The sequence below is a fragment of the Saccostrea echinata genome, unplaced genomic scaffold (genome assembly GCF_033153115.1).
Source record: "Saccostrea echinata isolate AGI-Se365-2 ecotype Australia unplaced genomic scaffold, CSIRO_AGI_Sech_v1 ptg000030l, whole genome shotgun sequence".
Taxonomy (NCBI): domain Eukaryota; kingdom Metazoa; phylum Mollusca; class Bivalvia; order Ostreida; family Ostreidae; genus Saccostrea; species Saccostrea echinata.
In genome coordinates, this window is record NW_026889779.1 from 1,801,504 (window position 1) to 1,862,451 (window position 60,948).

At 33.8% G+C, this 60,948-nt stretch overlaps 2 protein-coding genes across 2 annotated transcripts; both read left to right on the forward strand.

The window, feature by feature from the left end:
- Positions 1-40,597: 40,597 nt before the first annotated feature.
- LOC133196095 (uncharacterized) lies at positions 40,598-47,798 on the forward strand. Its single transcript, XM_061332036.1, has 5 exons — positions 40,598-40,781; positions 40,968-41,058; positions 44,369-44,534; positions 44,623-44,716; positions 47,654-47,798. Exons 1-5 carry the CDS (start codon positions 40,598-40,600, stop codon positions 47,740-47,742), a joined length of 624 nt encoding a protein of 207 aa, XP_061188020.1. The 3' UTR covers positions 47,743-47,798.
- A 9,911-nt stretch (positions 47,799-57,709) lies between these two features.
- LOC133197086 (uncharacterized) lies at positions 57,710-60,344 on the forward strand. The gene is made up of 2 exons (XM_061332924.1): positions 57,710-57,804; positions 59,490-60,344. Exons 1-2 carry the CDS (start codon positions 57,789-57,791, stop codon positions 60,218-60,220), a joined length of 747 nt encoding a protein of 248 aa, XP_061188908.1. The 5' UTR covers positions 57,710-57,788; the 3' UTR covers positions 60,221-60,344.
- Positions 60,345-60,948: the final 604 nt, after the last annotated feature.

Here is a 60,948-nt window from a genome sequence, read left to right on the forward strand (position 1 = left end):
AAGTTTTACATAGGAATATAAAGGAAAAATCTTAAAAAATCTTCTCAAGAACAGCAAAGCTATAATTGGTCATATTTATATGGAAGCATCCTCAGGTGCTGTAGATTCAAGTTTGTTCAAATCATGACCCTCAGGGGTAGGATGGGGCCACAATGGACAATCAAAGTTTAACATAGGTGTATATAAGAAAAATCTTCAAAAGTCTTCTTCTCAAGAACAGCAAAGCTATAATTGGTCATATTTATATGGAAGCATCCTCAGGTGGTGTAGATTCAAGTTTGTTCAAATCATGACCCCCAGGGGTAGGATGGGGCCACAATGGACGATCAAAGTTTAACATAGGTGTATATAGGAAAAATCTTCAAAAGTCTTCTTCTCAAGAACAGCAAAGCTATGATTGGTCATATTTATATGGAAGCATCCTCAGGTGGTGTAGATTCAAGTTTGTTCAAATCACAACCTCCAGGGGTAGGGTGGGGCCACAATAAAAGTTTAAACTTGTAGAGAAAAAAGTCACAGTTAGTCAAAAAATTATGTAAGCATCCTGAGTTAGTGTAGATCTTATTTTGTTCAAATCATACCCCCACTCCCTTTTAGGGGTAGGTTGGGATCACTTATGCATTTAAGCTTTTCAATACTAAACTGATTTTTGCTTTTTTCCTAGCCACAGTGCTCAGGTGAGCGATGTGGCCCCTGGGCCTCCTGTACACAGTAGCCTAATCATCTTATGGAAGATGGTTGGTGGTGTCCTGTAGATGTGCAATAATGTTTCGGAATTTTCATTTTCACCCTGGGGGTCAAATAGGGATTCATGAATCCACCTAGAACATGTATAAATTCAAGGTTATCTCGATTCATCGGATATCTCAGACTTTAATAGTGGTCCCATATAGTTTGAGATAATGAGGTTTGACTGTATCTACCTTACTAACCATGACAACACTGTTCAACTAAATCTCTTTAAAGAAGATAAACAGAATTATGTATCTTAGTATAATCTACTTGTACAGTCTCATTCAAATTAGATAAAACGGTAGGAGGAGTAGTGCTTTGTAAGAACAATTTTGATTCCACACTATGTAATGAAGCTATCACAATAAGTTTCCATTGCTCTTGCCAAATGGGTCTTGAAAAGTTTTTATTTCTTATACGTTCCAATGTAAAACTTTAATGAAGCTTTCAAATAAATTAAACTCTTCTGACTCAGTGGTTCTTGAGAATAAGACTTTCGGAATTTTCAGTCATCTTATATCTCCTTAAAATGAGCTTTACCCTTATTTGAACAAAATTAAATCCCCTTTACCCAAGAAAACTTTTTGCCAAAGATGCTTTCAAAATGAATGCTTGAAATATGTCCCCAAACCTTGGCACCACTTGTGGTACCACTACAGCCCCATTCTGATAGCGGGAAATGATAGTCCTCGGGGCCCTCTACTTTGCCCCAGTAATGATTTGAAGCACACTTCAAAGATAAGGGGTATAATAGCTGACCTTTAACTTGTATATTAAAACACAAAGTGGAAAAACAACAAAGTTCAAGTTAGCTTACTGACCCTTTTTCTTCCCCGGGACCCTTCAAAAAACTGGCAAGTGGTTCTCCCTAAGGTCCTTAACCTTTCACTTGTGTTACTTTGTTCCAGTAGCCAAAGATGCTTTCAAAAGGAATGCTTGAAATACGTCCCCCACCCTTGGCACCACTTGGTGGTACCACTACAGCCCCATTCTGATAGCGGGAAATGATAGTCCTAGGGGCCCTCTACCTTGCCCCAGTAATGATTTGAAGCACACTTCAAAGATAAGGGGTATAATAGCTGACCTTTAAGCAGAAGTTAAAACACAAAGTGAAAAACAACAAAGTTCAGGTTAGCTAACTGGCCCCTTCCTTTCCCAGGGACCCTCTCAAAACAGGGAAGTTATTCTCCCTAAGGTCCTTAACCTTTCACTAGTGTTACTTTGTTCTAGTAGCCAAAGATGCTTTCAAAATGAATGCTTGAAATACGTCCCCCACCTATGGCACCACTTGGTGGTACAACTACAGCCCCATTCTGATAGCGGGAAATGATAGTCCTAGGGGCCCTCTACTTTGCCCCAGTAATGATTTGAAGCACACTTCAAAGATAAGGGGTATAATAGCTGACCTTTAACTTGTATATTAAAACACAAAGTGAAAAACAACAAAGTTCTGGTTAGCTTACTGACCCTTTTTCTTCCCCGGGACCCTTCAAAAACCTGGCAAGTGGTTCTCCCTAAGGTCCTTAACCTTTCACTTGTGATACTTTGTTCTAGTAGCCAAAGATGCTTTCAAAATGAATGCTTGAAATACGTCCCCCATCCTTGGCACCACTTGGTGGTACCACTACAGCCCCATTCTGATAGCGGGAAATGATAGTCCTAGGGGCCCTCTACCTTGCCCCAGTAATGATTTGAAGCACACTTCAAAGATAAGGGGTATAAAAACTGACCTTTAACTTGTATATTAAAAAACAAAGAGAAAAACAACAAAGTTCAGGTTAGCTAACTGGCCCCTTCCTTTCCCAGGGAACCTTCTAAAACAGCCAAGTGGTTCTCTCTAAGGTCCTTAACCTTTCACTAGTGTTACTTTGCTCTAGTAGCCAAAGATGCTTTCAAAATGAATGCTTGAAATACGTTCCCCACCTTGGCACCACTTGGTGGTACCATGGTACACTACAGCCCCATTCTGATAGAGGGAAATGATAGTCCTAGGGGCCCTCTACCTTGCCCCTGTAAAGATTTGAAGCACACTTCAAAGATAAGGGGTATAATAGCTGACCTTTATCCGTATATTAAAAAACAAAGAGAAAAACAACAAAGTTCAGGTTAGCTAACTGGCCCCTTCCTTTCCCAGGGACACTTCAAAAACCTGGCAAATGAAGGTCCTTAACCTTTCACTAGTGTTACTTTGTACTAGTAGCCAAAGATGCTTTCAAAATTAATGCTTGAAATACGTCCCCCACCCTTGGCACCACTTGGTGGTACCACTACAGCCCCATTCTGATAGCAGGAAATGATAGTCCTAGGGGCCCTCCACTTTGCCCCAGTAATGATTTGAAGCACACTTCAAAGATAAGGGGTATAATAGCTGACCTTTAACTTGTATATTAAAACACAAAGTGAAAAACAAAAAAGTTCAGGTTAGCTTACTGACCCTTTTTCTTCCCCGGGACCCTTCAAAAACCCGGCAAGTGGTTCTCCCTAAGGTCCTTAACCTTTCACTTGTGTTACTTTGTTCTAGTAGCCAAAGATGCTTTCAAAAGGAATGCTTGAAATACGTCCCCCATCCTTGGCACCACTTGGTGGTTCCACTACAGCCCCATTCTGATAGCGGGAAATGATAGTCCTAGGGGCCCTCTACCTTGCCCAAGTAATGATTTGAAGCACACTTCAAAGATAAGGGGAATAACATCTGACTTTTAATCCATATATCAATAGACAAAGTGAAATACAACAAAGTTCAGGTTACCTTACTGGCCTTTTCTTTTCTAGTCATTGAAACCTGTCAAAAAGTTGACAAGGGATACTCCCTAAGGCCCTTAACTTTTTTCCAGTTTAGTGTTAGTTTGTTCTAGTGGTAAGTGAAAAATGAAAGCTTGAAATATGTTCTCCACCGTTGGCACCACTTGGTGGTGCCACTACAGCCTCATACCGATTGCGGGAAATGATAGTCCTAGAAACCTATCTTGCCACAGTAATGATTTAAAGCACACCACACTTATAAGATAAGAGGTATGATAGCTGCTTGATATATGTAACCAACCCTTGGCACCACTTGGTGGTACCACTTCAGCCTAATTTTCATGGCCGTATATAATAGCCCTGTGGACCCTTTACTTTGTGCCAGTAATTGTTCGAAGCACATTTCAAGGATAATAACTTAAAATAGATTAAATTACCTTCAAACCCTTATCAATGTAAATATTAGGAGTAAGCAAATTTCAGGTTAGCCTTTTGGCACCATCATGTTCCTGAGACCCGTAAAGGAGCTTAAAAGGGATTCTCCCGGAAGTACTTAACCTATTTCCAATGTTGGTTTGTTCTTAAGCGGTCAAAGATGGTGACATTTTCTCTTTTTTTTTTCGTTTGTTTGTTTGTTTTGAAACCGCATAATTTTCCTTATGCAGGTGAGCTTAACTGCCTCCAAGTGTTTGAATTATTAAATAATTAAGTGTTGCATTAATTATCTAATTATTAATTATAAATTGTCGAAAATGAGGCATTAAACAGTATTGAGTCAGAGTACTCTCAGTCATTTGATGAATTTCCTTATTGGCTGCTAGCTTCTACGGGCTTAATGGCTGCTGTTATTGGCTGCTAGCTTCAGTCTAGTTGAAAAGTAACGTCATATGGACGTCGATTACGTTGTTGTGCAAAAAATAGACGTAACCTTTCTGTTTATTTTTCATCTTTTAAAAAGTCAAGGAAATATGAATGAAATATTTAGGCAACAATCAAAATAGGCAAAGGTATAAAAATTTTGCTGTTGACTTCCGATTGTGAAATATTTTATATATAGCACTAGTAACGTTACTTTTAGATCAATCATCTTATCATGCGTATCTATAATCAGGGCATAATACATTTTATCGTGAATTCAAAGACATAGATTCTTTTCCATCTATGATAGAAAGAAATTTTCTGTCGTTCTATAAAAATGAATATTATTTTCATTTTCATTTATTGTTTAACCGCCAAAACTGGCAAATTTAAACAACATTTTAAAAGGTTTTTCTTTCGCTGACTTCATGCTTGTTTTCCTATAGAAATGGATCCATAATTTTTTTTTTTCAATTTGTAGATAGGAAAGAGATTACATATGCGAATTCGAAGGTGTTGTCCTCAGGAAACGTATATGTGAATTTGACCTTTAAAGAAAATTGAAATACTAGTATATGGAATCTATGATAATTGTTTATTTCAATCTTATAATTCTAAAGAGGCAGTTGATATCAATATAATTGTGTACATCTAAGTCGGAATTTACAGAAAATTTTGTAGCTTGTCAAATTAGTGTATTTATGCTTGAATGACATTATATGTGCGATAGACGAAGTTTTTTTTTAAATCTTGTCATACTTGTTAATCATTTTGTTTAAAAAATTGATTTATTAAAGAAAATTGATATACAATCCCTTTAAAGAACTCTCTAAAACTATCAATTCTCTTAACATTGTTTAGTATATATATATATATATATATATATATATATATATATATATATATATATATATATATATATATATATATATATATATATATATATATATTGATTATCACTTATATCACAGGTGAAAGACATAAGGACCATCTATCCATCCTTCTTTCTTCAGTAAAGCAGAAGTGCCTCAATATTTAAATAAGTTCAATATCTACTGATTCCAGCTGACAAAACATATAACAAAAGTCTCTTTATGCAAAGCTTATTATTACAAGTGCATATTTAGAGAACTTGGAGTTAATCCTTTATAGAAGATATTAAATTTTTTGTAGTTGGATGTGGAATTTATTTCATGAGTGGGACAGGATTTTCTGATATTTTTACGAGTTCGAAGCACGAATGTAAATATTTTGAAAAATCCTGTCTCAGTGAAATAAATTCCATATCCAACTACAAAACATTGAATTTCTGTTTATTATTTAACACGGTGTCGTAGGCTGTGACGTCATAGTTGCGCAGTTGAGACGTCAGAGCTTAGCAGTTGTGAAATTGAAAACATTGTAGTTAACATGGATTTAGCAACATATTTGGGAAGAAATTAACAGTTTTAGTCTCTATCAAGATGGTTTAGTTACTATCTCCATCTTATTATACTACAGGCTAGAAATTATATTTTACTTACTTTGGTATCCCTTCACACTGTGAGAGAATATGACTTCTATTCAATGAATAAATCACAGCATTTCACTTCTGAAAATGTAATAAAGGTGGTTATCCAGCTTATATAGTCCCCTCTCGAAGGAAGAAATTCTTCAAAATTAATTGTCAGTTTTAAATAATTTTCAATATGCCCAACCTCTAAATCGATTTTGAAATACCATACCTTTATTATTCCAATGGCTCAAGTAAATGTTTATCATGCTTCTTTCTTTACTCCTCACGAAAATATTAACAGCTAGTAGTAAAGGTGAAACTTCAGCAGTACATTTGAGAAGTGGTTTTATTCAGATATTGATACTAAAAGATTAAAGAAATTTTACGATTTTGCATAATCTGATCGATTCAATGATCTTGTAAGATCACCTGATTCAATTCAGGGTCAGGGGTTTTGATGTAAGTGTGGGGTTTATTGATCATATAGAAAATATGCATAAATTGTTTGAATAGCCACCACACCACACCACCCCCCCCCCCCCTGTATATTTAGCAGACAAATTTGATGAGTAGGATATGATGAGCAAGAGAATCTCTTCCAAACTTATAAAATCCATCATCCGGAGTCAGGAGTTCTGGTGTAACCCTCTGGCTGCGGGAAGGACATATATGTCCTTTTACCGCTGGCTGCGGCAGGGACATACATGTCCCTTTTTAATTAAAAGATTTAATTATTGTAAGTTAAATAGGCCAATAAAACAATTATATAATCATTAAATTTCATGTACACGTATAATTTATGCATATGATTAATTCATAAATGAGCAACCGAATTACTTTTTCATAATATTATACCTGTGAAACTAAAATAATGGTAACAGTTCATTATAAAAAAAATATCTTTTAAAAAAATTGCCAAGTTATACTAATCAAAATTTAATAACATTTTCTAATAGATTAAATGAAAATACCCCCCACCCCTTCTTTTCAGGGAGAAAATGGCGTTATATTTTAGTAATATGATTTTCTTTTTTTTTAAAAATGCAAAATTATTTCATTTTTTATTATTACTTTATTTGTCCGTTTTTCATTATTACGTAATTTGTCCAACATTGGAAAACAATGGATTCTGCTAGACTACTGGTACATTTCCAAAGGATAACAATTTTGCGAGAGATCTTACATGTACTATTAATGAAAGTACAGTTGGAGTTTTTTGCATGTAAACACTCGCATTACCTGGATTTTCTACAATTTACCAAATGAGCTTACATGAAATCACAGGCACTTGTTTCGGTAATAAATTTTTTAACCCATAATATAATAATTATACTATGGGTTAAAAATTTATTACCGAAACAAGTGCTATGGTAGAGAGGGCACGGTTTGTATTTAATCGGATAAAGAGTGGTGGGTGCTATTCTAAATATCGGCATTCATGATTTTGACATTCATTCCGGCTCCAATTTTACTGAAAGTCTGGTATACAGGAAAACAATTAACATCTTGTTTACAAACACACATGCGGTCTTTTGGGCCTTTTTGTGATATATTCTTCATCATGTATTAGTACGTGTGTATGTTAAGTGTATTAAATATCTTAATTTGTAAACCCCCCCCCCTCCAAAAAAAAACTAGATACTCATAAACCGTCACCTAAAGTGTCAATGCCCTTCGAAATAAAAAAAATCTTACATATAAAGTGAAAATAACATTTTTATAGTTTCAACCTTGTTTATTCTGAACTACCCAATAAGGATCTGTTATTTAAAACAAAAGCAAATAATAAGGAGACGGATTAATTTTTTTTTTTTAAACTTGTTTCCGAATCCTGTTTCATATTTGTCCAGTGTATGTTTATTCCTTATACTTGTAATTCTGAAATAAAATATGGTTTAAACTATAGTATTTGTTACTCCATGTTAAAAACAAAAATAAAATGTTTTTTAGTTAAAAGAAAAAAAACCTTTTCAACTGAAGTCTTCCTTTAAAAAACACAAGAAATAGCCTTCTTGCTAGTTTATAGAATATTCCATATATCATGGTGAACATTACATCTTAATCTCATCGTAAATGAACAATACAATATAGTAAGATATGGAAACCGAGCCTAAAATTAAACTAATATTCTATTTAGAACATGATTGCATTCATTTGGTTTAAATTAAGAATTGAATTTTTCTCATTATCCTGGCCCTTTCTCTCATAAAATAAAACATTGATGATATGTATTTTAACTTTACAGCATAATTTCAAAAAAAATGCAAAAGGGTTAGATATTGATGTCCCTGATGTAAATTTTGTGTACAACAAGATGGGCGGTGTCGACTTGTCCGACAAATCGTTGGAATTATATGACCCCGATATCGGATCGATCCAACAAAATATGGAATAAAGCCCTAATTAATATTCTAAAAGAAATTTATTTTTGTCAGATATATATTGACTCAGTTGAATACTTTTATCAAAGTTTGCTAATTCCGATAAACTGGGAAAAAAAAATCTCTCTGAATTTATCATCGATCTCATGCGGAAAATATGGAATTTACATTACAGAATTAATGTTGATGAAAATTACCTGTGAAATTTTAAAATTATATATATATATATATATATATATATATATATATATATATATATATATATATATATATAATATATATATATATATATATATATATATATATATATATATATATATATATATATATATATATCTATATATATATCTATAAAGCACTAAAAACCAACAACACTGTATATCCTAAGTGTCGGATCTACTAAGTAGATACAAGGTCACGGATGGAAATTGATATAAAGCACTAAAAATGACCAACGACACGAACAATAATAATTGTCAAATTTTCGGGACAACCTGTCCCTTCCTCAGGACAAAGAAAAAAGTTAAGAAGTCATAAAAACAAAGGAAACAGAGAAGCAAAAACAACTAGCACTACTACTAAAATACCAAACACTAAATATTTACAATGTTACATGTTTAATTTGGAGTTTATGAACAGTTGTGAAAAAAGTGCTAGTTGTTTTTGCTTCTCTATTTCCTTTGTTTTTATGACTTCTTAACTTTTTTCTTTGTCCTGAGGAAGGGACAGGTTGTCCCGAAAATTTGACAATTATTATTGTTCGTGTCGTTGGTCATTTTTAGTGCTTTATATATATATATATATATATATATATATATATATATATATATATATATATATATATATATATATATATATATATCAATTGACCTATATATTTATCAGTTTAAGATTATCTTAGTATTTTGTAAGTTTTCCTATACCAAGAATTATTATTGATCAACAACACCGTATTGTCAATGCCTATATCATTTACCGGCAAAGAAGGGGGCTGCGCACATAAATGAGCCACATAGATTTTTACTACCGCCAAGCTAAAACATCAGACCGGAAGGGCTCATCTCGGCCCTTTAGCCAGATTAACAGAGAAGCACATTACACTGAACAGCTTGATGGTAGATCTTTTTTCCTGATTTTTTGTTTATTAATAAAAAATCAATTAACATGCGTTCAATCATTCGAAGTCAACATTAATGTCAAAATGAAATATTCACACAATTGCTGTAGAATTAATTTCAATAAATTGAATTCAAATTCATGGGTCAAAGTTGTTTTATTATGATTTTTTTTTCTAAGTGAAAACCATTCTTGGAGAAATTTAACTTGCTTTTTATTAGTCCCCTACCGGTGAAACCGGAGGGGACTATAGGTTTCCTCGGAGTCTGTCCGTCCGTCTGTCCGTCTGTCTGTCTAGCTGTCTGTCTGTCTGTCCGTCTGTCTGTCTGTCCCTCTGTCTGTCTGTCAGTCTGTCCCACTTGGTTTTCCGCACTTTTTCCCTAAACGCTTGCAGATATTGAGCTGATTTTTGGTATGTGAGTGTATCTTGATGAGGTACAGATCAAGCTTGCATTTCGTTCCACTTCATTGTTTTTTGACGGAACTACGGCCTTTTCAATTTTTACGGGTTTTCCGCAATTTCCTTCTAAACGCTTGTAGACATTGAGCTGATTTTTGGTATGTGGCATTACCTTGATTAGTTATAGATCAAGTTTGCATTTTGTCCCGCTTCATTAATTTTTGACGGAATTATGGCATTTTCAATTCTTAACGGGAACCAGATTACACTTGCCGGTAGGGGACTACTATTGCTAATGCAATACTCTCAGAAAGCTTGTTTTATTTAAGAAGAGAAAAATCTGCGCGGGCTACAGAAGCAAAATGAGAACTGGTGCGCTTCATGTAAAGTTGGACATTGTACGAAATGTTTTAGAAGGCACCACACCGTGAGAAATTTGAAAGCAAATGAAGAATGAAAAATACTATTGTAGAACTTTATACTATATTTCTTTTTCTTTTCTTTTTACCTTATTACAGTACAGGCCACGAGTTTTCCCCGAAAAACACGGGGCCCCGTGGACCGCAAGTCCACGCTTTTGCGTGGACCTCGATCAATGTCGGCGTCTTTGAAGTTAGGATGTCTGCGCACCGTGTAACACGGTGTGTACGCGCGGTGTATCACAGTGTCACATTACGATATCACGCAGAACTTTAAAAAAATATTCATTGTCTTTGTTTAATCATTTTTATCAATTTCCTTTGAATTTTTTTTTTTAATACCTTTTTCTTTAATATTAGTTCTTCATTATCGATATACAGATGTTTGAACAAATAAGATGTCCTAATTATAAAAATCTAAGATCCACGTCCTCGTGACAGCACCGAAAAGACAAAGTCTTCAAATGTGTAGACATATCCATTAAGTCGTGTTTCAAAACCTAGTTATACGAGAGAAAAAAATATGTTCGGTAAACTATTATAATGCTTAAAAGGAATAGTGATTACACTTTGGTAAATAAATTACCTGGTTGTCTTTTCTTTCGATTATAGCTGTGTTCATTTTAATTACAGTCATTTTCATAATTTTTTTTTTTTTTTTTTTTTTTTTTTTTTTTTTTTTTTTTTTTGCGGCACGTATGCATTCATATGTCGTATTTATCAGATGCATATTTTATTTTATAAATCATTTCTACATAAAGAGAATTAAAATATATCTAAAATAAAATTTAAAACGTGTCAGATACACGCACATAATTCATAAACTCTCTGATAATTTAAGGATTATTGCAGTCTGTAATCTTGTAAAATATGGAGGTAAATATATTTCACACACAAAAAAAGTCGAGTTTTGGTATACTGTACAAATATTACCTTATCCTGAAATTATTTAATGAAAAATGTGTCGAACGGTTTGGGAAAAAAAAAATCAATTACATGTAGCGAATGTAGTTCGGGGATGTACATGCATAGAATAAAGCTTCTCTTATGATCAACTTAAAGTCTTTGTAAAGTTATCATGGTTTTAGAGAAAAAAAAAAATGTAGTTACATGTAGTAAAATCCCTGGCCTCTTTCAAGCTATTACGTTTGTTACCCCCCCCCCTTTCTAAATTAATCGAGAGTCTGAAGATTTTTTTATGTTACGCTATTGTGAAATAAAACAACCATAATCTAACAGGTTACATGTTTATATGTGTCTGAAAAGGAATAATTTACAAGTAAGTTTGTAATCAAGCCAAAGTACACGTGTGGTGGCGTAACTCGGTAGATGAATTGCTGAAAGTCAGTTGAGTGTGTTATACACTTGATGTGGTCAAAGACGAACAAATTTGAAAGGTGTGATAAACACACAGCGCCCCTGACCCTCCGGCTGTGTCCCAATATATTTTTAAGAAAGGTGTGAACTCGGAACTGACCATAAGAATGTTTCAAATCACGACTTTCCGCGTAAACAGACTTTCTGGGCCATCTAGCGTCGTGCGATTTTGATTGACAGGTATAGCCGAGGATTTCGTGTGTAACCGAGAATAACATGTTGCAACTGGGTTGACTATGAAACAATGTTACAGAATTTAAGTAGTATTATAGAATGGTTAATTGTGACTTTGGTAATGTAAATAAAACGAAGAATTAATATTATTATTATTTTTTTTACAGATTTATGTGAAAGGAGGTTAAAAGAATCTCTCTCCTTCTCTCTCTCAGATTTTTTTTTACACACTTTTCAATTGAAGAAAAACTTATAAAATACTTACACTGAAAGGGTTTTAAAACATAAATACTAGTTTATAAAAACAAAAAAAAAAAAAAAAAAAAAAACGTCGGTTACAAGAAATACGCTTCGGCATTATTAAACGAAGAATTAAATGATTTTTTTTCCTTCAGACATGCGAAAGGTTGTTAAGAGCATCTCTCTCTCTCTCTCTCTCTCTCTCTCTCCTTTCTCTCTCTGACATTGTTTCTTTACATAATTAAGGAAAAAACAAATTAAATTCTTACACTGAAAGGATTTTTAAAACAGAATTTATACTTACTAGTTTATGTAGGGACTTTATTCTGTTACGAAAAATACGCACATTATTGTAGACAGGGATTTTGCTCTCGATTCTCGCTTCTAAATTCAGAATAATATAAGATTAACAAAATAAATGTGCTCTACACAGGGATATAAATGCTTGGTTTGTACACTAAAACAAATACATGCAGCTCGGATCGTATACCACATGTAACACTGATCATGCCATTTCTTCGTTACATGATTACGTGGGATTAAATTCTTCAGACATTAAAAATTTCAATCCAAGTAATAATTTTAAAAAGTAATAACTAAACAACTTTACGAAATATGAACTTCTGGGTGAACAGTAAATTCAACTCCATTTAATTTTTCTGTTACTGATATTTAATCCTGTTACATGTATCATTATTAGAACAATTCAGAATTTAACACATGCATGTCAATGTCTTTAGATTAGAAAACGATAATTATACATATAAATCAATGTGCTAATTGTTTTAAAATCTTAAAATATTTTATCAGAACAAAATGATTTTTCTCTGTAATGTTATGGACACGGTGCGACACGGAGGGAATATTTTGGGCACGGTGCGACACGGGGTGCATTAGCTGGGATTTTTATAGACACGGTGCGGCACGGTGTGCCTACCTGTGTATTTCAAATCCACACACACCGTGCTACACCGTGTACACGGTGTAACACAGAGCATTTCACACGGTGTGTTTTCCACCGTGCGACGGGGAAAACTCGTGGCCTGTACTGTATTTAACAAATACTTAACAAATTATCGATAATTTTAAGCGGTTTATTCGGTTGATTTGCTTCCATTTTTATTAATTCTTTCTTCATAATCGATTATCGATATTTATTGGAAATATTTAAAAAAAATCTTATAATGACTAATGATTAAAATTGGGTCAAAATATAAATATAAAGAATTTTTAGATACACATAGTTTTGTTGATGACAAATGTACGCTTTACTGTATTTTACGCGCACTTAGCGTAAACCAGAAATACTGAAAATACCGCAAAATAATGTCAAAGAAATTGTGACGTCGTTTTAATCTCGCAGTGACGTTATATTTTCTGTACCCTGACGTCGCAGCCAGAGGAAATTCTTGGAAATATTCTATGCTCATGGATATTTAGCAGAGAATATGCATTATTTCAATTTTTCACCAGAAGCACTTCCGATTTTGCTGAAATTTTTAGTTATTTCATAGCGGAAAACTTATTCCGTTCTTTAACCTTGAAAAAGCGACCTATTTTGATTTCTGCTTCGATTTAAAAAAATAATGAATTGGTCGATAATATGGGAGATTAACATTGTTTTATGTATAAGTTTTATTGGAAATGATGAATATTTCATTGTTGCGTGTCACTTGTAAATGTCAAAGCCTGGAATTTTAATTATTTCCACTTGGGGTTTCAGCGGCGAGAATTTTTACAATAGATGATAGAGATTACGCCAAGTCGCCAAGTCATAAGTATCTCGCCGCGAAACTCTAGCATGCTCGCACAGGCACTTGTTTCTGTAATAAATTTTTGACCCATAGTATAATAATAACACAAGGTATCCAACTCCATATTACACGGAGTACCCCCCTCCCTCAGAATCGCACCCATTTACAATTTCAGAGAACATGCACTGGCAAACTGTTTATACCTATGTCTTCTACGATAATTTATCTACACAACCATATATGGCATGCGTGTCTTTATTTTCTTTTATCCCCGTAAACAGCGTCAAAACTCTGCTCGCCGATTGGAAGAGTCGAACTCAACCATGAAATGGTATGTGCTAATCCCGGGCAGAGAGCAAAATTAAAAAATGAGTGAGTTTAAAAATTCAATTCCAGTGTTTAAATATTGCAGTGAATAAATAAAATTTGTTTACCTCTCATTTTCCATTAAAGCACTACGATATTTTTCCGATGTAATTTTAAAAACAGATTTTTAGCCAATCAAAATCTCTGCCCGGGACTAGCACATACCATTTCATGGTTGAATTCGACTTTTCCACTCGCCGAGCAGAGTTTTGACGTTGTTTACGGAGATAAAGAAAATAATGACAAGCATGCCATATATGGTTGTGTCGATAAATTATCGTAGAACACACAGGTATAAACAGTTTGCCAGTGCATGTCCTCTGAAATAAATGAGTGCGATTCTGAGGGAGGGGGGTACTCCCTGTAATATGGAGTTGGATACCTTGTGTTATTATTATACTATGGGTCAAAAATTTATTACAGAAACAAGTCCCTGTGCATGCTCGAGTAGGTTATGATGAACAAGAGTGTCCCGTCCAAGATAGTGAAATTCATAGCCACTGGGTCATGGGTTTTTGTTTTAGGGTGGGACTTACATGTAATTGATCAAAAAGTGATAATTTTATTCTTTTAAAAGTCTTCTCCACCCATGGTGATCTAAGATTCAGTGTACAAAGTTGTATTGAGCAAGAGTGTTTTACTGGACTTGTGAAATTCATAACCACTGGATCAGAGGTTCTGGTGCTGTGCACGACTGTATTCAATTGAATATTTGAATATTTAGGGAAATTTGTACCCCACTTTCTCTTTGCTATTCACTTATGATTTTATCCTTTATATTAAATGTAATTGATAGGTAAATCGAATAAAATGTTTTTACATAAATGTGAAATGTATAAAACAAAAAGTGTTTTTATTGTTTTTAATGCTCATGTATACAAAATAATAAATGAATAAAAAAAATGAGATAAAAATACCTAATATTCATACATTATTATTCAAAGACCAAGAGAGGCTAATAGAACAAGGATTTTGCTGGGTTAACTGTGTGTGTAATGTGTCTATTGTGTTGTTAGTTTGGTGATAGTGGTAGAGTATAGTAATACTGGCAAATACAGACAAGAAAGAGAACTGATTTGTGAGTTTTGCTGATTTCCAGACAAATAATTCTGTTGATCAATCATCATATTTTACTTGGTTTTAGCAACATATTCATTAGTTGTTTTTTTCTTGCTGAGATCTAAGATCGGGGCATATTGTTTTTGTCCATTCTGACCATTCTGTCATTATTAGACTATGTCAAAAACCTTTAAATTTAGATTCCTAATAACTCTTGAACCACAGAACCTAGAGACTCTGTATGTTTCAGATTGTTAGGTGATAGATATATAAGAAAGCTTTAATATTTTTCACGAAATTTTTAACTCATCCGTTTTTCTGAAGAAAAAATGTAGAATGAAGTAAATTTAATCTCGATGGGGATCGGTGTTTGGGATACGTTGTAAGGGCTCTCTGTGTATGAATTACAGTGTACACGTTGTTTGGAGACTCCACGAGTGGATAATACAAATGTTAAATGTTTATATCTTATTTAAATCATTATTATGCCCCCGTATCGAAGATTCGGGGGTATATATTTTTGCTCTGTCCGTCTGTCTGTCTGTCTGTTTATCTGTTTGTCTGTTTGTCCGCAAAAACTTTAACATTGCCCATAACTTTTGATTGGTTGGAGCTATGGCTTCAATATTTCACATGTGTATTCCTTGTGACAAGACCTTTCTTTGGGTACCACCATATTTGACCTTTTGACCTTGACCTTGGAGTTTGACCCAGTTTTGCAAAATTTTTCCCAAATTTAACCTTGGCCATATCTTTTGAACAATTGGTGCTAGGGCTTTCATATTTCACATGTGTAATCCTTGTGGCAAGACTCTCCTTTGGATACCAACAACTTTGACCCTTTGACCTTGGAGTTTGACCTACTTTTGAAAAACTTTAACATTGGCCATAAATTTTGAACAGCTAGTGCTAGGGCTTTCATACTTCACATATGTAATCCTTGTGACAAGACCTTCCTTTGGATACCAACAACTTTGACCCTTTGACCTTGACCTTGGATTTTGACCTTCTTTTGAAAAACTTTAACCTTGGTCATATCTTTTGAACGATTGGTTCTTCAGCTTTCATATTTCACCTGTATATTTCCTGTGAGAAGGCCTTTCCTTAGGCACCATTAATTTTGACCATTTGACCTTGACCTTGATGTTTGACTTACTTTTGAAAAACTTTAATCTTTTCCTTATCTATTCAATGGTTGCTGCTATGGCCCTCATATTTCACATGTATATTCCTCGACACATGCATATTTGATTTGCATTTGAGAAAGTTTAACCTTTGCTATAAGTTGCCATACGGGGGCATCATTGTTTCACAAAGACGTCTTGTTTTTCTCATTACTATGGATGGTCTATTTTTTAGTTTAATCAAAGACACAATAAGATAATATTCATGTGTCTTGTTCATTCACTTCAATGTACACTTACACATTAGTGTTTTACATTTTTATTTGTCCTGATATTATGTGATGGGTATTATCACTTTGATAATTTATTGATTTTTAAATTAATTTACCATTGAATCATTATTGTTCATGGGGGATCATTGTTCGTGGATGACGTTGGTAGTCCTTACCCAAATTAACGTCCCCACGAACATTGAAAAACAAGAAATTAAGTCCCCACGAACCAGTTGAATTTTGCTACCCACGAACAATGATGATTCCATAGTAAATGTCGCTGTAGTAATTCACGAGACGTTGGTAGTTATAACTTTGTCAACATAAGGCTCCGTGATCGGAAGGTCGTGGGTTCAAACCCCGGCAGCAACTGACATAAGTCGATAAGGAATAGGTAGCAACTGTTCCTTAACCAACCGCTCGGTACTTTAAGGTAGGCGCATACTTTTACGGATCCGGTTTTAATTTTATACCCCGATTAATGCGATTATAAAATTCTGGTTTTCACTTGTCTATCGAAATGATTCTTTTAAACAATGCAGGTGTGTAATTGTTTATTATAGTGTCATTGTGAATACAAGACATGTAATATATATAATATATCTCATTTATGGGAATTAGGACTTTACACCCTACCCGTTGGATCAATAAGTCATTTTATATACACACAGAGAGACACAAAATTGCCTGTATGGACCAAAATATTTAATATTTTCCGTACAAATTGACATGTGATCCACTTTCATTGATTTTAAGACAGCACTATCCTTTCATATTTTCTTTTTTTTCAAATTTTGCAAAGAATGATTGTAAACCTTGATATCCCCAAATGTATACATGTTAAAAAGACTGTTTTGTAAAAAAAAAAAAAAAATTGCCGTCATCCATGATAAAATAAGTGTTTTTGTTAACCTTAGATATAATTCTAAATATTTTAATTTTGTTTGTATTTCAGACTCTGATTGGTTAATATCCAAAAAGGAACACAAATTATTTCTGTATAACCTGGTTTGGTATGGGGACACACCCCCCTGACAACAAGCTGAATCATCTGTATCCATACAATCCTCTCATTTCCAGTCCTCGGGATTCATGGAAAATTCCAGATTTAATAAATGTACCTTTAACTTCAAACAATAATTCGATCTTACCACATGTAAACAAACAACAAGGCTGCTAAGCCTATGTATCAGTTTTTACCTCCCCTTGCTTCCCATCACTTCCGTTACTTCCGTTACTACGGTTGTATTATTGAGCGGCAAATTTGAACTAATAAAATGCAACGAAATTTTACACCCATAGTTATTTAATGATTTTAAAATTAAATTATAAGGAATGACTCTAATTCTTGGCCAAATTATTCGAGTATAACCTGGTTTTGGTCAGTTTACGCTGTTTTATAATCCGCTTCGCGGATTATAAAGCGTAAACTGACCCAGACCAGGTTATACTCGAATAATTTGGCCAAGAATTAGAGTCATTCCTAAAATAATTTGAAAGGAAAATAGGGTATGTAAACGGTTAAGATTTTGAGAATTATCAAAAATTAAGTCATTTTGGGATTTTTTTTCTGAAGGACGTGGGCAGATACTAGTATATCGTCAATTTATTTTCCAGTGAAAATCATCAAATATTCTCCTGGCAAATGAATATTTTTGATTTTTAATCTAAGTTTGATGTGTTTTGGTGTATAACTAAATAAAATATGAGATCATACTTCTCTATGTTAAATTTTGGCTGTTGAATTTTGAGAGGCGTGTACTCTTGAGACAGTTTGTATGGAAATAAGCATGGAAAGGCACGTGTTTTATGGGCTTTTTAGTTAGTTTATGACCTATTTAAGGTATTCAAATGAAAAAAAATATTAGTTTGACAAAAATTTGGACCTACCTTAAAAACCAACGCCCGTGTCACTACAGGCGTTGGCACGATAAAGATCCCTCACTGCTCAATAGCCCTGAATGCCGAGTATAGGTCTAGATTTGAAGCCTTTCAATGGTATATAATGACGTCCCTATATGAGTGAAAAATTCTCGAACAGGACTTAAAACAACATACATGCACAATCAATCTAGTGTCCAGTGCAGTTTACGGTTTAAATGCATGACATCATGAAAGTGAATTTTCAGTGTGTTAACAAGTAATAGATTTATTGAGAGCAATTGATCGAAGAGTTTTCATGGATAATTCTTGCAGTATTATTACAACAAGGTAGGTATATTCACATATTTAATGTAAAACACATGTGACATGTTCCTTCCGGGTATAAGGGAAACTGTCCAACCACATATGCAGTAGGCCTATCAACTTTGACAATATTATTTACTTTTTATCTTGTAATTTGTTAAAAACACCCTCAATTCATTGTGTTTAATTAGAAATGGCAATTCTCTTGTCATTTGTATATTATCAAACGCATCTTGTTGGTTTTATTATATAAGTATCAAAATGACATTCCATGGATCCATTACATGGTTGCATTATAATCATTTGGCCATTAAAGCCCTTGAGGCTCTTGTTTACAATGACAGTATATCGTTACGTTGTGTGTTGACTACCGTCTTTTATACAAAATGTTTAGCCGTAACTTATGTACTAAATTGTCTCAGTTTACCCGTTCATAGTGACTGGCATGCTTGAATATTTCATCTTGTTGAGAAAAATGTTTGATTCGAGAAAATGCACAATTACATTTACAGTGTATTTACAAATTAATACTAGTCATCTGTCCTTGTTATAACAAGTTATGAATGCAGCTACTGGTATATTAAGGTAAATAGAAGTTGTTTATTTTTTTTCTTGTTTTAATAGCGATTCTCTGTAACCACTTAAACTTCTTTGCCACGCATGGTCACCGATTTTGATGAAACTTTGCCCATTATTACAACTTAACACCAGAAACATATATCAAATAAAATTTCGTTGCTATGTGTCTTGGTTGCCATGGTAACAGGCAGAAAAGTTGAAAAAATTGAGATTTTCAGCTACTTTGAATTTTTATTAAGCCTTAATAAAGACTAAGAAAAAAAAAACAAACTATTCTCACAAAAACATGACACCTTGTTGCAACTTATGCTGTAAAGAAACTATTTAGAATTTATCTCTAAGTAGGTGGTAACCATGGGTACATTTGGAATACATTTAAGATGCCGAAAAATGCTGAAAAACGCTCAATATTCACTAATGATAGATGTTACATGATCAAACTCAATCAACAATTGAAGAAAAGCGATAAAAATTTTTGACCTTAAGTAATAAGGTATTGGCAATATTATTCTAAAAATAACTTTCATGGTTGCCATGGTAACACAGTGAAACGATGCAAAATTCGTTGCTAAGATTGGGTTAATGCTACTATCTTGAGGAAAAACAATAAAATTCATGACTGGCACATATACATCCTTAGGAACTTGCAACACCGACAACATAAGAAAAATTGGGATTAATTGTTACTTTGCAGTGTAACCATGGAAACAACGTACCAGTTGTTTAAAGTGATATTTTCTTACTGCTTTTCTTACCTTTTAATCAAGGAACATATGATTTGACTCACCTTGAATAGTACTTATCTGGTAGAACTAAAGTTGAATATCATATATTGATAAAGTTTGTTGAAAAATACAACACTGTTGCTATGGTTACCAAGAAGGGAAAATGTTCGATTTCGTTAATTTTATTTCAAAATTAAATCCTATGTGCCAGCTTTTTGCATCCAGTTAGAGGTTGGTTGGTAGTCAAAATTGAAAGTCAGGTTAGTTGTTCATATATATCAATCATAAAAGCTTTGGGAATCTACATACAAGGGTACGTATCCAAGGAAACAGAATATTTTTCAGATTTTTATGCATATTTTTTCGGCTAATTTCCATAGCAACGCTCTATTTAAAGAACCAAATTTGAATTTTTTGAAATGGGAAAATTAGGGTCACACCAAGGCCTTTAAAAATTGATCATCAGTTATATAGAAATATGCTTTGTAAAAAGATAGGATAAGATTAAAATACTAAGAGAGTAAATTTAAAATCCCTTTGTGGTATTAAAACCATGGCAACCATTGCCAACTTATAAGAAATATCATATTTCGTCCTTGGTATACGTTACAAGGATCTCCTGTCTATTATTTGCGTGCATTTCAACCTATAATTGTTTTTATTCTTAAGTGTATGACTTTATAAAATTAAATGAACAAAATTATTACTTTTGAATACTTTGTTTCCATAGCAACGTATGTAATAGTTGATTTACCAAACATGTTTATCATGCATTTAAGACATCAGGCCTTCAACTTTCAGAAACAGTCATTGCCACTTGTTTGCTTTGCTGCAAACGTTAACTGTAGGACTCTGAACATGTTGAAAAATGCCATTTTTCAAAATTTAGGACATGTTGCTATGGTAACCATGACACGTAGCAACCAATTTTTGCCTGATTTGAGTTTACGGTATCAAAGACTTTTATCATAGAGAGTTTGGAGAAATTCTGAGACTATGCGTGCCACAGTTCCTATATAAAAGTTAAAGTCATTACAGAGAATGGCTCTTAATTATGATCAATATCATATCAGAAAGGCATCCAGCTGACAGACTATTATAAATTCCTAATCATTTTGAAATCAAAACGTATGTTCAGCTATTTAACTAAGTCTACCTTGTTCCTGGTGTCATTATTTTTCCACATCTGCTTTAAGTAGCATTTGTGCACTCTGTTTCTTTTACTTGAATTTTAATGAGGTGCTTTATATTCTGTTCAGATTTAAAACTGCATAGAAAAATCTTGTGCCTTTACTATAAAGAATCCCCACTTAGGTATGCTTCACTTGCAGTTTTGCACAAAAGTTTGCTCATCACGGTATTGCCAGTCGATTTGTAATAAGCCATATGATTCTTTCCGAGCTGATTTATGCCCCTTAAATCTATATATATATATATATATATATATATATATATATATATATATATATATATATATATATATATATATATATATATATATATATATATATATATATATATATATATATATATATATAATTAAATAAGTCCTATTTCTCTGATTGGCTGAGATCCAATAATGTAGCAAAAATACTACGTAATATTCACCTGCACGTGACCTTTAAGGTGATTATAAGGATTTTATTTTATCAACAATCCCAAATAGATGGGAAATTTCACATTGATTCAAAATAGTTTTCGAAAGCTATTTTACTTGCTACAGACTCCCACTCAAGTGAACATAATATTAGGGAATATATAATTTGTAATTGGGGGGGGGGGGGGCAGAGGACCCCCCCCCCCACCCCCACCCAAAAAAAACACACCTTTTTTCTAACCGTAAATTTTCACTTTTAATTTAGACTTAAAATATTTATACAAAGGGTAGTACCCCATTAATGGACCTTAATCCCCCACCTTTAGCCCCGCCCCAACCCCAAAACAAAATTTGAAGTTTAGAGAATTCTTTTTTCATGGGGACCAATTAGAGATTTTTTCAGCTATCATTTTCCGCCAATAATATCCCCTGCCCTAAAGTAGATTTTTTTTTTAAAAAAAATCCAAATTAATATGACTGGTAATGTTTATTAAACCCTGCTTCTCTCATTGCATTTGGCTAGGACTTAATCAAATGTAATCAAGTTAGATGGCATGAACTGCTTAATGAGTTTGTATCATTTAATCATTAAATCATGTAATACTACAATTATCGCTATTACATGTATTTCAGTAAATACGATGATTAAGCCACCTTCGAAGTACAATATTTACCTCGCCCTTCGGACTCGGTGAAAATTGTACTCCTCAGGTGGCTAAATCTTTATATATATATATATATATATATATATATATATATATATATATATATATATATATATATATATATATATATATAAAGAGGATATTCAATGTTTTGTAGAAGAATATGGAATTTATTTCACGAGTGGGACATGATTTTTGGATATTTTCACGAGTGCGAAGCACGAGTGAAAATATCAAAAAATCCTGTCTCACGAGTGAAATAAATTCCATATTCTTCTACAAAACATTGAATTTTCTGTTTATTACATTTCCTTTGATTTTGACTTTGCCTCTGTCTTTTCTTTACACAGTGTCATAGGCTTGACGTCATAGTTGAGCGGTTGAAACGTCATAGCTTAGCAGTTGTGTGATTGAAAACATTACATAGCATGGATTTTAGCAACATACCGGTATTTGGGAAGAAATTTGCAGTTTTAGCTCTATCAAGATGCTTAGTTACTATTTCTATCTTATGACAGGCCAGAAATTATTTTTTACTTACTTTGATATCCTTTCACACTGTGAGAGAATATCATTCTGGTATCCTTTCACACTGTGAGAGAATATCACTTTTATTCAATAAATAAATCACAGTATTTCACTGTTGAAAATGTAATATATATATATATATATATATATATATATATATATATATATATATATATATATATATATATATATATATATATATATATATATATATATATATATATTATAAGCCTTTAATTTTTAGAATTCTTTCAATTGACAATCACAGAGCATAAAGGATTTCAGCTTTTTCTTAGCTTTTAGGTTATGGGAGTTGTTTGTCCTAGGTAGCTGAATTACTTGAACATGTGTGTTAAACTTAATTTTAATGAAGTAAATAAGAATGCATTGTTAAGATGATAATTGAAACTGAATAGACTGATCTCAAAAGAAGTGCATATGTTATTTTTTTTTATTTACTTTGTGAGCTTGTGTTTCGTTTGACCCGTTAGTTATGATAAGCTATCAGCGACATACCTTACTTAATCAGGAATGTACACAGTAAAAATGGTAGATTGAAACCAAGCCAAAATGGATATTAAGGTAAAATCTTATTCTTAGCCCTCCCTTTATTTTCCGATATTTGGTAAAACTCTTTAACTACAGAATCAGCACTAGGCCAAATGCCTCGCATGGCATTTGGTCATGGCATTTGATTTACACATGTCTACATGATGTTTTACGTTCTGTCTGATTTTTTCTCATTTGTTCATGATATGATTAGAAAGGAATATGTTGACTTCTACTGTAAATGTTAACTTGCATTATTATCTGAGATTCAACAAGTACTTTAACATTATTGCCCTTCAGTTTTATCAAAATATTATTTATTTTTGTGCTTCTGATATTTTAATGGGAATAATGTTGTTTTAAATAATACTTACCGATATACGTTTGACTAGAGACAGTATTCTTAAAGAGAATGGTGTTTCTCTATCGAAATGGATAATAGATCAAACTTGCAAATGGAATATAAACCCTATTCAATGAATTAATTAGAAAGCAACCTAATAATTAAAAGCTCTATACTGTGATGACACATTGAAAACTGCGTCACTTTAATTAAATCAAAATGAATTACACAGTAATCGACAAAATAATAATATTTTACGTTAGGATTTACCAGATATAATGACATGTTTTCATAACAATTATCTAGATCACTCTGTTTAACTCACGTAATTTAACATTATGAAAGGCTAAGATTATTTACAACATTATTACCAAACACTTTCCTGTTTTTCCTTATGAATAATTTCGATTTAATTCATTTTGCTGTCCAGTGATGAATTTAATTGACTTTATAGCTTACTCTATTATTTCTTACATATGTAACATAAAAATTCTAGAATAGCAACTGGCAATCAGTGCAATTTTCATGATTGACAGTTGGGTAAAACCAGAGACATAGCATATGTCTCTGGTAAAACAGAGAAGCCAATGTTGATTAAGTGAATTAGGATGTCATAACTTGATTAAATTTAACAAGTGAAAAATGAAACCAAGTACACGATGGTTTCAGACAAGAAGATTGTTATTTTATATTACTGAGTATGTAATCATTAACGCCACATATTATGTAATTAACGTTCTGTTATCAATTCTTTTCATAATTTGCTTTATTTTGTTTAATTCTGTGAAGCAAATAATACCAATTATGATATAATCAATTTCAATTTAAGTAACAAAGCGACAAAGTACAATATAAGGAGTGTTGGAATAATTTAGAACCAGGGTTCAAGAATTATTTAAATACATGAGAGATGTTTAGAATGGCAGCCGACAGGTCTGGGAATGAGTTGTTTACATATGACGAACAGTTTTGTCTCCGCAAAGTCTCCGATCGACAATCATAAACTCAGAACTGTTTAATTCATGTCACCAACAATTACTCCATCACTTAGGCTCAAGAAAAGCTCAAATCTTGCACACAAATTACAGCCAAATATTACATCGACTAAGAAAAATATAATTCAGCTTCAATCCTTTATTGTTATGATTTTAATGTAGTCAGGTCATGCAAATTCTACCGGAATTGGAGGTTCGTCCGTCAAGCAATTCATATAGAGAATCACACCCCGCAGTCAAAAACTCCAACTGATGTCTACAACTTGTCTTATCGTCAAGGTTAAAACGCTAAATCTTTTATCATAAATGGTTTCTACATGGTTTTCAACTTCAGTACAATTGCCCAAGGCTCTACAGAGAATCAAAAAAATTAACTAGATGCTGTCATGAGACAGTAATACCCGCACTAAGGTGTTTGCCTCTAAATGCACACTCCTTCATATAGGGCTTACCAAGGAAAAGGTCAAAATAATTCTATAATTTACACAGTACATGTATTCGTCAAATCGAGCATAAAATGCTCAGGTGACCATGTGAACTATGAGCCTCTTATAAGAATTCCCTTTACTTAATTCATTACCAGTCTGAAATAACAGAATTTAATTAATGATGCAAATTAGGTTTTGATAACAGGGGGGATATAAATTTTTGGCCTATAATTGAACTTTTTAAATTTATTTTCTCAACAACAAATAATATTTTTTTTAGTACAAAGCGTTTTTAATAAATTTATCAATATGTGCAAACTTTTTTTTAGTATTTGATTAGGCAAAAACCTTCTTGAAAAGCCATACCCAATTAATTTTGTCACCTCCCCCCCCCCCCCCACACACACACACACACTCAATTTGCTTGGTTTTTTTTTTTTTTTTTTTTTTTTTTTTTTTTTTTTTTGTTTGGTTTTTTTTTTTTTTTTTGGAAATAGGCCTAGATGGCAAAGTTATGTTAAAACATCGTTTGTTATGATAATTTAAAATTTGTTCTTGTACTGTACATGTATGTGAACACCTTTTTGAAAATTTCTACATCACATTGGGCTTGCGCATCCGTCACCCTACTAGTACTAGTTTTACCATTATCATTTTAAGATTGCACATGGTGCAGTGTGGTGTACATCGTTACATGTATATCAGTAGGAATTAATTCATTTTGTGTTTTAATTGGATTATATTTCATGAAGTTGACAGGACCTATGACAGTCAGTAAGTGCAAGTTTAAGTATAGATTGGGGTAAAATAAACCGAAATGCAAATGGTTAGGTTAAAGTTCAAAAAGGATCAAAGATCATCGATACCACAATAGAGGAATTTCACATTCTGAAGAGTTATCTCCCGTTGTCGACATTACACTCAGTTACATGCACAGATCCAGGAATTTTTTCCGAGGGGGGGGGGGTCCACACATCAGTCAAAAAAATTTCCAGCCCAGAATTTCCTGAGAAGCAAAAAAAAAAAAAAAAACAAAGAACAAAAACAAAAAAACAAACAAACAAAATAAAAACGATGGTGGGGTCCGTTTTTTATAGGGGGGGGGGGGAGGGCGTCCAAAGTCATTTTTTATATGCTTCTGTAAATCAGTATATAGTCTTATTTAAATAACTCCAAGGGGGGCCTTTGGGGACAATCTCCCTAGCCGCTCCCTGTCCCTGAAATGACAAATGATCATGTGACTCCAAAATAGTAGAAAACTTTTCCAGTTGACTATAATTAATTTTGTTTCTTGTGTTACTATGTTATGAACATCTAATGGTTTAAGGTTTTGAACATCTGCAGGTCATCTACACTCTCTTAATGGACTGGGAATGTTCACAATATGACGTCAAATTAAATAAAAGTGCATCAATGATAAGATTGCTTGACATTTCATTCATGAATTTGGGTCAACCCATGTACCCTCCTAGAATTAGGAATGAAAATCATTCAAAGAGATGGACCATTAAACTATTTGTATATATTCACATTTTTTTATGTCAAAACATAGTATTAGTTTGCATACATGAACAAACAGGGGTCTGGGAAGGGGAAGGGGCGAGGGGAAGGATCAGTTATCTCTTTACGTCTTAATTGTTGAAAACTCCTAAAATGAATGTTAACCTCAAATCCGACTTGTACGTCTTCATTATTTTTAAGTGGTGGTGTCTCCATATGAGTGAAAAAAGGACATTTAGCAACAAACAAACAAATGACTTAAAAAACACAATATACATGTACATGTTTATTAGTCAACAGATATACCCCTGTATAGGGGGAAAATAACTCGCGGTGTTAATATTCGCTATATTCACGGTGTTAATAAATCCGTGAATTCAAGAAACAGTGAATAAGTTTTCAATAACCTCCATGTTATATTTGGAAATTTGAGATTAGACTACGATAGGTATATATACATGTATTACATGGTCATTTCAGTAATTACGAGTCGCACTTGTCATTCAATTATTCTAATTATCACGCGTTACTCTAATTTAGATCAGCAGATAATAAACCCGTATTTGTTAAAAAGCTGTTTTAATAGCCCACGATGCATCAATCAAAACACGTGGGTCATGGGTTTTGATTACCCGTGCATAACTATGTGACCACGTGTATTTGTTACCTGCATTACCATGCGTATTAGTTTTTATCGACATTTTGTTTTTAAAAAATCATTCAAATAACTATTGAACTTGCTGAAGATGTGGATGGATATTATTTCTTCGACCTACATTAACACACTTCTTACCGTCCAGTGGTTTTTTGCCGCGATGTATTATCCCTTCGGAAAGAAGATCTTGGGGTGTACATGCACTCATCGTAATAGTATATAAGAAAGTCATTCGACGTTTATAGTCAAGGACTTTTATTAACTGCACTTGTTTTAATTTATCGTCAATTAATTATTAAATCTAAGTATTTTATATAAACCTACCCTGTTGTTTTTAAAGTGAATAATGTCGTTCTGGATAAAACGGATATAGACAAGGGAGGTAACTTTTATTATATACCGATTCCGCGAATTCAACAAACCGCGATCGTGTCAGGGGAGAGAAAACCGTGAAAATTACAACCCGTGAAATTATTCCCCTATACAGTACTTCTGGTCATATCTCTAGGTCTCCCTTGAATCAGTCTCTAGGTCTCCCTTGAATCAGAAATGATGATATAAATATTTTAAAAATGATAAAGGGTTGAAAAGGTTGTGCGTCTTAAAATTGACTAAGCTCTGTGATTGAATTATTATCAATTCCAGTGAAGTGTGCCGTTTCGCATTACGTCACGATCTTTTTCGATAGATGCGCCCGGCGTAAACAATTCACAACGCCGCTGTCTGATTGGTCAACTCATTTTATCAACATTGACACGGAGATAGTCTGTTGCACGAGCAACCAATCAAGGATAAGAAGAAACTACCAGTCATAAAGTTTGCGGTTAGGAGGCGTGTATTATATACCTTGATCACAGCTGTCGTCATAGGTTGTGACGTAATGCAAAACGGCACACTTAACTGGAATTAATAATAGCTATACCAGTTTAGCTTATTTTGCTACTCAAAGCACCTTGATTAACTATTTTTAATCATACTGTTTTCTGAAATGTGCAGTTTTTTCAGCATGGATACAAGTCATACATTTTCAGCTTCTGAAAACAATGCATGACAAAAAAACTGCATTTTAAATACTGTAACTCTTTCCAAGTACTTGTGACCATAAGTTTTTAGCTCACTTGAGTTTTCTGGTTTTCTGATCACATTTTGTCTGTCATCCATCTGTCCGTCTGTAAACTTTTCACATTTTTGTCTTCTTCACTAGAACCACTGGGCCAATTTCAACCAACGTTGCCACAAAGCATCTTCTGGTTAAGGGGATTGAAGATTGTTCAAATGAAGGGTCACACCCTCTTTCAAGGGGGGGGGGGGGGTAATCAAGAATTAGTGAAAATCTGGTGGTATCATTTAAAAAATTCTTATCAAGAACCACTGACTGGGCAAAAAAAGTTGAAACTTTCTTTACATAGACTTAGTGTACATTCAAATTTGTTCAAATTATGACCCACTGCATGGGGTAGGGTGGGGCCACATATGGGGATCCAAAGATTTACATAGAAAAATGCAGGGTATTTTTTCCATCATAAATCTTCTTCTCAAGAACAGCAAGGGCATTATTGTCCCCCGTTTTCGCAAAAGGGACCTAGGGGACATTAAATCTCATTTGTCTGTCAGTCTGTCTATTTGTCAGTCTGTCCGTCTGTCACAATAAATTTAACCTTGGTCATAACTTTTGAATAATAAGAGATAGGGCTTTCATATTTCACATGTACATTACCTACAAGAACTTTCTAAATATACTATAATTTTTGAACCCATGACCTTGACCTTGAAGTTTGACCTACTTTTCAAAAAATTTAACATTATTTTAAATTGATCATTTTGAAAGAGAAAAGATAGGGCATTCATATCATACATGTATATTACCTGTGACAAGGCCTTTCTAAATATATCACGACTTTTGACTGTGACATTGACTTTGAAGTTTAATCTGTTTTTCAAAAATGTTATATTTCCTTATAACTTTTGATTGAGAAGAGATAGGACTTTCATATTTGACATGTACATTACCTGTAACAAGATGTTTCCGAGCATGCTATGATTTTTTACCCCTTGACCTTGATGTTTTACCTAATTTTCAAAAATTTTAACTTTGGTGATTACTTTTGAATGACATATGATAGGACGTGCATATTTGAAACAATATGCCATAAATAATGGCATCCCATCCACTAAGACACGGAAAGCAGGGGACCACAATTCTTTGAATTTGCTTGTTAGTCATTTTGATATGAAAACATCCTCATATAGTGTAGATTCAAGTTTTTTATCCCCCCCCCCCAATGAATATGGCCGAGGCATATAGTGTTTGTCATGTCCGTCTTCCGTTCTTCCATCCCTCTGCTTGACCTTCTGTCGCACTTTGCTTTTAGCTCAGTTCAAAGCTCAGTTTCAAAGAAACTATCCAAGATATTTTTATCAAACTTCATATGCTGATAGATATTGATAAGAACTATGCAACTGCATAACATTTTTTGACCTTGACCTTTCCTTTGACCTTGACTTCACTTTTCTTAAACTAGTGTTTAGCTCAGTTTTAAAGATAGCATTAAAGATAGTGTAATCAATCTTCATATGTTGATGCATACTGATGTAAGCTATACAACTGGGGACCACAATTCTTTGAATTTGCTTGTTAGTCATTTTGATACGAAAACATCCTCATATAGTGTAGATTCAAGTTTTTTATGCCCCCCCCCCCCCATGAATATGGTCGAGGCATATAGTGTTTGTCATGTCCGTCTTCCGTTCTTCCATCCCTCTGCTTGTCCTTCTGTCACACTTTGCTTTTAGCTCAGTTCAAAGCTCAGTTTCAAAGAAACTATCCAAGATATTTTTATCAAACTTCATACGCTGATAGATATTGATAAGAGCTATGCAACTGCATAACATTTTTTGACCTTGACCTTTCCTTTGACCTTGACTGCACTTTTCTTAAACTAGTGTTTAGCTCAGTTTTAAAGATAGCATTAAAGATAGTGTAATCAATCTTCATATGTTGATGCATACTGATGTAAGCTATTCAACTGCATCAACATTTTTGACCTTGAGTTTTCCTTTGACCTTGACTTCACATTTCTTTAAATTAGTGTTTAGCTTAGTTTTAATGAAATCATTCAAACTACTGTAATCAAACTTCATATGCTGATACATACTGATGTAAGCTTTTCAACTGCATCACCCTTTTTTCTCCTCGACCTTTCTTTTGACCTTGACCTCACTTTTCTTAAATTAGGGCGAATTTGTTTCTCAAAAACTGGTTTTAGTTTTGAACCAGTTTTGTAAACTGTTCATTTGTTCCACAAACTGGTTTTAAACTAGTTTAAACCCAGAACCGGTTTTCTATTTGTTTCTGCTGTAACTGAAACCAGTTCGTTAAACCAACCAAACCACCTCCGGTGGTGGTTTTTTCGGTTTACGAAAGAGAGGGAAGTATTCCAGTATGGCGGTGATGAAAGGTGGTGACTATTTTAATAAAGATAAAAGTTATAAATGATTGTTTTTTCGAGGACAAACAACTCTTTTTGACTTTAATGCCACATTCTGATGTTTTATAGAAGGCTTCAGAGAATAGATAAATGCTGCATATTGTAATGGTGTTTGTTCAATGATAATGAACAGAAAATGTTAAATTTTCCTTTTCAAAAATAAGTTTTGAATCATTTGGACAAACTTTAACATGTATGGTAAATTGTAGAACTTACTGTAAAGACGGTTTTATTGTTGGAAATCTAAAGAGTAGTATTATAAATACCTGAGTTTTTATATTTCCATGTGTTAAAAATGTGGAAATTGATCATTTGATGAATCTTTGAGGCATTATAAATATAAATACTGCATTTTAAGTAAGATAAACAAGGAACAAAAAACTATAATTTCTTGGATTCTTTTATAAAGAAAAAGATTTTAACTTTATTTGCATGTGTAATTTGGTTAATATGTTCTAGCTCTTTCTACATTGTAAATGCACATGAAAAACGTCATAAAATTCTTGCTATTCTATCTCTTTTTTTCATCAGCAGCATTATTTCCGCTTCAGATTTCCAATTAACATGATTAATATTAATATAATTAATCATGCATGCATCTTTTAGATGCCATCTTGTATAAACTGTTCATTTGTTTTACCAAGGTAAACCGGATCGAAACTTATAACCAGTTTAAAAACTAGATTTAAACCTTAAACCAAAACCTGAACTAGTTTAGATGCAACAAATTCGCTCTTAGTGTCTAGATCAGTTTTGATTCAATTCAAGATATATTTATCAAACTTCATATGCTGATACATACTGCTGAGAGCTATCAATTGCATCAACTTTTTTGACCTTGACTTTTCCTTTAACCTTGATCTCACTTTTTTAAATTAGTGTTTATCTACGTTTTAAATAAACCATTTATGATATTTTTATCAAACTTCATATGCTAATAGTAAATACATACTGATGTAAGCTTTTCAACTGCATCAACCTTTCCTTTGACCTTGACCTTGACCTCTCTTTTCTTAAAGAAGTGTTAAGCTCAGTTTTGAATAAATCATTCAAGATATTTTTATCAAACTTAATATGCTGATATGTATTAGTGAGGGCTATTCAGCTGCATCAAAAACTTTTCACCTTGCACTTTCCTGTGACCTTGACCTCCCTTCTCTTTAATTTGTATTTCGCTTAGTTTTAAAGAAACAATTTAAGATATTTTTATGTAAGCATGCACTTATACGTAATTCGGTGAGAATTTATCTATATCCAATTTTTTTTAGATTTTAGTTTCAATTTTAAAGAAACTGAAAAAGATATTCTCATCAAACTTCATACACTCATACAAATTTTCATGTTGCATTAGTAATATACATTCGGCGGGGTATTCAGGTCCTATGGACATATTCCTATTTTCAAATCATGACCTCCAAGGGTAGGGTCAGGCCAAAATAAGGGATCAAAGTTTTATATAGGAATAAAAGGGGAAAAAATCTTCAAAATTCTTCTTTTCAAGAACAACAAGAGCACGATTGATATGGAAGCATTCTCAAGAGGTGTAGATTCAAGTTTGTACAAATCATGACCCCATGGGTTATGGAGGGGCCACCACCAACCATCTCCCAAAAGATGATTAGGCTACTGTGTAAAATGTAAGAGGAGTTTGAGAAAGAAGATTGTGACAGACGGACGGATGCACGGACAGACGGACGGACGGACGGACAGACATGAGTAACAACAATATACCCGAACTTTCTTTAGAAAGTGCGGGTATAAAAAGTGCAACATAAAAACCAATATAGTAGAACAGAAGATACACGTGGGGGGTGGGGGGAGGGGGGGTTTGGGTTCGAATACCTACTATTCCCATCCCTTCAAATTTTACCATTAGGACTTCTCCCCCAAAAGATGGTGATTTTAGACTCATCCACCACCCCACCTGTCATTCCCAGGTCATCATTCTTTATAGACCCAGCTACATGTTTAGTGCACTATGCTTCAGTCGATGACGCAGCAGCTATTATTGCTACACTAGAGGGGGTAATCTAATAGCTAAATCTGATATCAAATCTGCATTTCGACTCATTCCTGTTGCCATAAATTACTTTGACCTATCGGGTTTAAATTCCAGGATAAATACTTTTTCCGATAAAATGATGCCATTTGGTGTATCCGCGAGCTTCGCAATCTGGGAGAAGATCGCAACAGCACTACATTGGATCATTCAATCAAGATCATGTAACCCTCATGTTCTAAACTATTAAGACGACTTTCTTTTGGCTGGTTTACCAAACTCTGGTCAGTGCCAATCCAGCCTTGATCTGTTCAAACATATTTGTAGCCACATCGGAAACCAATAGCTCTTGACAAAACCACCATTAGCCCAGTACAACAATAATCTTTGTAGGAATTGAATTTAACACAATCTGCAAGGTAATGCGACTTTCAGAAGACGAGTTATTTGCTCTTAGAGAAAGTATTCAGGCAGTCATCACAAGCAAAAAAGGTATCTTTAAAGGACTTATAATCATTGATTGGACTCCTCAATTTTGCCTGCAAAACAGTTGCACTTGACAGAGTATTTTGCAGGCGATTAGTTGATGCCACAATCAGCATCAAAAACCTTACCACATGATAAGGGTCAATAAAAGTATGAAAGCGGACCTTGCAGTATGGCAGCATTTTTGAAACACTTTCATGGGGTCACAGTCATTACATCCGGCATTTGATGATCAGACAACAACTTGCAATTATTCAGAAGTAGTGCAGAGGGGCGGGGGGGGGGCGCAATTTGCTGGCCGCTTGGCTCACTAAAAATGGCTTCCCCCATTCCATTCGTTCGCACTTTCTCACTCACATTCATACATGTTCATGTGTAACATCAAAAGTTAGCAAAACAGCTGACAGTATTTCTCGTTCACAGTGGGAACAATTTCACAACTTGGCTCCAGAAGCAGAGATGTGGTCCACACCGCTCCCCGAAGCAGATATGGGAATTTAATTGTGGAGTCAAAACATATCAACATATTAGGCTTGATAAAAATATCTTGAATGATTTATTCAAAACTGAGCTTAACACTTCTTTAAGAAAAGAGAGGTCAAGGTCAAGGTCAAAGGAAAGGTTGATGCAGTTGAAAAGCTTACATCAGTATGTATTTACTATTAGCATATGAAGTTTGATAAAAATATCATAAATGGTTTATTTAAAACGTAGATTAACACTAATTTAAAAAAGTGAGATCAAGGTTAAAGGAAAAGTCAAGGTCAAAAAAGTTGATGCAATTGATAGCTCTCAGCAGTATGTATCAGCATATGAAGTTTGATAAATATATCTAGAATTGAATCAAAACTGATCTAGACACTAGTTTAAGAAAAGTGAGGTCAAGGTCAAAAGAAAGGTCAAGGAGAAAAAAGGGTGATGCAGTTGAAAAGCTTACATCAGTATGTATCAGCATATGAAGTTTGATTACAGTAGTTTGAATGATTTCATTAAAACTAAGCTAAACACTAATTTAAAGAAATGTGAAGTCAAGGTCAAAGGAAAACTCAAGGTCAAAAATGTTGATGCAGTTGAATAGCTTACATCAGTATGATATGAATGCCGCCCTATCTTTTCTCTTTCAAAATGATCAATTTAAAATAATGTTAAATTTTTTGAAAAGTAGGTCAAACTTCAAGGTCAAGGTCATGGGTTCAAAAATTATAGTATATTTAGAAAGTTCTTGTAGGTAATGTACATGTGAAATATGAAAGCCCTATCTCTTATTATTCAAAAGTTATGACCAAGGTTAAATTTATTGTGACAGACGGACATGTACAGACTGACAAATAGACAGACTGACAGACAAATGAGATTTAATGTCCCCTAGGTCCCTTTTGCGAAAACGGGGGACAATAATGCCCTTGCTGTTCTTGAGAAGAAGATTTATGATGGAAAAAATACCCTGCATTGTTCTATGTAAATCTTTGGATCCCCATACGATATGTGGCCCCACCCTACCCCATGCAGTGGGTCATAATTTGAACAAATTTGAATCTACACTAAGTCTATATAAAGAAAGTTTCAACTTTTTTTGCCCAGTCAGTGGTTCTTGATAAGAATTTTTTAAATGATACCACCAGATTTTCACTAATTCTTGATTATCCCCCCTTGAAAGAGGGTGTGACCCTTCATTTGAATAATCTTCAATCCCCTTAACCCGAAGATGCTTTGTGGGAAGGTTGGATGAAATTGGCTCAGTGGTTCTAGTGAAAAAGACAAAAATGTGAAAAGTTAACAGACGGACAGATGGATGACAGACAAAGTTTACAAACTTGTACTTACCGACTGTCATAGGTCCTGTTAACTTCAAGAAATATAATCCAATTAAAAGACAAAATGAATTAATTACTACTGATATACATGTAATGTTGTGCACCACACTGCACCATGTACAATCTTAAAAAGATAATGGTAAAACTAGTACTAGTAGGGTGACGCATGCGCAAGCCCAATGTGATGTAGAAATTTTCAAAAAGGTGTTCACATACATGTACAGTACAAGAACAAATTTTAAATTATCATAACAAACGATGTTTTAGCATAACTTTGCCATCTAGGCCTATTTCCAAAAAAACAAGCAAATTGTGTGTGTGTGTGTGTGTTGGGGGGGGGGGAACAAAATTGATTGGGTATGACTTTTCAAGAAGGTTTCTGCCTAATCAAATACTAAAAAAAGTTTGCACATTTTGATAAATTTATTAAATACGCTTTGTACTAAAAAAAATATTATTTGTTGTTGAGAAAATAAATTTAAAAAGTTCAATTATAGGCCAAAAATTTATATCCCCCCTGTTATCAAAACCTAATTTGCATCATTAATTAAATTCTGTTATTTCAGACTGGTAATGAATTAAGTAAAGGAAATACTTATGAGAGGCTCATAGGTCACATGGTCACCTGAGCATTTTATGCTCGATTTGACGAATACATGTACTGTGTAAATTATAGAATTATTTTGACCTTTTCCTTGGTAAGTCCAATATGAAGGAGTGTGCATTTAGAGGCAAACACCTTAGTGCGGGTATTACTGTCTCATGACAGCATCTAGTTTTCATAGCTCTTTATCACAAAATACCTACTAAGTTTACCTGGCTTCCCTTAATGAATTCCATTCCTTTTAAAACATTCGCGAATTACAACAAACTTGATCTTTACTCAATAATAACTTACTATACTTCATATCCTGCCTATCCATCCAAATTCATTCACCAAATTCAGTGTTCTTTTACATAAGTGCATTGTCATACTTTCGCAAAATTAACCATCTCCAGACCCTACTAAATACTTCCAAATCACAATAGCACTACACGGCTTAAAGCGTAACAACAGGGTCTTTCCCGATAATCGCCTTCCAATAGCTAACAATTTTGAGAAAAATGCCTCGTACCTGCAATCAGTGTGTTCCTCCACTAATGAGGTTGAACTGTTCACATGTGCATTCTCATTGGTATATTTCGCGTTGTTTCGAGTAGGGGTATTCACTTTAATCAAGCTGAACATTCCCAATTCCTCCCATTGCATACAACTCCAACATATACAAGCTCACTCGCACAAGCTACCCATACCGCACTCTAAAACTGACCAGGTCGGTAAGACTACTACCTTTATTATCCACAGTCAACTGCATTCAATTCTGCGCCCAGGTAAAGCTACAATGGTTTTCATGGAGTGTAGACCCAATACCCATAGAAAGCACTGCAGTTTCCTAATTCATCTTTGTACAAAAACATTAACTAGGTACCAATTCAATGCAGTTCTTCAAGGGGCAATGAAAAACATACCAATGCAAGGCCATTTTGGCACACACAGTTTCCGAATTGGCAGAGCAACAGGCCTCACATTACAGGGCACATCTAATTCTGGCATTCAGAAGTTTGGTAGATGGAAATCTAAAACTTTTCTGAAATACTTAAGGAACATGTAATTCCTATTCCGGCAACACCCCTATACCTCTGTATTATACACACATCCACCCATCATGTGTGTGTGTGTGTGTGTGTGTGTTTTTTTGGGGGGGAGGGGGGTTAGAGACATGTATAGTCCTATCAATATCGAAGAGTATTAACCAACTAAAGAGCATTGCAGGTTCTAAAATAAGGATCGTAGGATCCTTTATCCCTTATTGGGCAGGGGGAAGCGGCCAAAACGCAGTCAAGGGGGATAACTTAACTTTCCTGCAACACTTCTATGACGAACACGCAGGATGGTGCGCTGGCATGAATTGGACCCACATATCCTACAGGTCACCAAGCGAGAAGAACCCAAAACTATATAGCTGTCCATTTACGATCCAATAACTTGGTAACTCAAAACTTAACTAGTAAAAAAGTTATACAAGAGGTTCAGTGTAGCTTCCTGTGGTATAACACTCTTTTTCCAAGCACTAAATTGGTGTGGTCACACATTTTAGCTCGCTGTTACTGGCATGAAGCCCCATTGAACAGTGAAAATAGGATTGACAAGAGACGCAAAAGTATTAACAGAAATATCTTTGTCACAGAATTGGGAGGAGGTGTGATTTCACATACAAATTAAATATATCTGTTGCCAATATTGACTTGTATAGATTTGATGGTACTCACCACTCAGACCTTGGCAACAGAACCTTTTTGAATAACCTAGAACAAGGATTGTGGTCCCTTACCCAAGGGAAGGGGAAGGTATCCCCGATGCTAAAGTGATAGAGGCTCATCATTTGGCGGATCCAGAAGGTTTTGAACGTTTATGGCTCGTTTTTTTCCATACCCAGCCATCATACATGATGATTCGTGCAATGTCGGGTAGACAGGTTGTTAACAGATGTATCCAATTTATAGCAATGTTAAAAATCAAGCAAAAAGTTTTCGATTGGGGTAATAGTCAAGCTTTCAGGCTTGGGGCCCCCTCCTCTTCTAATAACAGTAGGGGAGGCTTAGTACTGGAGTTCTTGGGAACAATAGTACTACGGACCAGAAGCAATCACTGGGAAACGGGATATACAGATGTGCTCTCAACTCTCTCGGGCCCAAATGTCTAGCACCTAAATGATAATGTAAATTTAAAAAGAGATTGGCGAACAAGACGTGCAGAATGCCCTAAATTTCATATATATAAAAATCATATTCAATTTGTGAATTTAGTATTTAGAACAAAGTGACAATATGACAAACAAAACTTTTGTGAAGACAATTTTCTCGGCAAAAATTACTCTATTACTAAGAACCTTGACAATAAAAATCCTGAGCATCATTTTCCTTTGAGATCAAGACGCTAACAACTACGCTACACAACTCTTGATGAATATTAGTATTTAAATCATGCTTGTGATATGGCCTTGACTAAATGGACTTCGAGTATTCTCAGAACTGAAGGATACAAATGTTGTGTCCTAAAAGTGTTCTTTAAGGTATAGTGGGTCTATGCTCCATATTTTTGTTAACCAAATAATGTATTTTTCACACAAACTTAGTGTATAAACTTTCAAAAAAATGGAGCAAGGACCCACTCATATAGAAAAATTGTGTAATACTATGAGAAAATGATCCTTTTTGCCCTCTTTGGTGTGTATGCTATTTCAAAAACAAATATTTTTATGAGATTTTTGCAAAGAGTAGAGATTTTACATAAAGTGTACTTTTAATGATAGAAGAAATATAAAAGAAAATTTGTTATAATTAGGTTTAATTTTTCACCTTCATATTTGTCGCACTGTAGGCATTTGCTCGCCTTGTTCGTCCATCTTCTTTTTAATAAATTTTTATGGCTATATGTTATTGGATAGATTATATATTTATTAGGTCTACTTCATACAAATACTCCTATGATTTATAGTTAAATTTCGCAATCAAGGACTAAAAAAAGGTAACAGAAACTTTTATTTGATTGGAATGACATACATGTGGAGCATAGATTAGCATCTTTGAGCTTTTAGCTGCCGTACACCTAATTACATGTAAGTTGTACTTAAGCACTGATAGAATTGCATGCATGTCAGCTGATAAATTACTTGATTATGTCGTTACTCTTTATTAGTCCACCTGATACGCTCCACTATTTAATATTTACATTTCCAATGTCTTTGTCCGAGATAAAATGTCAAATAGTAAAAAATGACGACGCGCTAATTACCCCGTATGCGTATTTAAGTTATTTTTTGATAAGTTTTTGATAAAAATATGTACTTTGAAATAAGAAAAAAATACATATCCGAGTAACCGAGTACCATTTTTAGTATTCGATATTCGAACGTTCGATCGAGTACCCGGTTAACCGGGTACTCGTTGACATCCCTAGTAAAAATACTTTATTTCTGCATAAATCTACTGGTTCATCGAAAGGCGTAGTGAAAAAAAAAATCACGTGCGGGGCGGGACAAATAGAGACAGAAGCGGGGCTTGTAGCACGTGACTTTGCAGAATCAAGAGCATGTAAATTTAAGGAATAACTGTCAGATTTTTTTGGTTTCATGACGATGATCAATCGATTGGCTTGCGTGATAATTTTATGCATAAACGCCTTCGGCGTTTAATTAGAATTTTTAAGGACCACAATAGATTAAAAAAAAATTTAAAAATTATTCCTTAAACAAAATAATGTAAAATACTTAACAAAAAATGTTTTCTTTTTCCTTCGCAAACTCATCGTGATTCTGAAAAATACTAAGTGCTCATGAAATACAAGTGCACTGCAGTTGACACCTTACTATATATATGCAGTAAAATAATGTTTGAGTTTTACGACACCACTGTTTACAGAAATTCATTAAGATACTAAACAGGTTTCAGAAGACACAAATTCTTGGTAGTCCATCAAGTTTTACTTATTCTTTGAAACGGGACCCTTAACATAAATACTGTAGTGAATTCTTACCTTACTATAGTTATCTATAGTTTACTGTAGTATAAAAGTAAATACATTGATTTACTATAGTGAACACAATATGTAATTTACCGATTTAAATCTGGTATTTTGATTAACTTTAGTAAAAACATATATTTATTTATTTATTTTGAGTAATTTATTTACCATATTCAAGTACAGTAAACGGTTGTTTGGTATGCTAACTACAGCTCACATTACCAACTACAGTTCATAATAGTAAACTGTAATTTTTTATAGCATCAAAATACACGTTTTGATTTATTATAAATAAAGGTTGTCAACGAGTAACCGAAAAATCGTGCAAATATTTTCAACAATCAATGCGTCAAACTGTTTACACTTTTTCATAATTGATATTTATTTTATTTCAGGTTGTTTTCATTCATTTTTATTGCGCATCCTTGGGTACGTATTTCTTCTTTGAATATTTTGTTAAAAGTTGGACCTTTTTTTAACTCATGAGAAATCACCTATAATCTCGGCATCAATGAGGCAGATAATGAATAAGATCAACGAAATTTATATATAAGGGTCTCAAAGTTATTAACTCAACTGTTAAAAACCCTAATGAAAAGATATTGAAATTGCTTATGTATCAAAGGCAACTATGTTATGGGTGAATTGAATTACAAACTGTTATAACAGACTCAAAATCTGTTATTGTTTTTCAATACGTAGCATCAACGAAATCGAACAACCTTAATACAGCGTTATCAACAGCAATACTCGTAACTAATGTACAAACACCAACATCAACAAACAACTCATCGTCTTCAACATCAGCACCGACAACTTCAAATTAGTAAGCACATTTGATAACTTTATTTTATTTTATTGAGATGCTAAATATCGAATATGGTCTGCAGTTTTTTTTTTCTTTTTGCAAAGTCCATATATAAATTGACCAATGAAAATAGATGACTTTCTTGTTATCATTTTTTGTTATGGTCACAAGCGGAATTATGTGGCTTTCTTTTCTTTCGAGTGCACTCCAATCAAGTGACAGGGTTGAAGTACTACAGCCTGAACGTACGGAGGTATCGAGGATTGACATATCCTTTAAAGAAGGGCCGGGTATTTCATCGTCTCCAGTGTTTGATGTCTATCTTGGAGAATGTTTCTACATGTTTATCATATACACAGGTGGTAAGTTATTTAAATTCAGCTTCTGATACATGTATTACTTTTACTTGTCTTTTAAAAGTCCTTTTTCGTGTAATTTATAAATGCATATTTTATCGGTTTACTGTAGATTATCAACAATTGTTTAGTGATATAGATAGATTGACACCCACACTCATACATAGCGGAAACCTTTCTTTATTTTGTAAGAACACCATGTCATCAAACCTGAAGAGTGCAAAGCCTTCTCTGGCACAGTAGTTGATGAGAGCTTAGAAAACGTGACTCTGTGGGATAAAAGGTAATTAGCAGACATATATTTGCACTTATTTAGAATTTTGATTGTTCTACATATCGCACAAGAAACACTTTAGGAGAACAATTGTTTGCAATTTGATTTTAGAATCATAACCAATCGTAATTTCGGTCTGTAACTCAATTATATAGAAATGAAATAGCTCAATTATCAAGAACAAAAGGAGAGAAAAAACTAAATTTATAGAGCAGAGTTTTTGGCAAAACCAATGAAGAATTTTTTATAAGTATCAAATCAACAGTTTCTCAACTGTTGGTGCATGTGTTTGATTAAGACGTTCTTGAAAGGATATGTAGACAAAGAGTATCCTTCAAATAGTCCTCAAGTTGTGCTGCCAGTCCAATATTTAAAATCAGGACTCTAACAGGTATCCAACAGTGGACCCATTTGATTCTTTAAAATGGGAGGATTTTTAATTCATTGAATCAGCCTCTTCATGCGCTGAATCAAAAAAGTGTTGAAGAATTTTTTAACCAGGAACATCTACAGGAGTGAGTGAAAATTCGGCAATATTATTACGCAGATTGGCGGATTCAAAATTGATGACATTTAGGGAATAAAAAATAGTAAAATATCACAATATGGGGAGGTCTAGAGAATTTAAATAAAACACAATTTAGACAATTTCAAACGTTGAAGTGATTTATTTCCATATTTAAAGGGTCATAGGAAAGCGAAAACGCTTACTCTAAATATCAAATAGATATGGGTTATATCCAAAATATTCGACTTTTAATTAACTTGAATTTTCACTGTACTCAGCTGATCTCTAAGAAAAAAACTGCACTTGTTCTGAAACTGGTTTATAGTTCTTCGTGTTCGTAGCAAATACTGTCACCAGTCTTGCGTCACTAGCAAACAGTGCACACACCTGTACTTGCAAGACATGTGAAACTCTGGGTGGATGGCACAAATAAGGTACAAAAATATTCAATAATAATTTTTTTTTTTTTTTTTTTTTTTTTTTTTTTTTTTTTTTGCCAGAATGATGAACTATAGTTCTCGTGTCCGTAGCAAATACTGTCACCAGTCTTGTCTCACTAGCAAACAGTGCACACACCTGTGCTTGCAAGACATATGAAACTCTGGAGGAATGGCACAGATATGGTGCAAAGATATTTAGAAATGTTTTTTTGGCAGAATGATGAACTGTATTTTGTCGCAACTTTACATTTGCATCCGCATCAAATAGCTGCAGAACTGTAGCTCTCCGGAAAAAAAATTGACAGACCGGAGAGCTACAGTGCCACCCATAGAAAAAACTGTATATTTATTGCGTAAAAAGGTGCGCTCGGTTCTGAGTTTATTTCTCCAAATTCTTACCTCAACTGCACAAAAGCTCGATTTCAAAAAATTCCTTAGACCTCTATCAACTACTCTTGTAGTTGACATCTTTACGAAGCATGTTTGGGCGAATTGTCTAGCCACCCAAAATGGCAGTATTAACAGGCGAAATTTTGGATGGTCTTAATTTCAGACTCAGGAGGGCTATTTACAACGGTTATAGGAAATGTTTTGATGTGGGAATAGTGCAAAAATGTGTTAGGAACACATGGTCAGTAAAAGTTTGAGATTGCAGTTTAAAAATACGGAGAAATAAATCGAGAAACAGCGCACTTTTTTGTGCGCAATAAATATACAGTTTTTTCTATGGGTGGCACCGGTCTGTCAATTTTTTTTTCGGAGAGCTACAGTTCTGCAGCTACCGCAACAAATAGCCTAGGTCTACACAATTGCGATCAGAAATCTGTGCAGGTGTTGTATAACCATTCCGTTATTAAATTTAAAAAAAAAAAAAAAAAGAAAAAGCACACACACACCCACACACACACCCTCACACACTTTCAATGATTAAAATTCTTGCGACGTAATTGTATGATTATTAACGAGCAATAATCATGAAAGTAATATAATTGTTGTAATAGTATAATCATAGACCTTAGGTCTATGGTATAATCAATATTCATTTATGAAAAAATTGTCAATCGAAAAATAACCTATATATTTTCCTGAAAAAGACTGAGAAGGCAGCTAGCATAGAAATATGAATACTTCTTATTTGCATTTCTGGGGAAACAGCGATTTTCTTAAAATCATTTTACATTAATTTTGTTTTCTTCCACGTATTACATACAAATCGATATTCTAAAATTTGTTGTAATGTTGTTTCTGTTGATCATGAATGGAACTATATTTTTTTTTCAGAACAAATGTGTGAAGAGTAGCTGACTTCAGTTACTAATATATCCTGAATAGATACATTGAATATATTACAAATCCAGATGATCTGGATCTTAAGTTTAATTACTATTTTGTTATTCAACTTGGTCTACTGTCCAATATTTGGTTAAATGATAAACTGTAAAAGCCAATATTGGACTGGAAGGGTTAAATATTGCACTCTTTCAGCATTCAAGAGAATTTGCCTAAAATACCAGTATTAAAATTAGACAATGTAATTAGACTACAAAAAGATGACGTCATACAAATATTTTCATCAAGAAGAAAATTGATTAAATTTTCAGATAATTAATCTCGAATATATTGATCATAAAAATGTATATACAAAATGTATATATGAAAATAGTTCCTCCAACGGGATTCGAACCAATGCTTATCTACCGTTCACGGTAGCTCTGTCGGTAGAGCGCTTGCTCCGTGATCGGGAGGTCGTGAGTTCGAATCTCGGCTGCGACTGACCTAAGTCGATAAAAAATGGGTAGCAACTGTTCCTTCGTCATGCGCTCGGCACTTTGAAGAGAAAGTTGCGGGTCCTTCGGATGAGACCTTAAAAACCGAGGCCCCGTGTCACGGCAGGCGTCGGCACAATAAAGATCCCTCACTGCTCAATGGCCCTGAGTGCCGAGTAAAGGTCAAAATTTAAAGCCCTTCACCGGTATATGGTGACGTCTCAATTTGAGTGAAAAATTCTCGAATGGGACGTAAAACAACATACAATCAATCAATCAATCGATCGATCTAACCGACTGAACCTATGTCGCACTAAAGACTTATATGTTATTCAGGTTGTGGGCCAAAACTGAAAATGAAAATTATTTTGACCAAATGTGGTATCCTGCTATATCTATTGGTAATTTTTTCGGCATTTAGAAAAGTTTCAAACTTTGTTTTCCTTGGCAGAAAAATTTACCCTTTCGTGTATATTCCGGATTTCACGTTCTTATTGGCTTTAAACTATTGTCCCCTCAAAGAGATGCATTCTATTGTGTTCATCCCACGAATTATTGTACTGATAAGCAAAGCTTTTAATCATTGGCATGACTTTCAATTGCAGATCTTGTAACTCTTCAAAGAACAACATCTTAATGGATAATTTCACACAGATGACGCCTCAAGTTTTACGAGCTCCTTTATATGGATTTCACTTTGTCTCAAGTTCATATGTTACCATCGAATGTACAGTTCGTATCTGTAGACAAAATACAACCTGTGATAAATCGGTATGTGAGTAAAATAACTCCATTATAAAAGATATTAGCTAATCAGTGGACGTATATTTGATTTTCATTATGAGCGATATACTTTTAGATTTGTGCTCAAAGAAGTAAACGACGTCGCAGGAAGGACCCATTTGCTCTTGGTTCTTCGTCTTTCCAAGTTCTGAATGGGAATAGAATTCCCGGTGAGAAATTATATATATAATAGATATATAAATATATATATATATATAGAGAGAGAGAGAGAGAGAGAGAGAGAACGTATCTTTAAACAGAAAAGATGAGTTCCTCAGAAATAATGTTAAAGGGTTACAAAGGTGTTTAATTCTGACTGAACTTGTACTATATCATTTTTTAGGAGGGAGGGTTAAAATACAACTTCTATCTAAGATTCTTCCTAAGCTGATACCTCTATCACAATTAGAAAAGATAAGAGACGGCCTAAGCAAAATTACTCGTATACTATATAAAGGTTTGGAAATTCTTTTGATTGAGGAGGGGGTATTCACAAACAGTACACCTATTCGGGGATGTCTGAATTGACCAAAACTGCACTCATATTCTTTCATATTTTCTTTAACCGAAGCTATATTGAATGTATCATACATGTATCTATATGCATTTGCCTAAAGTTATATACTATTGCTAAGTAATTCAGTAATTTCTGTTCCAAAGAAACTATGATATTGTAGGATCTGAATCTTTTTACACAAAAAAGGGGCTAAGAAATCAAATACGTATTGATGTAGCTAAATAAAAGATAGCTGTATAGATTTTTGTAGCATTTTAAAGAAGTTTATCTTTTTTAATATATACTAGACTTTGACCCGTGCGTGCACGGGTTGACATTGTTATGAATGCATCCATGTGCATATATCGGACATTTACAAAATAGATACATCGACACATTCATATATTGTAAGGTACTTTTGAAATAAACAATGAATGTGAATATAATTCTGTTTTTGTTTTTTGTTGTTGTTGTTTTTTTTTTTCAAAATTGTTGCGTAACGGCGTAGCGCAGAATGGGTTTGACCCCCATTTAGCTATAAATCAAGTCATGAGTTCGAATCACTCCGGAGCTTACATAAATTTCACCTTTCCAAACAGATTTAATAAAAGAAATTATGGATATTTATTGAAAATATGACAACAACAAAGAGTTGAGCACTGCTGATACATATCAAGCAAAGTAATGAAAATGAAGAAATGTGTTTAGCTGGTACTTTTACACAATTAGTTATTAAACTAAAGGTGTAAAAAATTTTGTAACAATTTTAACACTGCAGGTCTCAACTTGTTCAAAATATGACCTCAACAATAAAAGAGTTATTAAGCACTGCTAATACATATAGTTTATATGTACACAGGTAATAGACATGTATATAATCTGTAAAAGCAGAAATGAAAATGGACAAATGTGCTATACTGGTATTTCTACACAATTTAGCAGATGTGAAGCACAACAGATTATCTTGCAAATAACCCCCCCCCCCCCCAAAAAAAAAAAAAACATACTGGTTGTTCAAGAGATCATAATAAAAATTAATAATATCAGGTGTATTTTTTCTTGTGGCGATTTAATAAAACATAAGTTTGTTTGCTACGATTAAATATAATTCATTTCATCATTGAATAAATATTTTTACGATCTTAATTTTGTCCCACCTCATAGTTTTGAGAATTACTATGTATGGATTAAATTTTACAAACAATCGATATTTTATCAGCATTGATAGAATGAACTGTACGGGCCGCAAGGGCTGACTTCAGACTACCTATCAAGCGTAGTTACCACGACAACCTTTACATATTTAGAAGAACAGGCTGTCCCTTCTGTATACATATTTCACCCACTATTTTTTCAAAGTTAAAGAAATTTTTGGAGGTGAAGTTATAAATCTCAGCAGTGAAAGTAATAGTAAACATGGCGAACAAATTCAAGTTGCAATCATTTAGACACATTTCAAATTGAAAATATCGGTTATATTGACGTTATTTGATTATTTCGATTTATTTCAAAGTTAAGAAATGAAAATAATGTTATTGTAATTTCTGGCGGAAAAAGAATGCATAGTTTCATTAAGATGTGATTCTAGCTGGAGTTGTAACATCCCCCTTTCCCCTCAAAAAAGCATAAAAGAAAATAAGGATAAAATAAAATCGGGTGCATGGTTACATTAATATTACTCCTACGATCATGAGCTTTTTGCCTCCGTTGAGATGACCAGAGACGTAAATAACTTATAATAAATGCGTCTCCGAAATGGCGAATGATTACCCAAGTGGCCACAATATCACATTTGCATGGATAAACTCAGAAACATAAATACAAATACGTGTAAATTTTCATTGGAAATTTGCTATATATTTTGTTCATATATATTTATGATTTCTTATTTGAGAAAATTATAAAATAACAAATATATATCTACTTAGTTCAAATTACTTTTGTCTTCTCTGATTTGAACGGCGTGATTTAGCGTGAATGTAATACGCACGCGCAAGATTGTAAAATCCAGATGATTTCCGGAATTTTTTGAGGAATTTTCGTTGATTATTAATTAGCGAAGCTTAATTGAGAAAAAATAAAAACAAATTGGTAATCTTCAAGTACCAATGATGTTTAAAATATATAAAACAAACGACAGTACTCTTCCGATTTATCGGTATTAAAGGCCAAAAATTCGAGTCTATTATTTTAATATAGTAGTATAGATTCATACAATGACCTTGTCAGCAAATACATTCTATCATTGGTCGTATTTTGACTGACATATTTCATACCAATTGTTGGGCCTTTGTTTTATACTAAATTTGACTACAGATTATTCCGTCTACCTGATCAATACATGTACATAGGGCTCGAGGCGGATGTGACCATGGACAGGGGATGCTTATTCCTCCTGGACACCTGATCCCACCTCTGGAATTTCCAGAGGTCCGTGTTTTTTTTTTTTATCCTGTACACAAATTTGCGCTGTTTGCAGGATTTTTGAGATAGATAATTATTTTCACCTTTTTCAATCATTCTTTAGTTTCATAACTTTTAAGTTTTTAGGATGTAATATTGTGAAAATATCGCTAACTATGAAATAATGTGGATTGTTTTGTGTTTGTAGGTGGAGCGGATACAATTCCCGTACTTCACCGATTCACACTGGGTTGCATGGTTGTAATGGCTCTTTCTATCAAGACTCCATGTATATAGAATATATTTTATTAAGTAATCAGTGCTTAAAAATTGCATCATGATGTTAATGTACTTAAGAGGTGATAGAATAAAAACCAAGGCTATTAATCTGAAAGTAAATAAAGCAAATACATTATATACAATAATTATTGCAAATCAAGTACACTTGATTTCTAGTGTAGTTTCACAGAAAATAAGATACATTTAAGTTCATGTGTAAGTCTTTAGATTGTACCTATCATGTGTGCACTATGGAGTAGCTTCCGATGATTTCTTCGCGAATTCGGTTGCGAAATGACCACGAATATTAGCACTTCGCCTAAATCTTGCGCCACAGTAAATTTTAAATGATGGAGAACCCCGCAAATGTGAAAGGGAAATTCCTGAAAAGTTTCTTTATTAAAAAAATCAAATTTGCTTTTATATCATATGGAAAATTCCCAATGTGTAAATTAATTCAGATGCAATTAAAACTGGCAAAATCTAATGAGATTTTAAACTTAGAAAAAAGGAACATGTAAAACATGATATTTAATGGTATTTTTGTGCAGTATGTGAAATATAGGGTTGTAATAAATTCAATTATTCGTATTATATATACGAGAGTCATTCAATAAATAATGCAATAGTGCACCCATGTTTCCTCATCCATCACGCAAATTTAACAACTCTTCTATTTTGTTAAAATATTTGTTTTTAAGTAGACTGTTGGCACATTTAATGCGTATTTTTCTATTAGGCAATTTTAAGAAATAAGGCACATATCTGATAGAAATATTATTATATTCATTTCCGTTGTCAGAATTCTATATAATGTTATGACGATGAAATGCTTAGTGTTCTAGCAATGTCTTTGGATGTAAATCTGACATTTTCAGATATCATGTTGCACATTGCATGGATAATTTTTGGTATCCCTACAAATTTCAATCGACCAGTTTGATTTTTACATTCTAACTCTTCTTTTTTACTTTTGAATTTCTGAATCAATCTATACAGCGTTAAAGACTATTCTTTCCAATTATAAAAATCATATCTTTAATAATTATGAGTTCTTCGGCGATTTATGTAAAGAAGCACAGTTTACACATACGCTCTCATTTTCGTCTTTTTTGGAAGAGATCATTTTAATGACCATTGCATACTTTTAAAGTGAATTTCTTTACCAGGACAGTTATCACAGGACCATACGAAGAGAGAAGAAAATGTAGATACAGTATTTGAATCTGTAGACAGCAGCTTAAAATCTATCTCCTACTTTCATACTCCTTGCTTGTGTTGATTGATTGTATGTTGTTTTACGTCCCGTTCTAGAATTTTTCACTCATATAGAGACGTCACCATATACCGGTGAAGGACTTCAAATTTAGACCTTTACTCAGCACTCAGGGTCATTGAGCAGTGAGGGATCTTTATCGTGCCAACGCCTGCCGTTGCACGGGGCCTCGGTTTTTAAGTTCTCATCCGAAAGACCCACAACTTAAGCCCCAAAGTGCCGAGCACTTAACGAATGGAGAGTTGCTACGTTTTTTTTTTTGTATCGACTTGGGCCAGTCGCGGCAGGGGTTTGACCCCAAGACCTTCCGATCATGGAGCGAATGCTCTACCAACTGAGCTACGTGACGATCCTTGCTCGTGTTTATATGTTGTAGAATTTCGCCTGACCTTGTGAAGCCTTCTCTTATGTAAAAAATTGAAGATAACGAACAGTGATTAAACTCAATCGGATATATCAGCTGTTGTCTCAAGTCTAACTCGCAAATCCAAAATGTACTGAAAAGTATACTTCATCTTTTCGACTTCTTTCTCTTTGGTCAATAACTCTTTAAAGATTCCCAGTTGCCCTAGCCTCTTACGTGTTTACCGTACACTTAGTCAAAAGGTGAAAAGCCCAAACTTTCTTGCACGAATCCCCCCCAAGCAAACAAAACTGGGTTCTTATATGTTTCACGTGGATGATTAGAACATGGAGAACCCGTATCGCTCAACATCTCTTATGATACCCCATCTCAGAAAAAAAATGTCAATGAATGCTTATGCAACTCTTTTTCAATCAATGGCATTATAGTACGGCTTCGAGGTATATCTAGTTGCAAAATTGACCAAGGGAAGAATATGTCTATTCCCTTTATCGAAAACCGGATGAATAGGTCCGACAATGTCTTGAAAGAAACATCAATTAGTGGCATTTTCAGAAGGGGGTACATGTATTTGGAAATCTTGCCTTTGGCAAACGTCACAGGAGAAACATAATCTTTTTTAAAACATTGATGTGTAGTCCTGGCCAATAAAAGTCAAAAGGGTTCTCGAAGTCGCGAGAAATGACAAAAACTTGATTGAATCATGTGCAACCTAAATGACAATTTTGATTGAAATCGGAAATTTCCTCACATACCAATCTGTATACACCCGACTCGACGAGTTCCAGTGTAGCTGAAAATTATGCGGTAAATATTTTTTTTTAATTTTAGATATATATATATTTGTATGTACCATGCTAGGAAAAATTAGAAAGAAATTTTGTTACATTGCCTTGATTGTTGTTGAATGGGGGCAATTTCAAAATATGGACCATTTCTCATAGTTTTACACGAAATTACATGTATGTGCTAAAAACTTCCTAATAAACAGTGAAATTGATAAATAAAAAATATCTAAATGGTGAAATGTTTTGCATTTCACAATTTTATGCAAAATCCATTTCTCATTTAAAGAAAAAAAATCGGGGTAGCCTTTAATGTAGTGAGAAGGGGGCACATCAAAACACAATATTTGAATTTTATCTAACTAAAAAAAAAAAAAAAAGATACCGGTAAGTATAAGTCACAGTACGTTTACATAAAATCAACAATTGATTGTTGTATTGAATATGTTTTCAAAATTAAATGCTTCTTACATTATGAAAGAATTTTTCTCTCCATTCTTTATTTTTTTTTTATAACGCACAGCATTGTTTTACGTGGAAAAAGAAAATTAAAAAGGCAAACTAAACTATTTCTTCTTGGTTACATTTAAATAATTCGTAAGGTTTTTTTTTTCAAAAAAGTTTTCGATTTATACTTCATGCATATTTAGGATATCAGCAAATTTGGTAAATAAACATTTTCAATGAGAAAGACTACATGTGTTTACTTCTGATTGAAGTAGTTTTTATTACCGTTTAAGGAAGTTCAGTCGGTAGAGCGCTCGCTCCGTGATCGGAAGGTCATGAGTTCGAATCTCGGCCGCGACTGACCTAAGTCGATAAAAAATGGGTAGCAACTGTTCCTTCGCTATGCGCTCGGCACTTTGAAGTGAAAGTTGCGGGTCCTTCGGATGAGACCTTAAAAACCGAGGCCCCGTGTCACGGCAGGCGTTGGCACGATAAAGATTCCTAACTGCTCAATGGCCCTGAGTGCCGAGTAAAGGTCAAAATTTGAAGCCCTTCACCGGTATATGGTGACGTCTCTATATGAGTGAAAAATTCCCGAATGGGACGTAAAACAACATACAATCAATCAATCAATGAAGTGGTTTTTCAAACTCAAAATTTAAAACAAAATTAGCTAAAACTAATAAATCTCTATTTAGAAATTGACAATATCTCAAAATAAATTATATTATAAAACATTTATTTATCAAAACACAGGAATTTATAGAAATACCAGAATCAGTGAGTTTCAATATGCACAGTCCATACCAGGTATGCAAGATCTCGGAATATTTTTGCGAAATTTGACGTTATTGTATTCAAAGCAAAGGTAATGTGATGTGTCTGAAACAACACTGCATGAAAAACGTACATAGTTACGAAGACCAAGTAGATTATGTCTCGTTAAGTTACTTAAACAATAAAATGCTTTCTTTGGTTGTTAGTATGGGAATTAATGTCGCAGCTGTTGCAGAAAAAATACATAACCCGCGTAAGCGGGTTATGTAAATTTTTTCTGCAATAGCTGCGACGTTAATTTCCGCACTAACAAACAATGAAAGACATTTTATTATTTATATTTATATCTGCATAAGAAAAAAAAAAACATTCAAAGTGAAATCAAATATGTTAAAAAATTGTATTATAGATGTGTATGTCATTGTATGCATAATTGATGGAACAGCCTTTGCTCAAGAAATCTATGCAGGTGGCTAGTTTAGTGTCGTTTAATGACTGATGAATGGCAATGGTTTTCATAAGAAATAAAGGAAATAATATTTAGTGGATGTAAATATCATACTATGTAAGCAATTTTATTCTACTTACGTAAGTGCAAGTGTACGCAATTTGAAAACGCTTACTACTTGCAGACACACAACTTACTAAATTAAGTGATGAATTAATATGGAAGCACAATTCAGAGTGAAAGTAATTGCTCAACAATTTGTATGAAAAATGTCAGTCAACATTTCAATTAACGATAGATTGTATTTGCTGACAAGGTCATTTTAATGACCAAAGAAATTGCGAAAGATTGACTTTAAACGAGACTGTTGATATCATTTTATCATCAACATAATTATTTTTCAGTAGCTTGTTTCGTATTAGAAATTGTTCATACGTAAAACATGCCTCTTGCGTATCGAATCAACTGGGAGACAAACTCAATATGCAGGTAATTATAGTATAAATAGAGAATAATACACACCCTTTTTCATATCACATTCTGTATCAGCCCGAGACACCAATATCAGCCAGAGGGCCGAAGGCTCGAGGGCTGATACAGGATGCAATGTGAAAAAGGGTATGTTTTATTATGTTAATTACATACTTAGTAATAAAATACAGCGCATGCACATCAACTTGAGAAAAAAAAAACAAATAATCATGCATTGACTACTGACATGAAGCTTGATATATCAAAGAACAGTGATTTAAAATTAAGAAAATGTGAACAAAAAAAAAATTGATGTATTATCAAAAGTACTTTTTTTTTAAGTTTAATCTACTAGGGGTGTGATATTAAATCCTTATCAGCCCTGCAGGATCCGTATCAGCCCTGGAAGCTGATACGGCTATTGTGACATCAGGTATATCGAAATGCAAAAAAACCTGTATTTGTTACTAAGTATGTAATAAAGCTACATAAATAATTCAAGTTGACGATAGAAAAGTTGGAGTCGTCAAGTTTATCATAAACTTTGTTGTAAGTTTGCCATTTATGTCTTGAAATATCCAAACATGAAACAGAGTGTCAGACTCTGTAGAGTCTTTTATTTCGAGTTCAAAGAAATATATATCGAATTGACGTAGGATGAAAATGAATATTGTTAATAATGTCGAATTGATCATGAACGCCACAGCAAGAGATTTTTTTCTTTTAATGTAGAAGTTTTTTTTAAATAAATCATGTTCATATGAATACAGAAATAGGTCTGTTAATAACAGGGCGCAATTAGTACACATGGGAATAACAATAGTTTGCTGAAAGGTTTCATCTCTAAAAAAACAACATAGATATTGTACATCAGAAACTCAAGCATCTTTTCAACATTAACTTTGGAGTAACGTACATATACTTGTGTGTACAATCAGGATGATTTTTAGGTAATAATTTTGCAGATGACCACTGACGGGGTATGTACATTTAAATTTACGAGTTCCATTTTTATTGAAAAAGCATTTGTCCTTGATGTCAAAAAGCCCAGACTTTAATTTATCGTGGGAAAGGTTGTATAAAGTGTTGAAACATTGTATGTTTGCTATAGATTTTGGTAAAATTTTGTGATTTCAAATTTTCTAAAAGTTTCTTAATTAGATTTGTCTGATTATCGCCACTTATAATATCGAATATGTTGTTGTACAGTATTTCTGAGGTTTCTCCTTCATTGCTGTAAATATTTTGGTGAGGAGTAAAGAAAGGGGTTTTGTAGAACATTTCCTAGCAACACCCCCCCCCCCATGTATCTTTCTTTGGAAGGATTTATATGTAGTTTACAAATCCATTATAGATATAGTAATTCGAATCAGGGCATAAAACACGGACCCCTGGAAGTTCCAGAGGTGGGATCAGGTGCCTGAGAGGAGTAAGCATCCCCTGTTACCTATCACAAACATGAAAGCTAATGCAAGATTCGTCATTATATAAAAAAAACGAAAGGTATAAGAAAACATTGACTATATTCTCTGGCAACACAAGGCGGCCTCATGCAAACGGGTTGGTTCTTGTGTCTGACTTAATGCATTGCCCTTATACACAGTCATTTAAATGTATGTTACTCACCTCAGAGGTCGTGTCTGTAAAGTTTTGAATTTCTATACTGTTAAAGGAGTATTCTACTTAAGTATAGTAGTGTGGTCCCTTTTTACGCCCTTGGTTTACCGGTTAAATAATAGTATACGGTACTTTGTTTCTTTTCATTGTGTATAACGAAGGATTTCCAATTAAAACATTGTGTATTTATAATGAATAATTAAACATATCAAAAAATACAAGCCTATTTTTAACACCTATCGCACTAAAAAAATGCCGGAACATTTTCCCCCGATCAGACTACGGTTTCTCTATTACATGGAAATGGGCGGGGACATTTAGATTAGATACTTTAAAAAGAACTTGGTATGATATTTTTTTTTCAAAGACGAATTCATATGTTCAAGATTCACAATCAACTACAAATACAATTTTCTATTTCATACAAAACTTTGGCAATAAAAACTATAACAAGATGAACCAAACAAGTCCATGCTGATCGATATAAAACTGAGTACGTTTCAACTGAGACTGATTCTAAACAGGTCATAAAGAGGTTAATCGCATGTAAATGAAGTCAGCGAAGAGATTCAAAATCACAATACTTTTAATTAGAAAACATAGAGCACAAGGTTGTTCAACAAAGATATTTTCACTCAACCTTTACACATATAATATACACATTATATTTCAAACTCGACTCTGAACAAACCTGTGCTCGGTGTTTACAAAACCTTTGAAATGTGTACCTGTCACTGATTTCTTTTGATATTCATGAAAATCAAAGGACCCTACCTTCAACGCGCAGCTTCGTATGCTGCCTATATTTATTGTTTGACATTTTTAGATGATGATTCAAATAATAAAGACATTAGTTAATGATAAAATTTAATTTTTTAAAAATTTAAATAAATGTTCGAAATTTGACGAGTAACCGGGGACCACAGATAAGCCTTATTGAGGCTTGTTCTTTACCAATGGAAATGTATAATGATTTACAAATTACTCTAAATATTTTGTTGACTGTAAAAATCTGTGCTCAGGCTGGTAGCCGTTTTAAGAGAGTGAAAGCCTAAACTCGGGTGAATAAATACAAGTTATGGATGTGTACCATAAAGGGTGTTAGAATGAAAGGTCCGGTACAGGGTAACTGTAAATGAAAAAATTGTTCGACGTCATCTTCTGTTCAACCTGGTCCAGTAAATTTCTTATTGCCCTGCAATCCGTCCAGTAAGTTACCTGTAGGTGTCTAATAAGCTTCAACTTACTGGACAGCTATAAGTAACATTGGAATGAAAACAAAGGGCGATGTAGATAAATAAACAGCACTGAAAAAGCTTTGACGAATCAAACAATTTGATATGAACAATTTCATAAATTCATCGGTTATTACTATTTATTTTACATTGATTGAAACACGGAACATTCATAGAATCATGTGTTTCCTTACACATATCCTTGATTTTTGTCTAAGTGGAACATCCATTTTTTCTGTCTTTAACTATGCAAGTCACCAAATTTCAACTGGTTCTTTTGATGTAAACCTGTTGTCCGTCCAGTCCTGGTTGCGCAAGTGTCTGTTGTTGCTTTTCAGGAGTGGCAGAAGATTCTTCAAAACCTGCACACAATCGAGGAAATGTTGCAAATTAGAAAAAAAGTACTAGTCTAGAAAAAATCTCTCGATTTCACAAAAAATATCAAGAGTAAACAATGGTTGGAGTAAAATCCTTCAAATCAATCGAGAAACGATTTCTTTCAAACTCCGAAATACAGTACATGAGTATCTCCGGATTTCTCGGTAGAAAATTGAAATTTTGGTGTTTTCCATTGTTTTCCATTGTTGACATTATCAAGAATACCTGAATCTGAAGAAGTCGTTGTGTTTTGAAATGTACGCCATCATCCGTGATGTTCCGATGTAAAATGAATAAATTAATTGTCAAGAATTTAATAGAACTAACTTTTACACATGCTTAGTACATGTATATACAAATGTATTAAAAATGTCGCAATGAGGATAAATAACACTAATCAAAGTTGATTTTATATTTATCGATATGAAACATGGATCGATGATTTTTAGTTTTTTACTATTAAAAAACTACGGAAGAAAATGCCTTCCTAACTTAATGAACAGTGCAAGGAAAGTCATCTAAGCAGAATCAGACCCGTTTACCTGTAGCAATCCAGTAAACACCAGTCACATTTCCAAAAAAAAAAACGACCAACGGCCGACGTTTTTTGAGGCAAAAATAGGATTCTTCAGGTGACATTCGGCAGTTCATCGGGAGTGTTCGACATTGGTGATATGTTTGAAGAAATTTATAAGCTGAAAACTGACCATTATGTCAGATACAAGTATTAAACTCTCACTAATCTAATATCAGACATAATGGACACTTTTCCGCTTATAACCAATACATACAATACAACAATTTTGATATTAAAAGGATGCTGGAGTTCCTCATTGACCTCATATGTTCAAAACAGAATTTATTCAAAAACTTCTACATGAGAAAAATTTAAACACTTGCTGTGGCCTTCATTTCTACATTCATATATATCGACGACGTTATATCAATTAACAATAGTTACTTCCATTTATATGTCGACTTGATATACCCCAGTCAAGTTGAAATAATAGACACAACACAGTCTGCCACATCTTTTTCATATTTTGATGTTTTACCGACTATAGACGATAAGGGCCAAATAACAACTAATTTGTATGATATTTAAGGAGATGACTTCAGTTTTTCCATCGTCAATTTCCCTTATTTATGTACGTGTAGTAATATCCCGCCATTATCTGCATATGGTGTTTACGTCTCCCAATCTATTCGATACTCAAGAGCATGTTCTGAGTGCGATCATTTTTTTTAAACTGAGGCAGGCTACTGACAGATAAGTTGATGTTACAGGGATTTCAACGACCTCGTTTAAAGTTAGCATTTCGCTTACGGCTGATGTGACAGGTCAACAGGGGAAGCTTACTCCTTCTAAGCACCTGACCCCCCCCCCTTTCTGGAATTTCCGGAGGTCCATGTTTTTGTGCCCTTTTCTCAAATTTATATTGTTTGTAGATTTTTTAAATTGGTCACTATTCGTTATATTCACCTTTTTTTCATTTTGGTACTCTAAATGTGACAAGAGGGTCCTTAAGCAATAGGCAAGGATTTTCGGTATTATTTTTATTTTAATGCAAGGTTACAAATATCAAATCAATATTGAAATTATTCCTAGAAAATACACAAATATATTGGAAATTGTTAGTACAGTGTACATATATCAAAATTCGCCCGCATTGCACTGTTCAATGCATAATAAATAAAATAGCTATTAAAACAATTTTACAATGATCTTCTTTGATTATTTTTGCAGTTACACGTATAGTGTGGTATGCACATGTGGAATGTGACTTAAAGTTATCATTCATCATCTTTCCATATCTAGATCTGCATACATCAGGTTGGATTTTAGGCCACAAGACTGTGTATTAAAAGGAAGATTGTCCTTACATATTCAAATGACTTATTTTAAATCAATTTAACAATTTGTTAACAATTCTCTCGTTATATTAATAGAAATCTGGCAAGATTTGGCAAGATGTATTTATAACATATTAGCACGGCTGACAAATTATTAACGAATTTCAAAACTTTCGCAGAATAAAATAATAATAATAAAAATAATAATAAATTGAAATTCTCCAAGAGTTTTGTACCTTTCCTATATTCATATACAGAGAGAGAGAGAGAGAGAGAGAGAGAGAGAGAGAGAGAGAGAGAGTACTGTGCATGTACGCCTACACTGCAGTGAGTGTATATCACCTCAGTAAGTCGCACCGAGACGCCACTAATTTTTACCAGTTGTGAGAAGCACGGGAGCGGGGTGAACAAAATGGCATACTACATAGGTAAGACAATTATAGTATCTTTATATTTAACAAACATTGTAATTCATATTCTTTCTTATTTTCAGAATTTGTAGATTCAGATTAAGATTTGTATCTAATTCCAAGTAAAAAAGCAATTAATTTATATAAAAAAAAAATTTTAAATTAAATTCTGATCGGTTTTAATTCAAAACTATGAAGAGATGCTCTGATTCAATTTGTTGTAAAAAGCGCTTTTAAAAAAAAAATGCTTCCAAATTAAGTTATTTTACACAGTAAAATTAATGTAATTCAAATGTGTGTCGTTTGTGCAACAAAAGAAAACAATATGCAATATTTAGTCTTGGTGACATTGTGCAGTAGATTTGTTCGAAGTATAGTTGAAATACTTACTAGTATATTCTATCCTAGTCGTTTCATTTTCATTTGTAAAAACCAGTTAAACAGCTTCCCAAGCCATTTTTTATGGTTCTAAATAGTTTGTACAAATTAAAATACTATAAAAAAATCTTTCATCTATTCAATTGTTTTATATTCTGTTTTGCACTGGTATTGCATAGCGAAGTAAATTCTTCAGAGATGAATTTCTACTTCCTCATTCCTGTCAGCACATTAGTTTTTCCCTGTCGTCATGCAGTTTTCTAGTTAATTGTTCTGACTCGAGTTGTCCATGTTCTGCAAACCTTAATAAGACATTGTCAACCATTTGTTGTAAGCGTTGTTATAGATACCCAGATAAAACCACATTCTTCTCGACAGAGAATTACAAGTATGAAGAAAGTTTTTGAGTCTTGGTTGCACAAAATGTTTCATAAAAATATCTTCATTTATAACTTTTTCGCACGGTATGTGGGGTCTGACTAATATGATATTTAAGTGAACTGCTTGAATCTAAAATTATCAGCATTTTACTATTTACTCATTGTACTACAGACTTAATGGAAATTAAACTTGCTTTGTTTTTTTTTTTCTTCCCAAAATTAATTTATCCTAAACAGATTACATGTCCACATTATGTAAGTTTTTTTTAGCATCATCACTGTTGGGTGTGGGGGTGGGGTTAAGTTCATTCTCATCAAGAAAGAACACAATTTAAATATTAAATTACAGAGTTTTCCATTTTCCTATATTGTTAACCAGTGAATGTATTCTAGCCACTCTCCTTTATCAACCTCAGATTTATGAGATCAATTGCTATAGACAGAAATGAGTCAGCTGCTAGAAACAGAGCTTCTTATACCAGGTGAACCACTGTTCTCCCTAATCCACAACACATGTCCCACCGTGAGGAAAGTGGCAGGTTTCAGTCGAATTTGACCAGTTCACATGCTGGTGCTTTTCATGGCAAAATGCTAGTACTTGTGGATAAAACACAGTGGTGTTATCATTTTATCTAATGCCTTAACCAATTAAATCTTACGACGTTTTGTTAACAGGTAGACACCATAAGTGATCTCTAAAACTCAGTTGGCAAATACCATTTCTGCTGAAGTCAGCGTTTTTGCACTAGACACTTTTACACATACTTTTATCATGGACTCACAATCTTGCTAATTGCTTATATTCATTCAATATGACATTTGGTGGATTGCAAGACAGTGACTAGTATGATAAAAAGTTTAAGTGTGTTATCGTACATCATTCTATACATGTAGGGAATGATACGCCTCTTGCGGGATTTTATGCAATACTGTGTTTTATTGCAGAGTACGACGATCCAGCCTGGACTTATGTCTATGTGCCGCCATACAGCTATGATGACGAACCCCTGGGTTTCTACGTAAACCCAACAGAACACTTGTATACTGGTACGCGAAGCTACGACGATAGCATCTATGAAATTCGCAAACGTCGGTATGCTCTTGAGGATTGGATCCGTGATGATGATCTGTCCTACACCCCGCTTCCCAGAGACGCCTCACCCAGGAGACACCGCGCGCGTTCGTCTGTTCGGGATTACATACCCATTTCGGAATACACTCCACGTCCTAGATTTGCATCCCCCACACGAAGACGTGCACGTTCCTCTGTCAGGGATTACGTTCCCGTGAGAGTTCCGGAGTACACTCCACCTCCGGTTGCTTCTCTTCCTGTTCACCGGAAATCCCCGTATATCGGTAAATATGCCAGGCAGTTAAGGTTTGATAGCAGGGCGAGCTGGGTACCTTTTGCTTCTCCTAAAGAAGATGAATTTGCTGTTAATCTTGATCTGAAATCAGACGCTTTGAATAGGGGACTTTTGAGACGAGATATCGACACTGCCTTGCGCTCATCATACGCCAACAAGGGAAGGTCCGAGGTACGTTCTAAGAGGGATTTTGCTCTCAGTGAACTACAACGGCTGGATAGAAAACAAGCGCAAATTTCGAAAAATCTTACCCATTTCAAGCGGGATATCTTAAAGGCAAAACACCAAAGCCAGTACAGAAACTTCTAAGATGAAAATCATGAAAACTTGAACATCCTATGACCTTGTGTAGTTTGAATCTGATTGTTCATTTCAAAGCAACTGTGACGGTATTTATGCTTTCATTACACGAATAAAAGAATACAGAATATGATTATTTACTTTAAATGTAAGCATTCTATTGTAATTAGTATTTAAAATGATCAAATTCATTTTAATTAATTTAAAAACATGAAAGGACAAGTATGTTACGTGCATATATGGCATAGCTCGTAGCTGTCATAGCTCGCTGACCTTCGCTCCAAAGTAGAACATAGTTGCAGGCCACGATGCTTAAAACATTAAAGCTGGGAGGTATATCACTTTTTGGACACATATCTGGACTTTACTATAATTAATAAGTTATAGATGAGCTATTTCCAGAAACACTTGTCCAATATTTGAAGTATTTTGACCAAACAAAATTATATTACTAGAAAATGCACCTAAGTGCATCTAAAATTACATTACTAGAAAATGCACTTAAGACAGTACAGTTCATGGTAAAACGTTACTGAATTCATGTATTTCACCAAGGATATCCGTCCATCACAGTTTCATCTACTGAGGTTCCCTACTTATTCGTCTTTGAGGCGAAAGCCATACTTTTATCGTGCCATCTTCTGTCAGACGCAATAAAGTTACTTCATCAAGATACAAGCACATGTATAAACGTCTGTCAAGATAAACCAAGAAAAGTTAAGATCCGCCTAGCGCTT

What these genes read in the sequence shown, in the direction of transcription:
- LOC133196095 (XM_061332036.1), top strand. Translation starts at nt 40,598, where the DNA reads ATGTGGCTTTCTTTTCTTTCGAGTGCACTCCAATCAAGTGACAGGGTT. An exon ending in GTTTATCATATACACAGGTG is followed by an intron (nt 40,782 to 40,967) that starts GTAAGTTATTTA and finishes TTATTTTGTAAG; the next exon opens with AACACCATGTCATCAAACCT. An exon ending in ATACAACCTGTGATAAATCG is followed by an intron (nt 44,535 to 44,622) that starts GTATGTGAGTAA and finishes ATATACTTTTAG; the next exon opens with ATTTGTGCTCAAAGAAGTAA.